This window comes from Castor canadensis, chromosome X, assembly GCF_047511655.1.
Source record: "Castor canadensis chromosome X, mCasCan1.hap1v2, whole genome shotgun sequence".
NCBI lineage: Eukaryota > Metazoa > Chordata > Mammalia > Rodentia > Castoridae > Castor > Castor canadensis.
Genome location: NC_133405.1, coordinates 96,792,703 through 96,864,791, shown reverse-complemented (window position 1 = coordinate 96,864,791; position 72,089 = coordinate 96,792,703). Strand labels below are relative to the sequence as shown.

At 38.9% G+C, this 72,089-nt stretch overlaps 1 protein-coding gene and 1 long non-coding RNA gene across 2 annotated transcripts; one reads left to right on the top strand and one right to left on the bottom strand.

Moving 5' to 3' along the window:
- Positions 1-33,185: 33,185 nt before the first annotated feature.
- On the bottom strand, positions 33,186-38,534 carry LOC109675800 (diphosphoinositol polyphosphate phosphohydrolase 3-beta-like). Its single transcript, XM_074062638.1, has 2 exons — positions 37,892-38,534; positions 33,186-37,334 (listed from the first exon to the last, which is right to left on the bottom strand). Exons 1-2 carry the CDS (start codon positions 38,398-38,400, stop codon positions 37,301-37,303), a joined length of 543 nt encoding a protein of 180 aa, XP_073918739.1. The 5' UTR covers positions 38,401-38,534; the 3' UTR covers positions 33,186-37,300.
- A 181-nt stretch (positions 38,535-38,715) lies between these two features.
- Positions 38,716-57,958, top strand: LOC141419705 (uncharacterized). Its single transcript, XR_012444324.1, has 3 exons — positions 38,716-38,803; positions 43,962-44,097; positions 54,372-57,958. It is a non-coding gene; the product is annotated as an uncharacterized lncRNA (long non-coding RNA).
- The last annotated feature ends 14,131 nt before the right edge of the window (positions 57,959-72,089 follow it).

Here is a 72,089-nt window from a genome sequence, read left to right as displayed (position 1 = left end):
GATCTCTTCCTCCCAAGTAGCTAGGACTACAGCTGTGAGCCACCAATGCCTGGTCATGATTTGACATTTTTATTGTTATGAAATGCCCTTCTTTGTGTTTCATAACAGTTTTTTTTTTTACTTTAAGCCTACGTTGTCTGTTAGTAAGCCACTTCTGCTTTCTTTCTTTATTTTTTTTGCATGAAAAATCATTTTCTTTCCTTTCACTGTCGGTCTATATGTATTCTTAGATACAGTGCATTCTTTTGATTGGGAAATGTAATCCTTTTACATTGAAAGAAATTAATGATACAGAGGGACTTATGTTAACATTTTTGTGATTGATTTGTGTGTCTTTTAGCCTTTTATTCCTTGTTTCCTTCCTTAATACCTTCTTTTGTGTTTAGATAGTTATTGTAGTAACATGCTTTGATTACCTTCTAATTTCCATTTGTGTATATTTTATACATATTTTCTTCATGTCACAATGATGATTACATAAAACATCTTAAAATTATATAACAATCTATTTTAAACTAACAACTTAATTTCAATATCATACAATAATTCTAGTCTTATAGCAACTTCCCCCTACTTTGTTATTGATATAACTATGAAATAAATATATTTCATAAAGTATGAAAGAAATACTGAAAGTTGTCAGAATCAAAATGGAGTCACTTGTGTCAACCTTAACCAAAAATAAATAAATTGAGGCCTGGCATAGTAGTTCATGCCTATAGTCCAATCTACACCTGAGGCATAGGCAGAAGAATCAAAGTCCAAGGCCAGCCATAGGCAAAAATGTAAAGCCCTATCAGAAAAATAACTAAAGCAAAAAAGGGCTGGTAGAGTGGTACAAGTGGTAGAGCATTGGCCCAGCAAGCATGAGGCCAATAAATAAATAAATCCAGGAGTTTATAAGGAAGGGTTTTCATGCATGATTGTCTGATATTAACTATCACAAAAGACTCTGCCTGAGCTATAATCTGACACAGAGACCATCACAACATACAGAACCAGCATCTACAAGTACATTTGCCCAGAAACTAACTGTTCAACCTGAGACTGATGATATCCTTGTCATGAATTATTGTGGCCAAGGATTATTGTTTCAAAATATCTGATATAATTCACTTCATTTTTGTCTTTAAAATTTTCCCCTTGCCTCAGCCTCCTTGAACACATCCATGGTGTAGTAGGGCATGCATTGTCCCGTTGAAGTGCTCTGCCATTCACAAATAAATGTCATCATTTTTTTGGAAAATCTCTCTCTCTAACACAAATTGCATCTTCATATTGTACACCCCTCAATGTAGATCTATATTTGTTTATTTGCTTTTACCTTTTAAAACTGGCGTAATCATTAAAAGTAGAGCTATGTAGTCGGGCTCTGTGGCTCATGTCTATAATCCTAACTACTCAGGAGGCAGAGATCAGGAGGATCACAGTTCAAAACCAGCACCGGGTAATACTTGGCCAGACCCTATCTCAAAAAACCCATCACAAAACAGGGCTGGTGGGGTGGCTTCAAGGTATAGCCCCCGAGTTCATACCCCAGTACTGCAAAAACAGTAGAGCTATGAAATAAATTATAATAATACAGTTTTTATATTTGTCCACATCCCATCCCTCCCTTTCTCAGAGAACTTTATACTTTCATATGGCCTTTTTGTTTATAATATTTGTGTTTCAACTTGAAGGAGTCCCTCTGGTGTTTTCTGTAAGGCAAGTATAGTAACAAACTCCCTTGGCTTTTTTAAAAGAAAACTTTTGTTTAAATTTTCCTTCATTTTGAGGGAGAGGTTTTCCAAATACAGTATTTCTGCTTGAAAGTTTTTCCTTAAGCTCTTTGATTCTAGCCTACAAGATTCTGCTGAGAAATGTGCTAATAACCTTATAGAGACTCCTTATATGTGATGAGTCACTGTTCTCTTACTGTTTTCAATACCTTGTCTTTGTCATTTACTTTTGGCAGTGTGATTACAATGGTGTCGGTCTCCGAGTTTATATTTCTCAGAATTCATTGAGCTTCTTGTATTTATTTGTCTATTTCTCTCCTCACGTTTGGAAAGTTTTCAATTGATATTTCTTTGAAACAGCTCTTTATCTGTCTCTCTGTTATCTTTCTGCAGTTCCCATAATGTTGCAGATGGTTTCCCATAAATCCCTTCGGCTTTGTTCACTTTTCTTCCTTACCTTTATGTTTTGCTTCTCAGATTTGATCATTTCAAATGACTTTTCTTCAAGTTCAATGGTTCTTCTGCTTGGTCAAGTCTGCTTGTTGAACCCCTGTAGTGAATTTTTCAATTCAGTCATTGTTTTTTCCAGCTCCAGAATTTACATTTAATAGCTTATATTCTCATTATGCATCATTTTACTAATATTGTTTGATTTTGTTCTCTTTTAGCTCATTTATCATCTCTGAGACAATTGTTTCAAGTTCTCTGTCAAGTGCTTTAGAGAGCTGCGTTTACTTTGGTTTAGTTTCTTGACATTTATTTTGTTCCTTTAAGTAGGTCATATTTGCCTGTTTTGTGGCATGCTTTGTAAACTTTTGGAGAGAGTTAGGCAATAAAAAATTTTCACTTCTCCCAGTATTTTCAGAATTGCTTTGTTCAGGGGAAGACATTCACTAATCAGTCTGTAGAAACTCTAGGCCCCCTCAACCCTTTTCTGGGGATGCATCTTCCCTGGACCTGTATTCCAGTTCCTGGTCAAATACAGTCACTTTTGTATGCCTTGTTTTCCCTAAGACACTTGCCACTGCTTATTTTCAGAATTCTGCAGCTTCTACTGTATTGCTCTATCCCCACAGTGGGACTGTAGACTCTGCACCTTTAAGGCCACCTGCACCTACCACTTCTTTCAGTGACCTCTGGACTGGTGTCCAGATTACGCCATAATTCCCATCAATGCTCTGAGTTAGGTAAGACAGGAAACCAGTCACTCAGGTAGTTCCAAGACAAGTTAAAACACTTCAAACATGCTCTGTTCTTTCCTTCCATCCCGAGAGGAGCTGGGAGTTGTGTGTCTTTCCACTGTGCTGCATTGGGAAGGAGTACAGCAAAGCCAAGCAGGATGCCATGAGTTTTCCTACTGTTTTGGCATCAGTTTATTTTTCCATTTTCTTTTTTATTGACATATTAATTGGACATGTTTATGGGCTATGGAGTGATGTTTTGGTACATTTATACATCGTATGTTGATCAACTTAGGACATTTACGTTGTCTGTCATCTCACTTATTATTTATTTGTGATGAGAACAATAAAAATCCTCTGTTCCGGAGGATGAGGATGGCTCAGTGGTAAAACATTTGCCTAGCATGCACAAGGCCCTGGGCTCCGCAGTACTGAAAAAAAGAAATGGAAATGGAGGACAGAAAAGAGAGGAGGGAACACTATTTAATTGTTAATTCACTTCCCACTTGATTTTGGCATATAATTCTATTTTCTACCAAAATAGTTTGGATACTATTTTGCATAGGATCTATCTTGACAAGAGATTGATTTGTAGATTAGCTTTCTTGTAATGATTTTTTCTGGTTTTAATATTAGGATAATGCCATATTAATACAATGTTTTAGGAGATATTCTTGCTGTTACTATTTTCTGAAAGAGACTGTGGAGAATGGGTATTATTTCTTCATAAAATGATTGGACAAATTGACAAGTGACACCAACTAGGCCTGGTTCTTTTATTTTTGGAAGTTATTAATTATTACCTTATTTTAAAAATAGATGTCAGCCTATTCAAATGCTCTATTGCTACTTGTGCAAGTTTCAGTTGTTTGTGTCTGTCAAAGAATTTGACTGTTTCAGCTTTGTCATTGAATTTGTGAGACCAAAGTGGTACAAAATATTCTTTAATTACCCTTCAATGTCCATTGGTTCAGTAGCTACATCTCCTTTTGTATTTCTGACATTAGATCATTTGTCTCTTTTCCTTTTTGTTGGTTAGCCTAGAGGTTATTCAATTGTTGATCTTTTCAAAGAATCAACTTTTGCATTCATATAATTTCTCTACTTTCAGTTTCATTTACTTCTGCTCTAATTTTTATCATTTATTTTCCTGTTGTTGTAGGCTTAAATTACCTATCTTTCTCTAGTTAGCTAAGAAAGAAGACTAGGTTATTGAGTTTTTGATCCTTCCTCTACTCTAACATATGCATTTAATCCTATCAGTGTCCTTTAGGCACTGCTTTTTTTCTATATCCCTCAAATTTTGGTAATTGTTTTTTCATTTTCATTTAGTTCAAACTGTTTTCTAAATTTCCCTTGAGACTTCTTTGACTCATGTGTTATTTAAATATGACTCATGTGCATTGTTTATATATTTTAAGATTTTCCAGGTATCTTTCTGTCATTAATTTCTAGTTCACTTTGCTTGTTGTGAAAGAGTGTATTGGCATGACTTCTGTCTTCCAAATTCCTAAGATGTTCTTCTGTCATCCAGTATGTGGTATATCTTGGTGAAATTTACAAGGGAGGTTGAAAAGAATGTCAATTCTATTGATGATGGATGGATGACATTTTCTTTAACTGCCTATTAGATGTAGTCTATTGACAGTATTGTATATAGTTCAGCTATACCCTTACTGACTTTCTACTTGCTGATGTTGTCAATTACTGATGGAGGTACCTTCAAGTCTCTGTTACAGTACGTTTGTTTATTTCACCTTGCATTTTTTTGATTTATGTCTCACATACTTTTAAGATCTTTCATTAATTACATACATGGGAAGGATAGTTATGTCTTCTTGGAGAAGATCCTTCTCCATTATCTCTTTATTTATTTGATACTGGAGATTAAACCCAGTGCCTCAGGCATGCTAGGCAAGTGCTTAGCCACTCAATCCACCCTCAGCCCCTTCTTCATTATTTTTTTAATGCTCATTATCATTTATAATAGTCCTTGTTCTGAAATTGAGCTTGTCTGACAGTAATATAGCTATTACAGCTTTCTTTTTATTTGTATTATTATTGTATATCTTTTGCTATAATTTTATTAATTTTTCTTTTGAGACAGAGTCTTGCTATGTTGCCTAATCTGGTTTCAAATTCCCGTGCTCAAATGATCCTCCCAACTCAGCCTCCCAAGTAGCTGAAACTATAGGGCATTAATTTGTTTTTAATATTTGTATATATGTTAGGCAAAATGTGATGTTTTGATCTATGTATACATTGTAGAAATACATGGTTAAGGTAATTAACCTATCCAACACCTCACTAAGTCATTTTTTCTGTGATGAGGATATTAAAGTCTATTCTTTTGGTAATTTTTTTTATTCATATGTTCATACAATGTTTGGGTCATTTCTCCCCCCTTCCCCCACCCCTCCCTCTCCCCCCCACCCCCTCGATACCTGGCAGAAACTATTTTGCCCTTATCTCTAATTTTGTTGAAGAGAGAGTATAAGCAATAATAGGAAGGACCAAGGGTTTTTGCTGGTTGAGATAAGGATAGCTATACAGGGAGTTGACTCGCATTGATTTCTTGTGCATGTGTGTTACCTTCTAGGTTAATTCTTCTTGATCTATCCTTTTCTCTAGTTCCTGGTCCCCTTCTCCTATTGGCCTCAGTTGCTTTAAAGTATCTGCTTTAGTTTCTCTGCGTTAAGGGCAACAAATGCTGTCTAGTTTTTTAGGTGTCTTACCTATCCTCACCCCTCCCTTGTGTGCTCTCGCTTTATCATGTGATCATAGTCCAATCCCCTTGTTGTGTTTGCCCTTGATCTAATGTCCGCATATGAGGGAGAACATACGATTTTTGGTCTTTTGGGCCAGGCTAACCTCACTCAGAATGATGTTCTCCAATTCCATCCATTTACCAGCGAATGATAACATTTCATTCTTCTTCATGGCTGCTAAAATTCCATTGTGTATCCATTTTCTTGATCCATTCGTCAGTAGTGGGGCATCTTGGCTGTTACCATAACTTGGCTATTATGAATAGTGCCGCAATAAACATGGGTGTGCAGGTGCCTCTGGAGTAACCTTTGTCACAGTCTTTTGGGTATATCCCCAGTGGTATTGCTGGATCATATAGTAGATCAATGTTTAGCTTTTTAAGTAGCCTCCAAATTTTTTTTCCAGAGTGGTTGTACTAGTTTATATTCCCACCAACAGTGTAAGAGGGTTCCTTTCCTCCCCCTCCCCCTGCATCCTCACCAACACCTGTTGTTAGTGGTGTTGCTAATGATGGCTATTCTAACAGGGGTGAGGTGGAATCTTAGTGTGGTTTTAATTTGCATTTCCTTTATTGCTAGAGATGGTGAGCATTTTTTCATGTGTTTTTTTGGCCATTTGGATTTCTTCTTTTGAGAAAGTTCTGTTTAGTTTACTTGCCCATTTCTTTATTGGTTCACTAATTTTGGGAGAATTTAGTGTTTTGAGTTCTCTATATATTCTAGTTATCAGTCCTTTGTCTGATGTGTAGCTGGCAAATATTTTCTCCCACTCTGTGGGTGTTCTCTTCAGTTTAGAGACCATTTCTTTTGTTAAGCAGAAGCTTTTTAGTTTTATGAAGTCCCATGTATCTATGCTACCTCTTAGTTGCTGTGCTGCTGGGGTTCCATTGAGGAATCTTTTGGTAATTTTGAACCATATGATAATTCTTATTGACTGTGGTCACCAAATAATGCAGTACTTCACTGAAACTTATTCCTCCAGTATACCTTAAATACCCTTTGCTTAACATCTCACCTTTCCCTATTCTCCCCAGCCCGGAATCTAGACCTGAAAAAATGATATGCATGTCAAAAAGGGGCAGAGACCAGCAAGAATGATTACTTGTGAAAGGCTAGGGTGACTTGGGGGAGGGGTGAATATGACCAAAGTACATATGAAAATAGAATAATGAAACCCATTTAAATTGTAAAGAAAAGGAGGGGAGGGAGATAAGAAAGAGTAACAGAGGTAGTGAATATGATCACAGTACATTATATGTATGTGTGGACCATTAGGCACCTAAGCCATGCCTGTGGCCACAAATGCAGCAATGCTGTTGCATACCCTAAGCCCACAGCTCTCTGATATCTGACCAGCACTGTGTAGAACCAAGGCCCGCACTGTTCTGGGCTGCCTATTGCTGAAGTGGACTCGTGGCCCAACACTGCTGCAAGCAGTCATGGGTGTTGTTGACTGGAGTAGACATCCAGCAAACTGGGACTGCATGTCTCATTCTGACACTGTGTTGTTCCAGAGGGTTCATCCTCGGGTTAGGGGCTATTATCTGCCCAGTGTTAGATTTCATCAGCCTGGCAAAGTCCTATGCTTACTACCCTGTCCTACCCCTATCACAAAAAAAGAGCCTCCATATACTTTAGCTATTATTCCTCTTTCAACCTATCAGCCCCTTACCCCTAGGTAACTAAATAATGACTAATCTAGATTTCCTCTATGCTGGATATTTCATATGAATCATATCACGTGTCTTTAGTAACTGGCTTCTTTCATTTGCTATAATGTTTTTTTGGGGGGGTTATGTTCTTTTTTCTTGGCAGCACTGGGTTTTGAGCTCAGGGTCTCACACTTGCTAGGCAGGTGGTCTTATCGCTTGAGCCACTCCACCAGCCCTTGCCCTTTTATGTGATGGGTATTTTTGAGATAGAGTCTCAAAAACTATTTGCCCAAGGCTGGCTTTGAACCATGATCCTCATGATCTCTACTTCCTGAGTAGCTAGAATTACAGGTGTGGGACACCAGCACACAGCTATTGCCATCATGTTTTAAAGTCAATCTTTTGGTACTACATATCAGTACCTCGTTTTAATTTTTAAAATAATATCCCTTTTTATGGATATACTACATTTGGCTTATTCATTCATTGGTTGGGGGCATTTTGGCTGTTTTCGCCTTTTCCTATTGTGTGTTCATGTACAGGATTTTCTTTGGAAGATGACAGCACCCAGTATTCCCAAGTGTTCTTACAAACTAAGCACTGACCAAGCCTAACAGTGCTTAGTTTGTAAGATTAAATAATAACCAATTCCAGCCCCAAATTCATCTAAGCACTGCAACAACTTACTCTCATTGTACTGACACCGCCCAATTCACTCAAGTGCTCTTTCCCCTGTGACAGCTAGCTTTCAGAGAAGGAAGAGTACAGAGTTCTTCTGTTGCAGAAATATTGGCTGATGAGAAACCAAGCGATACTCAGAGAAGTAGGAGAACTTGGACTTTATTGAGGCCAGCGGTCCCAGATGAGCTCATACTCAAAATTCTGGGCCCCCAGCAGTGAAATTGCAGGAGTCTTATAGGGAAGTGGATGGAATCAGGTTATAGTGCATGTGCTGGTCCCTAATAGATGGGCTCACATTGGGGGTTAGGGATTGGGGTTGGTTTAGGCGGGAGCAGTGGGGGACCTGTGTCAGGAAGTCTGTTTACAGTAGACAAAGAAAGGCAGGAATGGGTGGTTATCTCCTCATGGGGCTTTTTATCTTGGCCTTGGACCCATTTAATGGCTTAACTAGCAACTTCTTCTGTCCTTATAACCTGCTTTTTGGGTGATTTCCTGTTCACCTCAAGGATCCTTAGGTTTTCCTCACAATTTCTGGTAAAAAAGTAGTGGTTAAAAGTACATTTTCTGGACCCTCTTTCTGGAAGTGAATGCTATTAAATGACACATCACGCTAGCATTCCAGTCTCCCCAAGCCTTTTCACTCCTTTCTCTACATTAAACCACAGCAGGTCTGGCATTCTAGCATTTCCAGTTTCCCAGTTTGCTTTCTGTGGGCCACCTTATTTATTTATTTATTTATTTATTTATTTATTTATTTTTGCAATGCTGGCACTCTACTACTTGACCCACTCTGCCAGTCCCAGTGGGCCACCTTTTAATCCATGTTTCATCCAACCAGACAAACTATGAGAGAGCTTTCTAACTCCCCCCAAATCTAGCACATTGAATTTAAATGTAATATTTGTACTTAGTGATCACATATCCTTAAATTCATTCTAATTCAGCCTTATGTTCCTTCCACATTATGTAACACACATATTCCATTATATATATATAAACATTATATATATTCATATATATGTATTTATATATATACATATATACACATATATCCATTCCCACACATATTCCTCAAATTTCTGTCTGACTAAATTTGTAAACTCAAGTACTTCTTTTGAAGTGTAGTGTAACTCCTCATGGGTCATATGTTGTACCTTACATTTAGGGACCTGCTGGAAATTGTGTCTAGTTTAGATCTGGAAACACAGATTAGTGTTTGGGGGTTCTTGAGAGGAATCAGCATTGCCTTGCATGACAATCACTTCAAGAGAGGACATTACAATCCCTCAGGCAGTGGCCCAAAAGACCAAATGTCCCTCATATGTGGACATTAGATCAAGGGCAAACACAACAAGGGGATTGGACTTTGATCACATGATAAAAGCGAGAGCACACAAGGGAGATATGAGGATAGGCAAGACACCTAAAAACATTTTTAGGTGTTTAGGTCTAAAAACACAACATTTTTAGGTCTAAAAACATTTCAGCATTTGTTGCCCTCAATGCTGAAAAACTAAAGCAGACACTTTAAAGCAACAGAGGCCAATAGGAGAAGGGGAGCAGGAGCTAGAGAAAAGGTTAGTTCTAGAAGAATTAACTTAGAAGGTAACACACACGCACAGGAAATCAATGTGAGTCAATGCCCTGTATAGCTATCCTTATCTCAACCAGCAAAAACCCTTGTTCCTTCCTATTATTGCTTATACTCTCTCTACAACAAAATTAGAAATAAGGGCAAAATAGTTTCTGCTGGGTATTGGGGGGGGAGAGGGAGGGGGCGGAGTGGGTGGTAAGGGAGGAGGTGGGGGCAGGGGGGAGAAATGACCCAAGCCTTGTATGCACATATGAATAATAAAAAAAAAAAAGAAAATTTATGTTGGGAATTTGCATCTTGTAGCTCATTCTGTTTCTTTTTGTACCACTTTTTTGTACCAACACTAGGAATAAACAGCCAACCTCATCATACTCATCAGTCTTTCAAAAATGTTCAAAATTATCACACACACACACACACACACACGCACACACACACAGAGCCACCTAGCAGCTCCTTGTTCCTGTACGTGATTGATTATGAGTATCCAAAGCAGATATTTTTCATATCTCTATTACCAGATCGCACCATAGACTATTAGTGCTCTCTTTGCTATTAGGGATAGAGTCCTTAGCATATTTACACTTAATAAAATTATGGAAACCCAGAGCCAATTCAGAAAACTTATGCTTAGCATTCTTTTTTGTTACCAAAAAACCAGCCCATGCCTCAATGCCAGTTCCTCAATAAAGAAACCAGTGTTTTGAGGAAAAGGAAATAAAGTTTATTATTCATCAGATGAAAAGCAGGACAGGGAGTGAACCTCTCAAAGGACTGTCATCCCTTTTCTGAGAGAAAATATCTGCTTTTTATTTTTTTTTCATTTTTCTTTTATTATTCATATGTGCATACAAGGCTTGGTTCATTTCTCCCCCCTGCCCCCACCCCCTCCCTTACCACCCACTCCGCCCCCTCCCGCTCCCCCCCCAATACCCAGCAGAAACTATTTTGCCCTTATTTCTAATTTTGTTGAAGAGAGAGTATAAGCAATAATAGGAAGGAACAAGGGTTTTTGCTGGTTGAGATAAGGACAGCTATACAGGGCATTGACTCACATTGATTTCCTGTGCGTGGGTGTTACCTTCTAGGTTAATTCTTTTTGATCTAACCTTTTCTCTAGTACCTGTTCCCTTTTTCCTATTGGCCTCAGTTGCTTTTAAAGAGGAGTTTAGGGGCTCAGTTCCAGTATGTGACAAAACACATGTCCCACAATAGGTGCTGGCTTTGGTTCTCCCAGTTTACTGGAGCTACATCTCTGAAGTTCTACGTCTTGGCTGAGAGGTTTACTCCTTCTGGTGGTCAGAGAGAGGAAAGGGGGAAGAAGACTGCCTGATTTAATTGGAGAGTAAAGAGTGTTAACCTTGGTCTCTCCAGCATGAACAGAAAGAGAGAGAGACAGAGGGGGAAAATGTCTGAATAACAAGCACAGCAAGCTGGCCACAATCAAAACTTTTTCCCTTTTGTAGTCCCAGTTACATTTTTCCTACTGTCAATTTGATCCTTCATTTCTATGGAAAAGGGGCTTTGAGATCATCTAACTGCTTCTTGCCTTTAATTAATTTGCGGGCCCAAATAAGTACTCAGTGATCTTTAGAAAAGGCAGCTTTTAAGCACAGGTTATAGTTTGTCTAAAACATTCTCAGTACCAAAGTCTATATTAGGGTTCTCCAGAGAAACAGCCAATAGAAGCTATATATATAATTTAGTATTAGGAGGTAACTTATTATTACGAAGGATAAGAAACCCTACAATCTACCATCTGGAAACTGGTGATGTAGTTCTTAGAACTGAAGGGCCAATGTGTAAGTCCCAGTGAAGGATGGGAAAAGACTGATGTCCTGGTCAGCAGTCAGGCAAAGAGAGTGAATTCTCCATTCCTCCATTTTTGCTCTATTCAGTCCCTCAACTGACTGGATGATGCCCACTCACATTTAAGGAGAGTAATCTGCTTTACTCAGTCCATCAGTTCAAATACTCATCTCCTCCAGAAATAATATTGAATCTGGGCACCTCATATCCCAATGTGACACATTAAGTTAACCACAATCCTGATGGTCTTTGGTCATTCTTGTAGATTTGAATTACCATCTCGTTTCCCTTGCTGTCGGCCTGAGAACTTCCTTTAGTATTTCTTATAAGATGGGAGTGCTAACAAGTACTCTCGGTTTATATTTATCTGTGAATGCCTTATTTTGCTGTCATTTTGAAAGGTAGCTTTGATGTATATAGGATGCTAGGCTGAGAGGGATTTTGTATTTTGGTGGGAGTGCACTTTGAATGTGTCAGCCTTTTGTCCTTATTGTTACTGCTGAGAAGTTGATAGTAAATCTTACTGGTTTTCCTTGTAAGTGACAAGTCAGTTTTTATTGTGTTGTTCTCAAGAATTTCACCTTGTCTTTGATTTTCTCTGTCTTTACTGCCCTGGCCTGCATGGGTATGCTGTGTGAGTATGCTGCGTGAGCCTGACTAAGAGCGACAGGGAAGAAGAAATAAAAAACACACAAACACACAGACATACAGACATAACAGAAAAGCTGGGGACGGGAGGGCTGCACGTTCCTGGTAGGAAACGTGAGCGTCTACCTGAGCCAGACTGTTTATTTTATAGGTTAGTACAAGGAAAAGACTCAGGTAAAAATCAAGCTTCAACAATTCTTGATGCAAGGTGAAAGGAATGAGTTTTGGTGGGCTAATTTTCCTAAGGCTATAGAAGCTTAATTACAACACATCAGTTCTGGAACCATCAAGGCACACAGGACACCTTATCTAAGGAACTGATGAATCTGGCATCAGGGAGTCTCCTAACAGTTCTGGTACTTTATCTAGTTTTGCATCAAGGGGCTGGTATGTGGACACAGCAGGTTGTATTCTTCAAGGAGATGTGAGAACAAAGGTCAAGACTCCAGGTGCTAGGAAAAATATGGTAGAAGAGGCTGTGCAAACTTCTACATGGAGAGGCTGTGCAAACTCCTATATTCCCAGTCCAGGGTCATGCCTGGTCTCCAACACTTTACTATGATTTGTGTGTTTGTGGTTCACTTTGAGTTTATCCTACTTGAAGTTGGTTCAGCTTCCTACATGTTCAATAAATTTGGGATGACTATAATCATTATTTCTTTGGATATTGTTTCTGTTCCTTTCTCTCTCAGATTTCCTTTGGGACTTCCATTATGTTCCTAGACTCAGGTGTAGAAGCTCACCTCCAGAAAACCAGTGTCTAAGAGATGTGTGTTAGGTAGAAAGAAAGACTTTATTCAGTGTTTAACAATCAGGCAATTTCCTAAGGTCTCTCCACTTGCCTTTCTTGACATAGAATCATTGCCTTTGAGTCAGGTCAGAGCTCCAAGTGATGGACTATAACCAAACAATACGTTGTTGTTGTTGTTATTATTATTATTTGAATGGAGCTGAAGATCATAATGTTAAGCAAAATAAGTTAGACTCAGGAAGACAAACATTGCATGTTTTCTCTCATGCAGAATCTAGACCTAAAAAAACCCAAAATGGCATGAATGCAAAAGGGGGACTGTTGGGGAAGGACCAGTAAAAGGGGAAGGGTAAAAAGAGCAGGTGATGGGGGGGGGTGAATGATGGATGTAAATTATATGCACATATGAAAATGGAATAATGAATCCTATTAAAATGATTTTTAAAAGAGGGTGAGGGAATAAGAAAGAATAACAGAGGAAGTGACTATGATGAAGGTATATTATGTGCCCGTATAGAACTATTAAAATGAAACCTCTGTAAAATCAATATACTCTAATAAAAAGGAATAAGAATAAATCTTGTATTTTACTTCATATATTTTTTATCCAGTTATCATCTTCTCTTTATGTATATCCAAGTTTCTGAGCTATATAATTTTCCTTCTATATGAAGTAATTATTTTTATCCATTTACAGATATACAGTCAACCAATTCTCTCAGTTTTGTTTGCATTAAAATGTCTTTATTTCTCTTCCACTTTTGAAAGATAATTTCTCTGGATTTAGAATTCTAGGTAACAGATTTTTTTCAACATTTTAATCCCACCATACTTACTCCTTGCCTGCATGCCTTCTGATGAAAAGCCCAAGGCAATGTAATCGAGGACATTTGGTCCTTTATAAGTAAGTTATTTTATTTCTCCTCGCTTCCTTTATGATTTTTTTCCTTTGTCTTCATGTTTTGCAGTTTGATATGCTATGGGTAGGTATAGATTTTTTTTTGTATTTCTAGTCATCCTATATCTTTGGTTTGATATCTCATTAATTTTGGAAAATTATCATCTATTATTACTTCAGGTTGTTTGTTTCTGTTCCTTTCTTCTCCTTCTATTATTCCATTATTCATGTGTTCCAACTTTTGTAGTTGTCTCATATTTCCTGCATATTCTATTCCATTTTCTTTTCTTTTTGCTTTTCAGTAAAAAAGGGTAATTTGTATTGGCATGATTTCAATTCCATTGTTTCTTTCCTTAGTATATTGATGGAACTAACAAAGACATTCTTGATTTCTGCTAGTATTTTTTTTCTAGCAATTTCTTTTGGTTCTTTCTTAGAGTTCCATCTCTCTACTTGCATTACCCATCTGCTCTTGTGTGTTGTCTGACTTTTGCATTAGAGCCCTTGGAACAATAATCCTAGTTTTAAAATCAAATTTATTTTTGAATTACTGCATAAATATAAAAAGGTACACATTTATGAGATACTAGGTGCTTTCTCATTATATGTGTACGCTGCAAATCAGCTCGTCTATCTCCTCAAATATTTGTTACTTCTGTATATGGTAAAAACATTCCAAATTCTCTTCTAGTTTTAAAAATATATACAGTGCATTATCACTACCTGTAGTCACCCTACTATGCAATAGTACCCCAGAGCTTCTTCCTTTCCTGCAAATGTAACTTAATTCCCACTGATCACCCTTTCCCTCACTCCTACTCTACACGGCCTCTGGTAACCACTGTTTTACTCTCAGTAGCCAAGAAATGGAAAAACCTGTGTGTCCACCAACTGATTACATGATGGAATGTTATTCAGCCTTAAAAATAAGTTGGGCATGGTAGTGCATGCCCGTAAACCTAGCTACTTGGAAGGAGGAGGCAGGAGCATCATGATTCAAGATCAGCTCTGGCAAAGTTAGCTAAACCCCACCTCAAAGACAAAATAAAAAACAAAAAGGGCTGGGCTCATGGCTCAAGGATAGGCCACTTGCTTTGCATGTACAAGGCTCTGGATTCAATTCCCAGTACTGCAAAAAAAAAAGAATAAATCTTGTCATTTTTGGCAATGTGGATGGGACTGGAGATCATTATTTTAAGTGAAATAAACTAGGCATCAAAGGCAAGTACTGCATCTCATTCATATATGCTGTGTAAAAACATGATCTGAAGCATGAAGCCCTGAGTTCAAATCCCAGTCTCACCATAAAGAAAAACTTGATGTCTTGGAAGTTGAGAATCATAGTTATTTTATTTTATTTGTAGTTGATTCTTTATTAGGCTAAATTAATTGTACAAAGGGGTTTCGTTGTGATATTTACATACATGAATATATTATACTTTCATCAAATTCACCTCTCTTTACTCTTTCTTAACTCCCTTTCCTCTTCTTAACAGTTTTAGTGGGTTCCATTATGCTATTTTAAATACCCTATCCAAATTCTAAAATTTGTGTTTTATCTCAGACTGATTTTGATGCCTGCTTTTTCTCTTCAGACTGCTTTTTAACATGTTGTGTGTGTGTGTGTGTGTGTGTGTGTGTGTGTGTGTGTGTGAGAGAGAGAGAGAGTGCTTTATTTGTCAGATGAACACGGTACATTAGTTAATAGGAACTGTGATAGTCTTTTAGTGTGAAGTGTGGATATGGTGTGTACTGATCGAATCAGAGTAATTAATGTTTACATCTCTTTATCATTAGTTTATGTTTGGAGTCTTTGAGTGCCAAATTTCTAGTGATTCATAAATAACAAGTTATTATGCCTACAGTCACTCTACCCTGTTGTCAAACACTAGAACCTATTGTCCAACCTCTCTTTGTTCCCCTCCTCCCACCCTTCCTAGCCTCTAGTAATTACTATTACACATTCATATTGACTATTTTTTGGTGGCACTGGGGTTTGACCTCAGGACCTTGCACTTGCAGCTTTACCAACATGAGCTGGTTCATATTGACATTGGTTAGCATTCATATATGAGTGAGAGCATGCAGAATTTGTCTCTGACTTACGTCAGTTAACATAATGTCTTCCAATCCCAACTGTCATTTGTTTTGTTTCTCATTACTCTCATTTTCCTTCCTTCTTGAGTTACATCAGCACATTTAAAACCCATTTTGATTTATAAATAGAGATTGTGATTGTATTTCTTTGTGCATGTTCATGGGAATGGTTACCCTAGGTGCTATATTATAAATATGTAACTTGTATACAACTGTGTCAACATTTTACTAGTTTGTGTAAAGAAACCTAACATGCATTGAAGACCACTTGCACACTCGCTGTCCTGTACATACATTGAGACCCGTATCTATTACAGCTGGGTGTAGTCACACATGCCTGTTAGCCAAGCACTTGGGAGGCTACAGGAGGATGACAAGTTCCAGTCCAGCATGGGCTGCATAGCAAGACCTTGTCTCAAAAACAAAAGAAAAAAAGATCCATATCCATTCATATTTAAATTTTTTGTCAATCATCTTTGCTTCAATATAATTCAGAAAGCTTATAAAGAGACTATCATATTTACTCATTTTTTTGGCAGTACTAGGGTTTAGAACTCAGGGCTTCACAATTGCTAGGCAGGCACTCTACCATTTGAGCTATATTTCCAGCCCTCTTTTTACTCTGGTTATTTTTGAGATAGGTTCTCACTTTTTTCCATGCAGGCCTGAACTGCAATCTCCTATTTGATGTTTCCAGCTGTAGCTGGGATGAAAGGCATGCACCATCACACTCAAGCTTTTTTCCATTGAGATGGAAACGTTTTTCTCCAGAGTGGCCTCAAACTGCTACAGGCCTGATCTCAGCCTCCCAAGTAGCTAGGATTATAGGTGTGAACCACCACATCCATCTCATTTTACTCATATTTTAACTTTTTTTTTGCAGTACTGGTGTTTGAACTCAGAGCCTCATGCTCCCTAGGCAGGTGTTTTACCACTTGCAACACTCTGCCAGCCCTGTTTTTGTGTTGGGAAATTTTGAGAATAGGGGCTCATGAACTATTTGCCCAGGTTGGCTTTGAACCTCTATCCTCCTGATCTCTGCTTTCTGAGTAGCTAGGTGGCATGAGCTACTGGCACCCAGCTCCTTTTTCATTCTTGGTGTTTCAAAAATCTTTGTCATTTATTTTCTCTCTAAGAACTTCCTTTAGCATAGACCTAACAATAACTTCTCTTAGTTTCTCATCAACAGATGATGACTTGATTTTACCTTTATTTCAAAAGGGTGTTTTTGCAGTGTATAGAATTCTGGATTGACCCTTCTGGCTTGTCATTTCTTTTCCTTCCTTCCTCCCTCCCTTCCTTCCTCTCTCCCTCCCTCCATCCCTCCCTTGCTTCCTTTTGCCCTGCAGGAGATTGAGCCCAGGGCTTTGTGCATGGTAAGTACATGTTCTACCACTGAGCTCCATCCCCAGCCCACCGTTCCTTCTTGTCTTTATGGTTTCTGATGGGAGATCTATCTTTTCAACTATGTTTCCTTCATAGGTAAATAAATTTATTTTCTGATTACCTCCTCATTTCTATTTACTCTTAAGACTTTGACTTTAGATTTTTGAAACTTGACTATGATGCATCATGGTTTGGATTTCTTTGGGTTTATCCTGTTAGGAGTTTTCTCAGATTCTGGATTCAGTATGTTTATGTCTTTTGCCAAATTTGGCAATTTTCCATTCATTATTTATTCAAGTACTTTTTTGGCTTCATACTTTTTCTCTGTACTCTCATATACTACAGGGCAAGATGTGGGGAGGGCAGAGTATAAACTAGCAGTGCTTCACACCCTCTTATTTGGTTTCCTTGCTGCTAAGTAGATGCTCAGTTTCCTGCTGAGCCCTGCTGACACTAGTACTTGCGGGGGAGGGGGATGTGGGGGAACAGAATATCAATTAGCAGCAACTCACATTGCCTGATTCTTCTGCATTGTCACTGTGTGAATCTAGAAGTCTTTTTTTTCTCGTAGTACTGAGGTTTGAACTCAGGACCTCACACTTGCTAGGCAGGCTATCTACCACTTTAGGCACTCTGCCAGCCCTGGAAATTGTGCTCTTGTGGAGTGCTGCTGACAGTGTGGAGGGAGTGGAGAAGAGACTAGCACCATCTCCTTCCCACTGCTGCTGTCAGGTGGAAGAAAAAATTCTTCTTCTTGCTGGTCCTGCTAACATGACAAGTAAGGCGGTCTTAGAGAGTGGAGTGCTGACTAGCACTACTTGGTTCAGCTCCTCACTGGGCTCCACTGACTCTATGCCAGTGTGGAAAGCAGAATGCCAACTAGCACCATCTTTTGTTGCCTCACTCTGATCTGATTTTTTCAGTGCAGAATGCATGTTGTTTACCCATTTTACAAAGGTGGAATCCAAGTTTCACAGAGTTTCATAAAGATGTTCCCAATCTCATAACTTTTTAGTGACAGGGGCAGAATCCTATCTGACTTGTATCAGAATCTTAGTAGCAACAATCTCTCTGGATTCTAGGCCTCCCATTAAGCTTGTTTTGACCAGTGTTGATGATACCTTCAGTTTACATAGAGGAGCTTTGTTGTCTGGAACATATGTCTACAACTACTCTGGCAACCAAGTTATCTATTCAACCATCACTTATCAGTAATTTCCTGTGACCAAGTTGCTGGGAATATCACAGTGAACAAAAGCACAGTCTCTTATCTCTTGAAGTTAGCAGCATTTCAATATGGGAAGAAGATAAATGAACAAAAACATAAAACTGTAATGTATCTGTTTACAAGTGCAACAAAGAAAATCAAAGGTAAGGGGAAGGAGAGCTGATGAGATGTTGAGTTTGGGGGATGGAAGTGAAAGCATGTGATTTTAAAGAATATAGAAGGACTTAGTATGTCTGGATCAAAGTTTATGCATGGCTCAGGGCTGTTGAGAAGTAATCAGATAAAAACCATTCAAGCAATCAGGCTATAAAGTACATTGGGAAAGTACCCTCGCTCTGTAATAGTTCATCCTTTAATTCTTAGCTGCAGTAGGAGCCAATTTTTAGCAAATTTCCCTCTTCTGTCTATATTCTAACTACAAGGCATCCTGGCATTAGAAACCATAGTTATTTTTCTATATTTTATATGTCAAAAAACTTTAGACAAATTAAACTTAACAGTTTGAGCAAAGAATGACTCAGTAATGGGACAGCACTCAGAACCAGAATTAGTTCAGAGAGCTCTGTTCTGTAATGTGGGCAGGCAGCATTTATGGACAGAAAATGAAAGTGAGCTATAGGAGCTTGACTGGTTGTAGCTTGTCCTTTGCCTTATTTGAACATAGTTTGATCATTTGGCTGCCTGGGACTGACTGAAGTTAGGCTGCTGTGATTGGCTGAGACTCATTCTTTGTTATAAAAATGTACTCCTTAGTTAGGCTTTTAGTCAGTTTACCTACTAAGTTAGGTTGCAGTTCATTACATAGGAACTGAAGGTGTGGAGGCGGTCTCAGTAGTGAAATTTAACACATAGGTGGTTTTAAAATATTCATTATGTTTTTGAGACTCAGTAGTATGTATCCCGAGATCTAAGGAGAGATGTGGGGTAATGAACTGGCTGAAAAATATTAGGAGATGGAATCAAAAGGGTAGAGAGCCGTATCAGTTTAAAAAGGGAAAGAAAGCAAATGAAATAGTGAACTGTATAAATTAGAGAGTTTCTATAATGTAATACTGTAGCTCTAATAAAATAGGTCTAAGTTTGATTGGTACAGGTCATTTAACTTCCAAGATCTCAATTTCCTCCTTTGTAAAATGAGAATAGCAATATTTTCTTTAAAGTTTTCTGTGAGGAATAAATGAGAGAACCTCTATTAAGTGCTTAACATATTGCAAATCACTAGATGTATTCTCTTTGTCTCTGTGTGCCTATCTTGTTGAGCCAAAACCATACTTTATTTGACAGAAAAAATTGCTCTTTTCTCTTTAAATATCACAAAATCAGTTGTATGTTATGAAAGATGTGCTATCCATCTTCTGGATGTGTGAAGTGATATGTCTTGGTGTGGACAAGTGTCTATGCTATGTGCTGAAAGATGCTTCTGCATTATGAAGTCATTAAGACCTTACCTCCATATTTTAAAAAGACAAGTAAAGAAAAAGTATTAACTGAGTAATGTTCTAATCCTAAGCTTTCTTCTCTCTTACAAATCTTCTGTTTCTTTTCCTGTTAATGCTAGATTTTAGGGACCATTTTGTCTTAGAACCTAGAAAGGAATCCTGGATCTGTCCTTCTTCTAACACATATCCCTTTGGCATCTCTACTATATTCTTGAGGACCTAGTTGCAGAGTATCTCTGGAGAAGGTGTGTGGAAGGAGAGGGAGCTTGGAATTCTGCAGGTTCTCTTCAGAGCTGTGCATTTTTATATGCAGATATCCCTTTTGGGGGCATCAGCTGTGAGACTGATTCTGCCTAAAACCTCAGAGGCAAGAAGCTGAATGTCTTCACTCTCAAGGAAAGTAAGCCAAGGCGAGCTCATTTTTTCTTTCTTGTCTTCCATCTCAGAAAAATTCTAAGTGATCAAGATAGGGGAAGTGCAAAGTCCTTCTGTGATCAGATCATAGGTACTTTCTCTTTCTTTAGCTTTAGGAACAGTTCTTTGGGGTTCCTCTGGTGGCTTTAGATCAGAGCATTTTGTCCCTGAAACAGGTCCTTGAACAATATCAGCCTCTGGAACTGGTAAGTGAACCCTTGAGGTACACATAGGATTAGAGGGTATTTTCTGAAGGAGTTCTGAATCTAGGAGTGGATGTGGATTAATTTATTTTTATTCGATAATATTTTTCAGTTCCCAAAGGTATTCATTTTTACTTACCTTGATTTAATTTTTAAAATAGGAAGTACATGTCATATATAGATTAGACAAGAGGCCATGGAGACAGCGCGAGTTACTAAGGCAGTAGAAATGCTATGTAACAACATACCATGCATTGAGAACTGGCCTACTTACAAAGAAAAATGAGTTCAGTTTCTAGTCCTCAAATACCTCAGAGTTGTCTTATAGCATTTACATAGCACCTGATACACTAAAGCCATAAACACAACACATACAGAGAAAAAAATCTACTATACTAATTACAGATTGGGAGAGATTTTTCCTGTCAGTGTCAATGCAAGATTAATTTTAATTTGACAAATAAGTCTACCATATCCATTCTATTGGATTTGAAAAAGCCAATGAAATTGAGTCCTTCCACTGAATGATCTCACTATCAAGTGAGGAAGCAAACAGAAATGCACAATGAAGGGACTATAGGAGATGAATTTGAAGTCTATACAAAGTAAAATGTTGAGCACAGAGAGAATAAAGAAAAGGAGATGATGAAACAGACTGAGAATAAGTAGTCAAAGAAGGAAGAGGAAAATGGAGAGATATATCTCATTATAGATGTGAATGTTCTAAACAGTCTTAGTAATTCTTTGGGTCACTGGGTTCACGTCTTTGACTTTTACCCACAGGAGAATGGCTTTTTTACAGTGTGCCCTTGTATATATTCACATAGGCAAAGGCTTGGACCACAGCTAATCTGAGTACTAGAAGAACACTTTGTAATCCACCTGCAACACATTAAGATAGTGGGCAGCCAATAAGAAGTTGCTGTAAGGCTATCTCCCACTTGGCTTCCTATCTCCCCTGGAATGCAGTCATGAGAAAGTTTCTGATATCCTTCCTGATCCTAGGCATTTCAGAACAGAGCTGCAAAGTATCAAATCACTTAGCTGATATATAGATTTGATTCTTCAACAACAAAATATACTACAATTTGTGTTGTAGTCTCCTGTCCCCTTCGTTTTAGTATCGTCCATTTTGGTGTGTGAGATGATGATCACAGGGAACTGGCAACTTTGGCTAATCTTTCTTTTACTGTCTATGTAAGTAATACACTGCCTAAATCTAAAAGCAGCTCATTGCATCGTTACCAATCAAATCAGTCAGACTTTGGCCTTGGCCTTGCTTTGTTATTATTTGTGAGGTGGACATATTTGGTGCCAATGTGGGGCCAGAAAATTCCCAATGCCTGTTTATAAAGTATAGGACTTCCCAGGCCACATTACGGGAATAGATTCCATAGCATTTGATTGTCTCTAAAAAAAGTGCCTCCTAGTAGAGTTTTGTCAAAACATTCCAAAGAGGCAGAACAAATAAAAACCATTAAAGTGAATTGTGAGTGAGGTTCAAAATGATTGCTTTATATACAGCTATAAAAATGTATAATTGCTTTGAAATGTGTTACCTGTTTGAATTTTAAATGTCTCTTAAGTGTTAGAAAATTTCTCTGATCTCCAAAGATTTTTTTGTATAATGATATCTTGTTGGTTGACCAATGAAATTTGTCATTCTTAGTGACCTTTGCTGCCTGCCTGCAGAAACAACTGCACATTCAAAACCTGCTTGATAAATAAAATTTCTTGAAACAACGTAGGCAGCTTCACAGCACTAAATCCCACTAATAGTCAAAGAAAAACTTCTGTTCTTTACGAACTACAAAACCGTATGTTCTTGATAGAAAAACTGCAAATCATACAAAAGCTGACCTTTTGTCTTAGGGTGAAAGAAGCCACACTATAAGACTACAGAGGTCTTTGACCCCACCTGTTCCTGACAGATTGACTGTATTCCAATTTTTAACCTGCTGCTCCTGGAGGCCTATGAGATTATAATGCCTTTGTGGGGAAAAGCCGGTTGAGACCCCATAGGCATCATGGTGGGCATTAACAGATCTGGTTAGCAAAGTATTTGGAAAACTAAGCATTAACAACGATCCCTAAGACCCATTTGCCTTAATAGAGATAATAAATGGGGGTCTCATACAGCAAAAAAGAAATATTCTATGATTATCCCCCTTATGTGCCATTAGGAGGTCAAAACTGTATCCCTCAGCCAGGCATGGTGGCATGTGCCTGTAGTCCCAGCTATTCAGGAGGCTGAGGCAGGAGGATCACTTCATACCAGAAGTTTAAGTCCAGCCTCGGTAACATAGTGAGACCTCGTATCAAAAAGAAAGAAAGAAAAAACACCATTTCCCTCTAATCAGTGAACATAACCACAAGTAAAATATTCCCTAGTAATCGAGTGTAGTCGGATACTCAGATGTGCTGAGCTCCTCTCTTTATAGTGAGCTGGAAATGAGAGAATACCCCATTTAGATGACAGAGGCTTGGTTTCACATACTAGCAGGTGAGGGAGCCATGTCAATTTTGATGAATGAAAAGGAATAGAAATGACTCAACCACCTAAAGGCTCCAACCTGTGACAGGCACATTGACTGCTGGCATTGGCATGGCAGAAGAGCACACTAAGGTAAGTCAGGTTTGCTGCAGTGGGATTTTACATTCATAAGAAAACAGTGGTCTACATGAGATGAGTTTCTGCTATCTAATAAACACCTATGGATGAGAGCAGGTAAAGCTATAACTTCCCTTTAAGACTAGTGAAACAGCAGCCTGGATTTGTAATGGGGAACATGTGCTCTCAGATGATGAGATAGTCATCCAGGGACAGGTCCACTGGTTTGTTCAATCAGCACCATCAGGTTGTTGGAAACAATAAAATCTTCTCTTGTGCCTAGAGATAGCCTCCTAAAAAGCACTTAGCTCCTGGGAAACAAACTGCCTGAATGAGAGCCTGGACACAAGACTAGCCCTAGAAGACTAGGATTTCTTTAGACTAAGGAGGAGAAAAAGAGACCAATTAAAGGTCCAGATCATAGAACATGTGGACCTGGTTATGATGCTGAGGAGTGCCAAAGAGGAGACTTATAACTTTGCCATGAGAGAAATTCTGTCTCACTCTCAGGCCACAAGAATACCACAAAATTGAAAGAATCTGGCTATAGTAGGGAGCTCTAGCCAGCTTTGGCATTTACTGTGTATAAACAGGGAGGACCAACAGGATCTAGCTTCCCTGCTGAAGTTTTTATTTTTCAAGCTAGTGTTACTCAACACTTTCAGAACCACATCTTTACCCAGGCTCACCTGCCTCAAGACCAAACAAGACTAGGGTAGAGGTGGAGGGACCTTCTTCTCTAAAAGGGTCTCTATAAATACTGGCCAAGGTGTGTTGAACTCGTGACAGCTTTTTCAACTCTTGAACTCTGGCATACAAGCCACTGTGGTGGTGAGAAGCAAGCTAAATGATGCTGTCCCCCAAAGTTTTCACAACTTAATCCCCAGAAACTGACAGTGTTACACAGTAAAAGGGAATAAGCAGATGTGACTAAGAATGTTTGCGATGCGAAGATTATGCTGGATTATCCAGGTGGGTACAATGATATCAAAAGAATCATAGCAGTCATAAAAGGGAGACAAGAAGTCAGAGAGGAGAGAGCATGCTATGCTGCTGGCTTTGAAGCCAGGGAATGCAAGTGACTTCTAGAAGATGGAAAAGACAATACATTTTCCCCTGAAGAATCCAGAAAGAATGTAGCCTTTCCAACACCTTAATTCTAAACTTTGGGCCTCCAGAACCGTAAGTTTTTTGTATTGTCTTGAAACATCGAGTTTATAGTATTTTGTCGCAGCAGTAATAGAAAATTAATATAGCTCCAAACTTACTTTAACTCGATTTAGAACTAAATCTCAGATTGGACAATAGACTTATAAAGCATTACATGTGGGTCCTTTGGGGCTAGTACATACTTAAATGGTTGTAACACATTTTCACTATTGCAAAGGGTTTTTCCTATGGGGAAATGACAAAGAACAGTGGTAGTGGTGTGATTGCACAACCAGAAGTCTGCCAGACTTCCCCAGTTCAATCATGTAGTAACTGCAAAGCAAAAAGGTACCAGGTTAGGAAATGTAGGTCACTATCCTAAATACAGCTAATGAGTGAAGAAACTATATAATCTTATATTATCCCTGGGTCTGGTAAAAAAAAAAAGTCAGTGATACTTGACACCTCATCCTGTGGACTTCTGTAAGTCCAGTGCTTCCTCCCTTATGCCTGAAATTCCAGATGTGGTAATAATGAGAGTCCATTGAGCAGGCTGAAGAATTCTGATGTGCAGAGTCAGATATTTCTGATGTCTTCTTTAGCTTTCTACTGCATCTGCATGACAAAAGCCAATTTTCCTTCGTGTGGCTTAGATTAAAATGAATGTTTCCTGAGCTGCAATAAGGTAATATAAACTCTTCCATGACATCTCACCAGAGGATAGACCTAGAAAATACTGAAATCTCACTGGAGGTGCTCTGTACCATGACATGAATGGTATTGCTGTGAATGGCAGAGAGAAAAGCCACATACTGCCCTAGACAGAGAGTCCAATATTGAGTCACCATGGCTGGAAGATCAACCCTGACAAGAATCAGTGACCAGCAACCCAAGTAGTGTTCTTATTAATTTAGTTTGTTTTCTCATCACTGTGATTGAAATAACTGAGAAAAAACCTAATGGAGGAAAGGGTTGTTTTTTTTTTTGTGGTACTGGGACTTGAACTCAGGGACTCCACCTTGAGCTATTCCATCAGCCCTTATTGTGGTGGGGTTTTTTTTTGGGGATAGGGTCTTGCAGAACTATTTGCCCAGGCTGGCTTCAAACCACAAGCCTCCTGATCTCTGCCTCCTGAGTAATTAGGATTCTAAGCATGAGCCTTCAGCATCCAGTGAAAGATTTATTTTTGCTCACAGTTTTATAAGAGTCAGTTCATGGTTGCTTGACTCCAAGCACTTGGACAGAACATCAGAGTCCGAGAGGATGTGGAGGAAGACGCTGTTCACCTCAGGATGAACAAGAAGCAGAAAGAGGGAAAAAAGAGGGGCCTGGGATAAGATACAGCATATGCTCCCTCACCCCTGCCGTGACCTACTTCCTCCAGGTAGGTCCTATCTCCTAAAGTTTCAAGAACCTCACAGAAATAGCACCACCAGCTGGTGACCCAAGTGTCTAACCTATGGCCCTGTAGGGGACATTTCATATTCAAACCATAACAAGAACCCATGAGTTGATGACTGAAGAATATTCCTTGAATTGGATAAAGAAAAACTGATGACTTTAAAACCTCCAGTGAACAAAAAGAATGCCCAACATTTAATACACTTAATTCAGTATTGATATCTCACATGAGGATCCTTGTCAGCATATTAGAAAATATCATTCAAACTATAATCAACTTTTAATGGATTTTCAATGAAAAACAGGCTCTAGAAACTACCCAAAAAACTGAGGAGACTTCTATTCAGGTCACTCAGCTTCAAGGAGCAATTTGAGCTACAAGTGTCAATAATTGACAATTATGCAGACTGACAAAAAAAAAAGATGTAGCCACAGCATTTGCCTGACATCACCACCTGGTATATCTCATTTGAGAGATTATTACTGATTCTTATTGGGAGCTGGTGAAATTTGAGAAAGTAAAAAGCAATAGCAGGTATTGGAGCACCAAGACATCCCTAACATGAGATGAGCCAAATGAGAACACCAACAAAGTGGATGTTCCCCAATGTCATAGATCATTTGAGCTGCTGTAATAAGATGCCACAGACTGGGTACTTTATAAAGAACAGAAATTAATTTTCTCGAAGTTCTGGAGATTGGAAAGTCTAAGATCTAGGCGCCAGCAGGCTGGGTAGTCTGTTAAGGGCTACATCGTCTGGAGGAGAGGAACACTGTCTTCACAGGCATAAAGGGATGGACTTCCTCTATCAAGTCCTTTTATAAGAGCACCTAACTTCCATATATGGGGCTCCACCCTCATGATTACAACACCTCTCAAAGGCTACACCTCCTAATATTGTTTTGGGATTAATTTCAATATGAATTTTGGAGCACCCAACCAACAATTATTTTTAAATTGAAATGGTATGTAAAGAAAAAGTGAGCTAGGAGTTACAAGAAAAAGTGTTACAGCCTCCAGATAAGGCTGTCTTACATGTGGGATCTGTGCCAGCACCTTGGGCTTCTTGGGGACTTCAGTACACTGAGGTTCCTGAAAATGCTAGAGCCTACTTCACAGGTGGATCAGCTAAGTTCAAGGCCAAGATTATATTGAGGGCACTGCTGCCGTGAAGCCCCAAGAAAACAGTGTACTATAGGTATGCACAGAAAAGGGACATCTATTCAATAGCATATTTCCATGGTGTGTACCTTGGAAATTGCACCCTGTTACCCTTTCACTGACTCATGGGCAGGAGCCAAGAGTCTATCAGTGTAGTGTCTGGCAGTAGGATGACTGGATGATCAAGACTCAGACTTTGTGGAGACAAACATTATTGCAGGAAATTGCACAAGACCACAATCTCTGTTTGCAACCCACATGGAACCCGTATGGTTGAGCATCAAGGGCAATAGCAAGATAATCAAAACTGCACTGCTATGAAAGGATTCCTGTACCCAGTATCCACCTGGATAGCGCATCATTCAAGATATGGTAATCTGGCTGGGACAAAAAGGCCAAAAAAGAAAAACCAAGACCTAGTGGTTCCAGAACCCTGGCAAATGTGTTCAGACTAACAGCTACTCAGTCAAGTGGCAAAGGAAGCTTTGGGGCATGTAGACAGAGATGCCAGACCTGGCCAGTCCTCTTGAGGGTTCTGCTGGACACTGAGTTCCATAAACTAATTTCCAGGTATGGCATAGCCATCCACATCTACTTAGCAAATAGAGGCTACACTATTCAATGACTCTTAAATGACCATGTTATATATTTGGATTTCTTGAGTACATTGGTGTTTTCTTTATAGCAAAATGTGACAAACAGTGGGCAGCCCCTTCTCCACATTCTCTGACATTTTATGCTCCACATAATCCCCAGGCTGAAGATGCCATTGAACAACAGAACTGACTCTTAAAGGAGAAAATGCAAAAGACAGCTGTGCCACCAAGGCTCAGCTGCCAATGGGGTATGCACTTAAGATGGGCAGTGTGGGCTGTAAAGATAGTAATTCTTCATAAAGTTACCTGCTATTTAAATAAAATGTTAAACTGTAAAATTGGGCTTTGGGAAGGAGACCCAGAATGGCTGGAAGGAAATCTAATTCACTGTTCTCACCCTACATTTTTCACTTCAACACCCAGTCCTGGAAAATCAGGCTACTAGAATTTACAAGAAGCAAGAAAATGTGGGAGTAGAAGACTAATCCGATCCTTCTTTTGCTGTCTGGCTATGCTTGCTGGATATTGATGATAATTATCATAAATATGAGGTGACAATCTCTAAGGTAGTCTTGGCATGGCTCACATATCTGGGAGTAGGAAATAATCTGGGATTGTAAAAGAAATATGAAGAAACTTCTGAGCCACATAGAGTTATGATTGGAGCTATGATTTTGGTAAGACATTGGGGGGGTGGAAAATGATGAAGTGACTGTGGTAAAAAACTAGTCATACCAATCATGTAGTTGTGGAAAGAGAACTCTGGATGATGGAGGTTCGGGTTCACCTGTGTGGTCATGAGGAAGGAGAAAAAATATTCTCTCTCAACTCATGTCCACAGGCCATCTGGCCAATATATCAAGACAGTTGCCGTGATCCATAGCTTAATTGCTGGTCAGGAAATAATCTTAATCAAAGAACTCTCAGAAACCTCCCAATATCTGCTGATTAGAGGAAGGAACACAAGCGTGAAGCCCTGAGATCAAACCCCAGTCCCACCAAAAAAAAAAAAATAGAGGAAGGAACAATCTTCACTTTAAAAACAAAGAACAAAATCAACATTCTGGACACTGATATGACTCTGTTTAGCCCTATCTTGGTTTTGATGGACTCTTTTCTATGTGTCTATGTGTTGAACTCATGACTATAAGTAGGTGAGATCTGTCCTTGAGATGGGTTCAACAATTATCCTACCAGAAATTGGATATAATCATGGTTGCTCAAGCCCCTAGCAGCAAAATTAAGTTGGATATATGCTGAAGTAGTGAAATAAAGTGTCTGATTCTATTTTTATTAGTTTTGACGGCTGACAGGTGTTTTTTTGTTTTGTTTTGTTTTGTTTTTGAGACAGGGTCTTACTATGTAGCCCAGGTTAGCCTTGAATTTACAATCCCCCTGCCTAAACCTCTTGAGTGTTGGGATTGCAGGTGGGCATGACTTTGCCTGACTCCGCTGACAGTTTTTTAAGCCTTACCTCTCTCCCTTCCCCATCTGCCCACATTTGGACAAGCAGATAGGAAATCTGAGTATACTTTTAATGGTCTGCCACATGAAGCAATAAATCAAAATTAGATTAAATCTTTGGCATTTACAAACTGGCTCTAAGAAGTGGGACCACATGGACAACTCCCTCCCTATGTATTGGCCTAATGTAAATTAAAACAGAGCTTTAAGGCTGGGTGCTGGTGGCTCACTCCTGTAATCCCAGCTACTCAGAAAGCAGGTTTCAGGAGGATTGAGGTTTAAAGTCAGCCCTGGCAAATAGTTTGTGAGACCCTATCTTGAAAAAGCACAACACAAAATGGCTGGTGGAGTAACTCAAGTGGTAAAGCATCTGCCTAGCAAGTGTGAGGCCCTGAGTGCAAGCCCCAGCACCACCAAAAAAATAGGGCCTTAAGAATTGAAACCATTATACAAGACCTATATAGAGATTATTCCCACTGCTTCTCCGTTTAACAGCATAATTTTGCCTGTCCTTAAACTTGGACAGAATGAATGAGCCTTCTTAATGGATTACTACAACCTTAAACCATGGTCATATGTGGTCATTAGGGCCCCTATGAATCATATTATATTATGTACATTATTCACTTCATCCAATCAGCAACTAACAATGTTTTACTATTATAGATTTGGTTAATCCCTTTGTTTGAGTGCCAGTTTCAACAGGCTCTCAGTCCCAGTTTTCCTTCCCATGCTAAATGAAATGCTACACCTTTACCTGGCTCTCCAGACAGTTACCTCAACAGCTCTGTAATCTCACACGACCTTTGAAAGCAAGAACTTAACTGCATCTAACTTTCTCCAGGAGCACATGTATGATGCTGCATTGATTACATCTTCTGAGAGGATTCCTAAAAAATACCCATTTAAAACACACAGTCATCCCTCAGTATCCGTGGGGGGTTGGTTCCAGTATGCCTGCCCCTACCCCAGGTACCAAAATCGTCAGATTCTCAAGTCCCTTATATAAAATAACATGGCATTTGCATGTAAGCTATACAGTTCTCCCATATACTTTAAACCATTTCTAGCTTACTTATACAACATAATATAATGTAAATGCTATATTGTTTATGGAATGATGACAAGGAAAAAGTCTGTACATGTTCAGTACAGATGCAATTTTTAAAAATACTTTTGCCCCAGAGATGTGAAAACCATGGAAACAGAAGCTATTGATATAAAGGACTGACTGTACAAATATTCAGAAAGGATCTCATAAAAATAGGGTGGACTGTTGCTATACATATAGCACAATGCCTCACTATATTTGTTTAAATCCCTGAAAATTATTTTGTAAACTGAAATCTGTTCATACCCGGCACTGTCAAAAATAGCTGTTGATCTTCTCAATAACATTAAAATAATTCTATCATCTTTTAGGCCTTTTTGGGTTCTGGAGGCAACATATTCATTACTTATTTTGCTTTGGCCAATTTATGTTATTACTTGCAAATAAGCTCATTTTGAGTAGAGCACCCACCCAGCAAAAGCTCTGGAATTTTTCAAATTACAATACTATGGAAACTCTTATTAATGCTCACCCCCAACTAGAGACACGTGCACTGGAGAAGGTTTAACAACCTACTTTCATGCCTGTTGTAGTCTATGGACCATCTGTGATGGCCAATAGTTGCCCATTGTCTTCTGCTGTAAGAAACTGCCTTTCTAGGCCTCATGCTATAAATCATTAGTGGCAATAGCCGGCTGTACATCTCCTGGATGTGGCATCTCCTGGAAAAAAGCTCTCATAGATCCTCAGCACATGACCCTCCATTTACATCTAATTGTGTGCTGCTTCTTGGAAGTAGCACCTCACAAACTTGCCACAGCTACCAAAGCCTCTTTGCCACAGGATGAAGCAAAAACGTCATATATCACACCTGCAAGTGGAGATGGTCTCCCCTGTCCTCAGTCTTTCACCAGATTCTATGGTGCTAGATGAAGCAACCCTTTGTTACCAAGGGACCCTTGTAAAGTCAACCAAATGAATAACAATGGGAGTTTTGTACACACGGTCATAATCACACATGATGGAGTTCAGTGGATTAGTGCTACTTTTCATCACTTAATGAGGATGCCTCTGATAAAGGCATGGATCAGCACAATTAACCCACGGATCAGCAAAATTAGGTCCTGTATTATAGCCAGGAAAGTGGATGCAATGTGTACTACACAAAGCCTAAACAAGACACTCCTTCCAGTCTTCAGTGTTTCAGATATTGTTGATTGAGAGCAAGGAATTAATTTCCCTTTGTCAGAATATACAATGCTGGGCTCTAGAACAAGGCATTTAATGGAACTTTGTACCATCCTTACAGGCTACAAGGCTACAAGACCTCTTACAGCACCATAATCCCTTAACTTTTTCAAGTTCAATTAAAGAAGCATGGTACATTTTAGGTGTCTAACATTGGGGTAAACAGCCTTTTTTACATGTTTGACTTTTTGCAGCATTTAAGCCTCTCCCCTTTTTCTTCCCCTGAAGCTCTACAGGTGGGAAAGCTAATAAAAACTTTGGCTGCTATCTCCTTTGATGCCTGGGAGTTTCACACCATGCAAGCCTCTAGCTGGGCACTGGAACCCTTACCCTGGTCCCAGACCCCAAACACAACAAAACCTCCAAACCAATTTCCTTTCCCCTTGCTCTCTCAAGACATTTTCAGACCAACTTGAGAAGTTTGCCTTCCTCTCCCTAAAAGCCTCATGTGAGTAATAAGCCTTTAAATGCCCTGTTGATGTGTATGTAACATCATCAGCTTTAGTATAGGAACCAAATTTTGTGTTGGTTCTATTCTATATTTTCAAAGTGTCTACAACAGGTGACATGTTTGCCACTGCAGCCAATCTGTCTTGGTTAAATGCCTTGTGATCCTCCCAGAACATGAGATTGAAGCTGTTAAGGAGCATCTGCAAGGCCACCTCCCAGTCACTTCCCTTTCTCCCCTGGGAGGCTGTCACGAGCCAGTTTCTCATCCACTACAAGTTTCTGATGAGCTATTGGGCTTCCTGTCCTGTGCTTTTCAGAATACACCAATCACTGCAGCTTAGATTTGGCTCCTCTGCAACAGAATATCATATACCTTGTGGAACAATCAGCCACCCTTCTTTGTTGTCTTTTAGGACATATGAGACAAGGACCTGAGGAGCTGGCCCTCTTGGTTCACTCTTCTTTGCACTGCTAAATACTGAAAGTGGCTCCTTGTATCTTTACCAGTTGAATCAGGTGGACCTTGGCCTCCAAACCACTATATGTTTTAAATTACCACCATCACCTAAATCTGCTAAAATTAGAATAGACTCAAATTAGGAAACAACTTGTAGGTTTATCTGGTATCTCATGGGGCCTTCTCACAGAGAAACCCTAGAATTGAAAACTCTGCCCAGCTGTGAGTGGGAAAAGGCTGTAAGGTAACCTCTCACTTCCCCTTTTCCAGAAAAATTGATTCTAGACAACTGCTCGCTCTTTGGAATGGAACACACTTACAGAACAGGGATAAAAGGAGCACCTTCTGCTTCACCTTTCTTCACATCTAGGAAGAAATTTGTCTTCCCTGGGAGAGGCCTCCAATGCTGTTCAAACTTTCTATCTGTTCTTTTTTAACACACAAAAAGTCAGGACTAACCCCAGGTCTGTTGATAGAAGCACAGATTCACTACCTATGATCGAGAAGATTTTAGCCTCTGCAGAATTCTAAACAGTCCAGAACTGAAGGAATATCTGCAGCCTCTGAAATGCAAACTGGTTCACTTCAGTCAGAAATGTTTACTTGCTTTCCTGTTTCACCTATCTTCAAATCTTCAAATAGAATTTTATACTTAAATAATGTGAAACAAACACATCTACAACTAGATGGTTTTGTTCCCTCCCCACAAAAAAATTAAGAATGGCATTATGTGGATTTTTATTCAGTTCCATAAACTGTTTCTTAGAGGTCCTGCAGGTGCTGTCAAAACCCCTGCTAAGCAGCATATGAGAATCCATTCTCATTTTCCAATAGGTATAAATAGGACTTAGCTTTTCTTATCTCAGTGGGACTAATTAAAAGAAAAACTCTTAACATTGGTCAGTAACAAGGGAGTCACTAGTCATTCCAGGGTATTTCTCCCTTCTCTTTCTGAGCATTTGACCTCTCAGGCCAGAAGTGGCACCTCACAGCCAACATTTTTCTTTAAACGTAAAAATTTCCCTCTTTTTTTTCTACCTTATACATTAGGCTTAATTGGAAGAACTCAAATAATTCCAATATTTTAATAACTTTTTTATTATGGAAAATGTCAAACATACAAAAGTAGAGATAAACACATATAATGAACCTTCAACATCTTAAAACCCAATCTTGTTTCAATATCTCCAGTGCACTTAATATCTAGACATATTATTTTGAAGAAAATTCCAGGCATATCATTTCAACTGTAAATATTTGAATGTGAATAAGAACTTGTTTTCAACATAACCACGATAACATAACAATAACAAATATCCGTCAATATTCAAATTATCGCCATTGTCCCATAAATGCATTCATTTTAGTTTTGTTAAATCAGGATCCAAATAAGATCCATGTAAGTGTTAATGTTTTTTTAGGCTTCTTTCAATCTACAGATTCAAGGTCCATATTTCTTTCATCCTTGCAGTTTGTTTCCTGAAGAAACTGGATCATTTGTTCTCCAGAATTTCTTGAAGTCAGGATTTTGCTGATCTCATCTCAGTGGTAGAAAGTAATATGTTTCTTTGTCTCCTGTATTTTCTACAGTGTAGGAACTGTCTAACTTACTTAATTTCAAAATTTTGGCAAATGTATTTCATAGATAGTGTACTGCCATCAGCAGGTACATATTGTCTGGGATGACACAGAAATGAGAAGGAATTTTTGCTAGTATCTCAAAACTGCCTTAAAATAATTATGTGACACTTTATGTATACAAAAGCCACTTATATGCTAGACAGATTAGAAGGGAGCTGTTTTACCACTTGATGTCATTACAAAATAATAATTAAACAAATTTTTAGTAACTTCTACCACCTATCAAGAATTCGTATGTGCTAGATATATAAAAAGTACTAAGGAATCATGTTCCTTGCATTCAAGGTCGTATCTGGTGAGAAATACAGATGCATAATCATAAAAGCACAAAAAGGTCACAGGTGCCAAAAGAGAATTCTGTACAGTTATAGTGCAACAACCTGGAAAATAAACACTGTGTTAATAGAAAAGTGTCCAAACACATAGGATGAGCTGTGTCCTTAGGCATGTCAAAGAGCTCACCTGTGCTTCACAATTCCATTCATCATTGGGCTCACATACTTGATTCTTTCAAAGTAAACCTGAACAACATCTATGCCATTCACCTAAAAAAGATAATCTTATTAATAAGGTTTTACTGGTTCATCCATTTCTCTAGACAAATATTTACTGAGGATCTATGGTTCTTCAACCACTTTATATTGGAAAAGTCTTCAGTGAATTTTCCAATGCAATTCCACTGTGAAGCCAAATAAGAGCCTGAGGGAATAGCAAACTGTCCCAGGTAAATTACGAAGCTGATAAGTCAGTCATACACTGATAGTAGACATTTCTAATCTGCGAATCAATGACAGTATCTCCAAAATTCAGCCACTGTTGTAGGCTCTGAAGATACAGGGAAGATTCAGGGTGGGTCCTAGTCCTCAAAAAGTCCTTACAGAACAACAGTCAGAAAGATGATACAATATTATAATGATGCTTAAATAATTTATTTTGCAGGGTGCTTCCACAAAAGGAACTCTGAAAAACAAAGTTCTGGTCAGTGTTAGTATTATAGGCTTTAAAATAGCACTTTCACCAACCTTTCCCAGTTAACGTCTATTGAGGGAGGAAGTGCACATTCTTACAAATAAACTCCATTTAAAGGGAAGTGAGAGAAGGAGCAACTCTACCTCAGAGCCCTTTTAAACCACACGTTTCAGAATGGCTGCAATACTGTCATTACTTTACAAGCTATCTGTTCTTGCTCTTACACACTTATTTCTAAATACAAAAATGTTGAAATCTTTACAATTCTTTCAACTGAAATCATACAAAAGAATTATCAACCCTTTCTTCTTTCAACAGTAATGTGATCAGAACATAGGTTCCTAAGAAATATATATTAATTTTATATGAATCATATCAAAATTACCTTTACTCCAACACGTCTTCAAGCTTTTTAAAGGATGAAAGTAGGCACTTATCCAGTGAGGGGAAAAAAATCAGCCCTTTAAAAGCCATGCTGAAAACAAGTTTCTACTTCATGTCTAAAAGTTTTAAGTACCTTTACTCAGTGCAGTGAATTTTGGGGGGGTGGTATGAGCTGAAAAATTCAGCTGTACATTTTTACTGCAAACCATCACATAAAAATGCATAGGTGCTGTGTATTGACTCTGTAAGGAGAAAATCCCACCTGTGCATCAAACTTTTGGAGAATGGAGGTTATAAACATGATTTACTTTATCTCTCTATCTCAACTGTTTTAGCCTGAACATTTAAAATTATTCATTTAATTTTTTTCTAGATCAAACCCCAAAAGTATATTTAACAAGAACTACCTATGTGAATTTGAAAGATTAAAGTGTGATAACTGTAAAATGTTGCAATGAGGGAATGAAAGCCTTGGAAGTTTTACAAATTACATAAACCAAAGATATCTTGATGTGAAAGAAAGCAAGTAGTAATACTCAATCCAAATGGTTTTGAGTGAAACAGCAAACATTTACAGACTAACAGCACTTAAAGTTGATTAACAACACTGTCCTTTTTTCATTTGTAAAAAACACAGTTTAGAAATCAAAGCATAATACTGTGCATTATCTCTAAGAATGTGATGTATAAGTTAAACCTCCCAAGTATTTGTGGCAATTTAGATGGAGGTAATTTTGTGTATGAAATGAATAAAATAATACCCTTATTGTAATGTAACTGTATACTCTGAAGAACCTCAAATTAGAAAATCAATTAGTCAATTTTGATTATTGGATAATTACTGATAACCACAGTCAGTAATTCTGCATCATTTACAATATATTATATACTTGGTTTATAAAAGCTGTCAACTTAGAAGCTACTTTTTCCTATTATATTTTTTCTACTTCTCTTGTTTCTTTGACAATATCAGTTTTTGTTAACTACATGTATTTCAGTTGAACATATTTGTATATGGAAAACAGCTTATTTTAAAAACAGTGGAACCTAAAATTCAAAAGATGGTATTCAGCTTTATAAGTAAATATACTTATTTTTAAAAGTTAATTTATATAAAAACAAAATGCTAAAATTAGTTCTTACACACTTATATTTATTATTGGTCTGCAGAATGCTTTTAAATGTTGAGTTATTATATATAGAAAGATTTTTTCCCTACTCAAACTCTCTTCACAAACTAGAGTTTTCTCAACGGGTATGAACAAGATGAGTTATAGAAAAGCAATGAAGAAGTTAGACAGCAAACCCCCAAATTTCTTAACACAGGCTGAGTAACAATGATCCACAAATGACAGTTCAATGGCCCAAAAGGTTTAAGAGATATTGTAGGTTGCTGTAAAAATTAGCCAACCCCAAACACTCACTTCACAAAAGAGGCTTTCCTTCACCTAACTTCAGACATGGATCCAATGAACAGAGGAAGTTCCAGAATAGGCTTAAGTATTTTAGATGGGATTCCTGATTTCAGGCAAGTATCAAGGCAATCACAAGAACTCTGGACTGAACACCCAAAAAGTCTGTCCAGTGAAACAAAACGTTTACCCTAGGTCTGTAGGAGGTTATTCAGGCGTCCTAAGAGTTTGAGAAGTCTGTAACAGCTGAAGAGCAGAAGAGTTAACTCGCTCATTGGGATGTAACCACCACAAAGGATTCCATTCCTCTGGTTACTGCCAGTCAGGGCAGGGTCACTGGGGTTGTCACTAAACCAAACACTGGAGACAATTCTCTTGCAAAATCGAATGCACACTGAGGGAACCACAGTTCCTCTAGGGTGTCCACAAAGGGGCACTGGGAGTTGGAAGTCGAGCATCCTAAATCATACGCTACTAACAGAGTTTTGATAAGATGTGTTTAGCTAGCAATGCCCCAGAAATAATAACGGTTGTCCGGGGCAACACCTTGTCAACTGTACAAGAAAGTGTCATGTCAAGTCAGCCGTGAAAACTTACCAGCTGTGAAAATTTCCTGGCAAGCCAAGGATAGACATATATATGCTATATACATAGACGCACATATATCATATATATATATTCATATAGACACACATGTATAATGAATAGACAAATTTCTGTCCAGGTGCATAAGCGATCACATTTCTAAAATGACTGCTGACTGCAGAGAGCACAAGATGTAAATTTTCCGAATTTTTCATTTTTACAACTTCAAACGGATCCTTTCAACCAACTCCTACCACAGAAGGGCTCGCTGACAAGGACGAAGGCTGTGAAAGAGAAAAGAACTTCAGGGGAGAAAATGCCTCAAGAGGCCCACAGGAGCAAGCCTGTGGTGGGACTGTCAAGGCCTCCACTAGGAAAGAAGCCATCGGCCTGGAATGAAAACTGCGCAGGCACACTCACGCAGCAACATATGGGAAATGCAAAAACGCCAACATCACAGGGCGCACGCACCCCACCCCACCCCACCCCACCCCCGAGAGCAGGGCAGCAGTTAAGGCACCTTGCAAGGAATCCCATGCTGCTTGGACTGACGGGAACATTTTACTATGGTGTCACCGAAAAGGGATTCTGAACGCATCTGAAAAACGTGCAAATTGCCTGAAAACAGTGCCTGGCAACCGAGACAGTTTGCAGCGTGATTCAGAGGAACGCCTGCCAAGGGAACAAAAGAAGCGTCCCTCCTGCCCATGCGACCACACTTGGCAGAGAGGTGCTCCTGGCGGGGGCAGGCAGGGCTGCTTTTCAGGAGGCCACCGACCGACCCACCGACCGACCGACCTAGGGACGGACGGGCACAAGTCCGCGCGGGAGCGGTACGTACTAGGGATCGCTCTCCGGTGGCGGCGGCGGCGGCGGCGAGGGGGCCACGGAGTTTCCATTGGTCGGGGAGCCGCCCAGCTTCAGTTTCTCCAGGTACTCGGCGTGCACGGGCTTGTGGCACTGGAGAACCTTGATGGCATCTTCGATCTTGAACCACTCTCGCTTCCTCCCGATGCTCAGCGAGTCTTCCCAATCCTCCAGCAGCTCGGTGACAGTGAGGACGTACACGTACGTCCTGTGCTTGCGGTCCTGGTTCTGCTCGAAGACGCCCAGCAGCCGGCCCAACTTCCCCTTGACTCCCGCCTCCTCGTACACCTCGCGCACCGCCGCGCCGCCCGGCTCCTCCTCGGGCTCCATGCCCCCGCCGGGCACGATCCAGCGGTCGGGGTAGCGGCTGCTGCTCACCAGCAGCACCTCGTCCTCGCGCTCGCTGCGGAAGCACAGGCACGCCGCCCGCTTCTTGAAGCCCTCGGGGTCGTAGGTCCGCGTCTGGTTCGGCTTGCACTTCATCCTCGGGCCGCCGCCCGCAGGCTGCTGCGCGGGGCTGCGCGGGCCGGGCGGCAGCCGGTGGCCCGGGAGGAGCCGCTGCAGAGAAAGGGCCGCGGCGAGGGCGGGACACCGAGGCGCCTGTGCCGCGAGCCCGGCGGAGCCCGGGGAAGACTAGGCGGGCGCGGGGCGGGGGCGAGCCGGCGCGTCTGGCAGGCAGCCAGTGTGCGGGGCGGGCGGCGCCGGGCGCGAGGAGGGTTCCCAGCCTGCAGCCTGATTGGAGGCGCCGCTTCCGCCGCCGCCGCCGCCGCCCCGGAGCCGGGAGCCCGCGACGCCCCGCGGCCCACCGCGTCGCCGCCGCCGACGGTGCGTGGCTCCCGCCCCCCTCCCTTCCCTCCGTCAGCAGCCCCGGCCGGGGTTGAGCGAGGTGAGGCGCATTCGCGTGCGCGCTCGCGGCCGCGTGCGCGTGCGCGCGCGCGTCCGCGGTGGAGGGCGAGGGGCGGGGGCGGGGGCGGGGGTCTCCCTGCTCCCGCAGCGCGCGACGCCGCGGGCGCACTGCGCAGGCGCCCCGCCCCTCTGCCGCGGGGAACCTCCTGCCCACCGAGGCAGTCGCCGCACTGTGACTTTCTTTGCTCAGGATCCTCTCTCTCCACGTGTGCCTCCCGGCCAGGCGGGGCTGCGGCGCAGATGGACAGCGCTCCTGGCTCTCCCACCCTGTCGCAGGAAGCGCACACGCAAATCCCTGTGCACAGCGGGGTCCAGGACAGCAGAGGCAGCATCTCCCGTGATGAAAGACGCTGGCTTATTCGTAACAAGGCCAGGTGTCCTCAGGATGACCAATGGCATTCTTGGCAAAACGCTCTTTGCTGAGTCACATGCAGTTTTCCATCTGCAACAGGTCCTCCACCTTGCCAAGCATCTTGGCGCATCCCTTAATTTAACACTTTTCTCAACCCCTTTTACATCTTGCTTGCTGCTCTCTTCCTCAGCTCCCTCATCAGTAAGCTTCCAGGCCCTCATCTCAGCCCAATGCCCTTTGAGTCCTATACACCCCATAACCTCATAGCTCAGCCCATTGCCCGTGGAATCCTGTACATCCTACAACTGGATAACCAGCCAACTGCTCTTCGGTCACAACTGTGGCCACCTTCCACATGCTCCAATCTTCCTTGTCTTTCTCTGGGATGAGTACTGCTGGGGGATGGGAACACATGCCCAGAGAAATCCCTTGGAGGTTTCCATTTTGATTGTGTGTGTGTGTGTGTGTGTGCAGTATTGGGTTTGAATTCAGTGCCTCATCCTTGCTAGGCGGGCGCTCTACCACTTGAGCCACTCTGCCAACCCTACATTTTGATTTTGAAAAGTCTAGCATGGGACTGTAGCAAGGCCGCTTAGTCCTCTTGGACTTCCATGGCCCTGGTGTCCTCCTGGCCGTGAAAGGACACTTCGGAGCCCCAAATTTAACAACCTAGAGCATTTGCTCACCCTATTTCTTCTCAGTGTTTCTATGGTCCCTTGGTAGTATGGCCTTAGAGAGAAGACCTCTGATGTCCCCTAAGGTCTATCCTGTCACAGTTTAAGCATCTTTGTCTCTCTCTTATTGACACTCTTCTGGCATCAGGCAGAGGGGTCATGGAAACATTTGCTTGATGGAATCCTCCCTTCATCAAGGGAAAATGGATTGAAGATTAAGTGGAAAGTAGTTAGGAAACATACGGTTCAATTGTCAAACAATAACAGTCTGGCTTCCCAAGATCAGCTTGAATCCATGTGTACCCGTGTACCCAGACGCACTAAGGATAAAGACCCTATACTCAAGGACAGCCAATGCCTGAACTTTCCAGAGCATGCTATAACAAAAAGAATGGATCGTACATGAAGAACATGATACAATGGTGACAGAAACAATGACTTCAGTGAATAGAGAGACTCCTGCTACTGAGGTACCAGTACAGTAAAGAAATATGAACGTCCAAACAACTTTTGTGGGAACCGACATCCCATAATTAAAACTAGGGAAATATAAATAGCAGGCTGTATTCACAGCATTTCCTAACACGTAAGCACAGAAATCCTGTTAAGGAACTGCAAAAATTCCATCACAAGCAGAATGAAGATATGTAGATGTTGTCATTGACATTGATAAATACTACTTAAGATACTCTTTACGGTGTTACGATGTTTTAGAGAGACAGAAGGCCATCATATTCATAAAGTGATAAAGTTGTCATGATAGGTAGGTGATCTGAATATATTCTTTGAAAACCTCAGGAAAAAGTAAAAGCAAATTGTTGCAAATAGAAGAATGTAGTAGTGATATTTAAAAACGGCAATGCGTCCATGCTTCCCTCTTTGTCCTTAGGCTTGTCTATGTCGCTTGACCATCACACCTATGAAGCCAGCAGAGAATTGAAAAGTCTTGACACCGGAGTTTGCCTATCTTTTAGCTCTTGAAACCCTATGACACCAAGGTGAAGAAACCAGGGCTGTGTGGAGGATGAGAGTCCCATAGCCTACTCATCCCATTCACCCAAAATGACAACGAACCAGTGACCCACAAGGTGGGGGAGACCATCCCAGTCCACTTGGCGTCCGGCACAGCCCCTTAGCCCACAGGGGCCTCGGCACAGGTGCATGAGTGGGCCAGAAAACCACTCAGAGGAACCTCGCTGAAATTGTAGACCGACAAAATTGGGAAAAACTGATTTTTCTTTTGTGTTTATCTCTTTGTTTAGGGCAGTACTGATGTTTGAAATCAGGACCCTTGCACTTCCCAGGCAGACACTGTACTACTTGTGCTACACCCCTTGTCCAATTTGCTTTTGTTAGTTTTTGGATTAGATCTCCAGGAAAAATCCTGGTGCCATGCGATCCTACTACCTGTGTCTCCCAAATGGCTGGGTCACAGGTTTGTGCCACCACACCCAGCCTGTTCGTTGAGTTGGGGTCTCACTAAATTTTCACCCATGCTGGCCTCAAACGCCTATCCTCCTGATCTCTACCTCCAGTGTAACTGGGATTAAAGGCGTGTGCCGCTACACACACTGTTCTTTTAAGGCACTAATTTTTAGGGTCCTTTGTCGTGCATTAAAAGCTAGCTGATACCACCATTAACCATTAACTGCAATCGAAAGTCAACCAAAAACAGAATGGTGAAACCATGCTACTAGTTATAACTTTCATCTCTGCATTAAATGATGGCATTTAACTGTCCCTCGCGTCCGAAGAGATGCCTGAGGTTAAGGTTTGTTGATTGGTCTATATGGGAAGCTTTGTGTGAAGCCCATGACTCACGTTGCTGTCATCCCAGTAACTCCTAGAGGGGCAGGCACTTAATCGTGCCCATTTCATTTAGGAGGCCACCGAGGCTGAGAATAGAGCTTGTATTTCAATTCAAGGTTTCTGCCTCTGTAGCCTACACTACCATGACAGCCCTGTGGTTGCCAAAGGAATATTTTTATCCAGAGCTATGGCTTTTGTGGCCATTTTTTGGTGGTGTTTAGGGTTCCTTTCTTAGGTAAGGTGTTTCTTTCCTAAGGACCACTGAACTCAGTGAAAGGTATTTTCCATTGTCATGTTCTTGTTTGCTTGATGCTGCTGGTCATTCTGAACACAGGGTCTTGCGATCTATTTGCCCGACCTGGTTTTGAACCATCACCCTCCTGCTCCCTGCCTCCAGGATGGCTGGGATTGCAGGCATGAGCCCCTGGCCCCAGCTTTTTCAATGTGTTTTGAGTCTCATAGACACAAGGTCCCACCACTGTGCTGACTCAGAAGGGAACAGGTACATTTCAGGCTTGCTTCCACCCTTTCTTTCCTCACCAATATGCAGCCAGTGGGACAGAACTGTTGATTAGCGCTGTGGCAGAATAAAAGTCAAGGACTCAGCAAGTCAGAGGCCAGTGAATTAAGCCCACTGACAGGGGAGAAGGAGCATATGGTCAATGTCTCTGTGTGGAGTGCTCCTCTCCCACACATCCCAGAGCTTCCTCCTCTTCCCTCCATGCCAACTCCCCCCTTCCATCAAGGCCTGGGTCACTTCTTAGCTCCCCAGGACACCACATTACATACTGCTTTCCACACTCAGCTTTGCACCCTGTCGCTGTTGGTCCTGATCCCCTTTACCCTGGCCTACATTTTCTTTTCATTACGGTCCTTATCACCAGGCAGACTATGGAACTCACAACTTTATTTTGTTTATTCTCTCGCTCCTGCTTCATGAGTCCTGCTAGAGTGCAATTTCTTGGTGTTGGAACCTTTGTGTCTTGATCACAGATACATCTCACATAGACCATAATTTTCTGGCGCACACACTGTAGTCATAGAAAATACCTGAGGATATGATGAATGTGTTTGATGCCCTTGCTACCTCGGGAGGCCTTCGGTGACAGAGCCACATTTCTTTGGGCTTTGTCACTCTACCATTCAGAATCCTCTCTGATATGACTGGAAGTGCAACATCAAATATTTCTGGAGGAGACTGTGATGGGGAAAACATTCCCTTTCCATTTGCACTTATTCCAGGAGTTACCTCCTGTGTCAGCACCAAATATACCACATGCCCTGCAAATTGCTAGTCAGCTATGAGCCACTGTAGGCTGTCGGTAGGCTTCATTCTCTGTGGCACTTTCTTGGTGCCATGTAGTTCTTGCACACAGCCCTACTCAAGTTGGTGTTTCCAGGTCTCAGTCACTTAATACCTAAGTGACTTTATCTTCTTTATCTTCTTTATCTAGGAGGGACTGGCACTGTAATTTTCGTATTGTAGTTTATTTACATAGCATACTGTTTGTAGTCTAGAACACAGTTATATTCCTAATGTAATTAAACCAAAACCAGGTTATGAGGTACTTGAACATAAACTTGATTCTAATGTTTAGTGACAGTACCAGTATGATGTGCTATACTAGGCACTTCGTTTGTCTTCTTTCATTTATTCCTATTTGAACTCCTCCAAAGGAAATATTGCCCTTTTGTGAGGGAGAACATTGAGGTCAAAGGCCTATTAACTGGCCCAGGGTCTGGAAGCTCTTAGGTATCCAGAGGAGGTTGGGTCTCCAGGGCCCATTGACTGTTCACCCCCATGAAGCTGTGGCACAGGAAGTACCTGTAGGTAGCCCCCTGTCCCTTTCTCAGGTTCCCTCCCCTCTTCTCTGTGCTCTAACTGCAGCCTGTACAGTGTTTCCAGCCCTCCCCTCACACTCTCAGAAGCTCCTCTTCCTGCACAGCTGTGTCCGGCTCCTCTCACCAAATGGTGATAAATTCTACACCGGGTCCTGCTGTGACAGGGAAGGGACTGTCTCAGGTTCATCCTCAGATGTCATGCATTACCTGTTGTGTACAACTTCTTGCTTTTCGTGGAGCAAGATCCCAGGGAGTGTCCTTTGCTGCAGAGCTCATGCCCTGTGCACCATCCTCTACTTTTCAGGAAGCCCTCCCTTCCAGAAAGCCCAAAACAGCCTAGCTGGGGGAGATAGTCTACTTACTAATGATGCTGTCATCCACAGGCCTACATTCAATGACCTCAACTCCCCCAGAGGTATAACAAGCCTTCTGTAGTCACCAGGTGTTGTTAAATGTCATAGGTCGGCTCCATGGAGACGAGGCACAAAGTACATTTGCTGTGACAAGAGGAGGAGAGAGGCAGAGGAGAGAAAGCAGTGGACCACTAGCAAAAACAGGAAACAGCAGCAGGAGAGGAATGAGGAGCACTGAGTCCTTGTGAGTATAAACAGTCATGGCTCCACCAGAAAAATACCGTTGTTTGCAGAATCAGACTTCATTCCATATTCCTAAGCTGTTGTGCTTTTCACCTAAACCCGTAACTGACTGAATTGCTAGTCTTCTAGTCACTCATTCATTCATGCCATTAAATTTCCATTATTTTTGTGCATTATTCACATCATATTTGTATATCTATTAAATTTTCATGACTAAGTATATGTGAGATCATTTCAGAAAGTAATTACTGAAAGGGTGCTGACATTGGTAATGGAAGTCAGAAATTCACTGCTACTAGAAGCTATTGAAAAGTAGGAACTGGGATAAAACTCAGGAAACCGCCATGTTTCATGCTGCGTGGTTAACAGCAGGCTTAGAGGGATCATGGAGGCATTAGACAGCTGTGTTCTCGCAGAAAATCATGCAGGCAGGTCTTAACCCCAGTGGTTTGTAAAGGCTTGTTAGACATGTTTGTCAGTGTGGTATGATAACGCATACACACACACACACACACACACACAAGATTTTGTAAATTAGATACCTGGAGTCCTGGAGAGTAGGGCCAGGTGGTGTTGCAGCAGGACTTTCAGAGTCTAAAGGCTCGAGGAATGTTTGTCACACCAAATCGCTTTTCATATTAATTATTTCAGTTTAATCCAGGGCCATTATATGCCACTCCCCTGGCTTTGCTTATCTGTTGTTGACGCACAGGGCACCCTGGAACGGAATGTTCCTTCATTAGAGAGTGGGGACCGACGAGGGGTCAGTGCCAGCATCTGAGCTACTCCCACTGAGGAAGGCCCTATTGCATCTGAGTGTGTCCTTGTTTTGCTCACACCTCTTTCTGTCTGTTCTTGCTTCTATATTCCAATTACTCATTGCTGCACAGCATTTAGAATTCTCTGCACTCTGCCTTTGGCTCTGCTGAGTCTAATTTGCACCTCAGAGCTGGAGGTTGTTATGGTTGAGCAAAAATTATTCTTCATCCTCTCTGTATCTTGTCGGATAATACAGGGAATTACTTTAAACACATCCCGTTCAATGCAGCGGTAATGTCAATACCTGTGTCTTATTTTTCTATTAATGCATGAAAGCAGCACAAACAAAACGGCTTAAAACACGGACACATGTTTCTTCAGTTTCCATAGGTCCAATGACTGCGAGGGATCAACCGAATTCTCTGGTTAGGGTCTTTCTTACAAAGCAGTCAGCTGGGTTGGGATCTTATCTGGAGTCTCTGCTGAACAATCTGTTTCTAATTGCATTAGTGTTATTGGTAGAATTCAGTTCCTTCTCCACATGGATATATGAAGTCCTTTATTCAAATCCTAGTGTTTATGGGATCTGAGATCAGTCTTACTCTTTTTTTCTGGTTTTGGTTTAAAATGCACAAAACGTGTAAGCAAGCTCGATCCTGACCTAAATCAGTGAATTGAAATCCTATTAAAATCTGGTGCCCATTAAGCTCCTCTCCCTGACCACAAGTCTGTCTCCTCCACAGCAGCATCTACCGCCAGTGTCCTTGTCCAGAATCTCTTTGAATTTACTTTCTTGCTTTGCTATCCATGTCATCAATTCTATCTAGGGTAGGTTTATTGTTGTTTTGTTTTGTGTTTTGCATGTGTTTATTTTTGAGACACTTTCTCCCTATATAGCCCGGGCTGGTCTCAGCCTGGAGTGTACTGCCATTACAGACACCCACCACCATGCTTGCCTTCATTTGTGTGTGTTCATGTGTTTGTTTTACTTTATGGAATCAGATATGTGCTCTGAACTTTTACTTTATCATTAGAGAGCAACCTCATTTAACTTATCTTACTTTTTAGATATGTTTAAAAGCAAACATTTTTCTCAAGTTAAAGGAGACAGAGATATTAATTTTATTGTACTGTATACATCTTACTGTCTATATACATCCCATATCATCTGTTACGTGCCTTAAGTCTACATAATGCAATTCATTTGAAAAATTCAGTTTATTTCCCAGTTTTTTTCTCACTTTTTGACAGTGTGATGTCATTATCACAGTGGTCTCAATATGACTATAGCAGTTTCAGACCTGTAATCTAGGCATTGCAGAATTTACAGATTAAAGGAAAGATGTCTTCCATTGTGCCTTTTGAATGAGACAGGGCCCATGACATTGTATTCCAGCGATAAGTCCACTACATACCTCAACATGTGGAACTAAAGTTGGTCACTTGACCAGCTCCAAATCAGTATTTGCCAAGGACATTTGAATTGCTGTGACTGGTTTTGATGAATAGGAGATAGAACAGAAAATGGGGAGTCAGTCATGATACCATCTGAAACACATTAATGTTCTTTTGTGAGTGTGTTATGTGTAGTGTTCCTGAAAAGGAGCTGATTTCTGGTATACAATTGTGTCAGAGTCAAAGGACACAGATGGTGGCAATTCAGGAGCCAGAAGAGGGGAGACCTGCCATCTTGTATAGATACCCTTTGTTAATTGCATGAGGCTAGCATCATCCAATATGTCCATCTAGCACTAGGTAATATTTTCAGAAGGGGACCAAGAATACTCTAAGGCACAGTGCTTAGATGGACATTATACGTGCTTGTTTCCATGAATGATCAACCAGCCCCTTCTGAGTGATTCATTTACTGTGTGTCCATGTGAATGCCTTCACTCAAATCATGGTATTTCTCTGACCTATTGCCAATCTTACTCTTTGTTGCTGTTGTTTTAGTTTTGAAATAAAACATACAATAGAATAAGACATATATAGAATTTTATTTTGAATAAGTATAAATTTAACATCTATGTTTACATTACCCAAAACAATGAAATCAAACTGAAACCTCAAAGCCCACTATGCTCTCCTCTCTGACCACTACCCTATATCCTCACTACAGGTATCTACCACCCTGATCTTTGTTTAGTATCTCTTCCTTGCTCTACCTTCTGTGTAAACAACTCGAAACCACCTTATGTATTTTTTTACTTTATTGAATCACTTTGCTTTGAGTTTTAATTTACCTTTTGGAAAACACCAATTTTAACTTGTCTGTAGAGGCTTCCAGAAATGTTTCAAGGCAAATCCTCTTTCCAAATTAAAGAGATGACAGGTATTTCTTGAGTACCCATGGTGTGCTGGGCATGAAGTAAATGTTAAGGTATTCATGAGAGGTATAGCTTGTCTGCTACCTTCACTGAGTCTCTAGTCTATTTTGGAAGATGATGATAGTGTTCATTGCTAGACCCAAATACAGTTTAGGACAACAGCACGGCCATGAGTGTTGCAGTGAGATATTCCATATGCATCCTCTTACTGCCTTTGTGACTGGGCCAGTCTGAGCCGGTGCATTCAGTTCAGAAATAGAGCTAGTATTAAATTTTACTTATCGAGGTTGTATGTGTGATATGCTCTAGGCTATCAACAAATGGCAGATGGTGTTTGAATCAGAACCATCTGATTAAGCCAGGTGCCTGGTGGCCCAGGGCTGTAGTCCTAACTCCTTGGGAGGATCAGAAGGATCACAGTTTGAGGCCATTCATGTAAATAGTTCACAAGAACCCCGCTCTACAAATAACCAGAGCAAAATGGACTAGAGGCATGGCTCAAGTTGTAGAGTGCCTGCTTTGCAAGTGTGAAGCCCTGAAGTTCAAACCTCAGCCGTCCAACAGAGAAATGTTCAAATTAATGACGTACTTTAAAACAAAAATGAACTAAAGATATTAATGAGTACTCTTAATGAGTATTTCCTTATTCGAAGACACTGCTCAAATTTATTACATGCATCATCTCCTTTTGTCTGTAGCATGGCCCCTGGTGGTAGGGAGGCTGAATTATTATGTCTTTTTACAGGGCATAACCTTTTTTTCTTTTTGAAACCTTTTAATAGACATTTTAATTCAGATATTAAGTAACTTCTCTGTTATAATAAGAAATGTAGTATCCAATAATTTATCCCAATTGTCATATGGAACCCCCATGCATTTTGGGAGTCACTGTATTGAGATAATTTCAAATTTACAAAAAGCATGTGCAAGGATAGTAACAGAAAATCCCATTCACGCTGAACTTCACCCTAATACATCGTTTACTATTTGTGTTCTCTCTCTCTCTCTCTCTCTCTGTCTCTCTGTCTCTCTGTCTCTCTGTCTCTGCCTTTGCCTATCTCATCATACACAGAAATATGCATAAATGCACATATATATCCATCTTCTCTAAACCATTTGGGAGTGAGATGAAGACCTATCTTTTTCACCTAAATACTTTAGACACACACAGAGACAGAGATATGGTGTATGTGTGAGTAAATAAACATTGAAAATGTTGACAATTGCAGTATTGAGGTGAATTAAAGTATCAATGGGAGTCCCATGTAGTGTTCTTGAATGCAACTTTTTTGTAAGTTTGAAATTGATTTCTTATTTTTTTATTTTTAAATATCTCCTCTGATAGGAGGCTTCTTTTTTTTTCCTTTTTCTTTTGTTATTCATATGTGCATACAAGGCTTGGTTCATTTCTCCCTTCTGCCCCCACCCCCTCCCTTATCACCCACTCCGCCCCCTCCCTCTCCCCCCCCAATACCCAGCAGAAACTATTTTGCCCTTATTTCTAATTTTGTTGTAGAGAGAGTATAAGCAATAATAGGAAGGAACAAGGGGTTTTGCTGGTTGAGATAAGGATAGCTATACAGGGCATTGACTCACATTGATTTCCTGTGCGTGGGTGTTACCTTCTAGGTTAATTCTTCTTGAACTAACCTTTTCTCTAGTATCTGTTCCCCTTTTCCTATTGGCCTCAGTTGCTTTTAAGGTATCTGCTTTAGTTTCTCTGCGTTGAGGGCAACAAATGCTAGCTAATTTTTTAGGTGTCTTACCTATCCTCACCCCTCCCTTGTGTGCTCTCGCTTTTATCATGTACTCGTAGTCCAATCCCCTTGTTGTGTTTACCCTTGATCTAATGTCCACATATGAGGGAGAACATACGATTTTTGGTCTTTTGGGCCAGGCTAACCTCACTCAGAATGATGTTCTCCAATTCCATCCATTTACCAGCGAATGATAACATTGAAATTGATTTCTTAAGAACAAGAAGATTCTCTTACATAAGCACACAGATTGATTATAAAAATCAGGAATTTCACATTGACACAATACTGTATATGTCATTTGTGGAACTTATTCTAACGGGGGTAATTTTCCCAAAGTCATCATTTATAGAAACTTTCTTAATTTTCTGGTCTATGATCCAGTCTAGTGTCACACATATCATTTAATATGTGATTATTAATATGTTACTATTTAATATTCTTCATCCTGGAACAAGTTCTCATATTTTTTTGTCTTTCATGACCATAACAATTTTTTTGAAAAAAAAGTATGTATTAGTGTCCTTCACTTTCAGTTTGCCTTATTTTTCTATCCTCAGTATTAGATTCACCTTATACATTTAGCCAGAAGTACTACAAAATGGCATTTCCTTCTGGATGCATTGTATTACTTGGCACATGAAATACATTTATTCCAGCTGATGATGTCAAATTTGGTCTCTTGGTTAAGGTCATAGTCACCAAGTTACTCTAATGTAATTTATTATTTTTATTTTGTTTATCTAAATATCCTGTGTTTTTTTAAAAAATTAAATATACTATTTTATCATCAATTGATGGTTCTTGGCTGAATATATTACTATATCATTGGCTGAGAATGATGCTTTCATAACCCTTTTATTTTCTACTTTTTTTGAGGATTTATTGATTTTTAAAATTTTTTATTATTCATTTATTCACATGTGCATACATTGTTTGTGTAATTTCTCCCCATGCTCCCTCCCCCACCCTCTCACCCCCTTCCTCCCTCACTTCCACTCAGAACCTGTTCTGCCCTTATCTCTAATTTTGTTGAAGAGAAGACATAAGCATAGTAAGGAAGACAAAGTGTTTTTGCTAATTGAGTTAAGGACAGCTATACAGAGAGATTCCTAGCATTGCTTTCATGTACAAATGTGTTACAACCCATGTTGATTCATTTCTAACTGATCTTTACACTGGTTCCTGATCCCCTTCTCATGTTAACCTCTGTTGCTTTAAGGTTTCTGTATTAGTTCCCCTGGAGTGGGGACATCAAATGCTTTCGTGTTTTGGGTTTTCTACCTATTCCCATACCTCCTGTATGTGCTCTCCTCTTGTCATGTGACCCAAGTCCAACCACATTGCTGCATTTGCCCTAGATCTAAAGTCTACATATGAGGGAGAACATACGATTTTTGGTCTTCTGAGCCTGGCTGACCTCGGTCAGAATGGTGTTCTCCGGCTCCATCCATTTACCTGCAAATGATAAGATTTCATTCTTTTTTATGGTTGCATAAAATTCCATTGTGTATAAATACCACATTTTCTTGATCCATTCATCAGTAGTGGGGCATCTTGGTTGTTTCCATAACTTGGCTATTTTGAATAGCGCTGCAATAAACATGGGTTTCCAGGTGCCTCAGGAGTAACCTGTGTTGCATTCCTTTGGTATTGCATTTATTTTACTGACAAATAAGAATTGTGAATATTTATCATGTAGAACATGATTTTTTTGAAATATGCATACACTGCAGAATGGCTAAATTAAGGTAATTAACACCTGTTTTATCTAACTTTTCATTTTATGTGATTACACACCTACTCCCAGCAATTTTCAAGAATACAATATTGTTATTGGCTATACTCACCATGTTATACAACACATCTCTTGAATTTACTCCTCCTAGCTAACTGAAATTTTGTGTCCTTTGATCAATATCCCTGGTGCCCTTCACCAGACCTTGGCAACTATCTTTCTACTGTTTCCTTATGTTCAGCATATTTAGACTCCACATATTAGTAAGATCATGTGGTATTTGTCTTTCTGTGCCTGAATTCCTGCACTTAACATAATCACCTCCAGGTTCATCCACGTTGTCACAAATGATAGGATTTCCTTCTTTGTAAAGCATGAATAGTGTTCCATTGTGTTTGTCACATTTTCTTTATTGATTCACCTGTTGGTGGACACTTAGCTTGATTCCATATCTTGGCTTTTGTGAACATGTTCCAATGAACATGAGAGTGAAGATAACGCTTGGACATTTGTATGTTGGTATTATATTGTAATGAAGTGCTTTCCATATCCCCTCTCTATTTACTGATTAATATATTTATTTCATATCAGTATAGACTCCTGGATATATATTTTATTCACTGACTTATAATCCGTTATCATTATTATTTATTTTGATGCTCAAATTGACTCACCTTTGATCACTGGAAGCTCATCAGATCAGAAATGATCCCATCTTTCCTAGTATCCTTTTTTTAGTTTATGTTGCAAGAAGATATTTCTAGCTCTTTTAACTTTCCCTGCTCTATCCCTTGATATAGACATTCCTTCAAGATGCTATGGGTACTTTTAGTGGGAAATGATGTTTATTGTATTTTTATTATAAGCATATTATAGTTGTACTGGGGATACATTGTGACATTTACATACGTGCTTACAGTATATCTTAATTAGATTCATTCCTCCCTCTTTCTCCTTTATACTTCCTCATCCCTTCTTAGAAAAATTTCAATAGGTTTCGTCATTTTATTTTCATACATGAATATAACTACTTCCACCATATTTGCCCTCCTTCACCCTTTCTTTATGCCTTTCTCCCTCCCGCTGGTACACCCCACCCCAGTTGACAGGACCTGTTTTACCTTCCTGTCCTTCATTTTTTAAAAAGAACATTTTTGTTAGTTTATGATAGTTGTATAGGGGGTTTCATTGTGACATTTCCATATATATATGCATCATAGCCTGAATTGGTTCATCCCTGCCATTATTCTTCTTTCTACTCCAGTTCCTTTCTTCTGATGACTTCAACACGTTTCAATGTTCCATATTCATACTTGTATAGAAAGTGCATTGTCCATATTCACCCTCTTTACTTTCTTCATTTACCTTCTCACTCCACTAGTGCCCTCCTCTTAGCATGACCTGTTTTACATTCCTGTCCTTCATTGTTTAAATGTCTCTCCGTTGTTCAGAGGAGTATTCGCCTTTGTATTTTGCTTGTAGATATATTGTGCTTAAGTCAGTGTAGTACCTTTCCACTCTTCTTCCTTACTTTTTTCCCCCATCCTGTGTTGTTGACCAGCTTTTGGTGTATTTTGCTGTGTCTTGTTCCTACACAGATGTGATGTGTTTCATTATTATTTATTCTCTATCATTCTTTCCTTCTTTTCCTTATCCCTTGGTCTCCTCTACCAGTTCCCCTTTTGGAAGCATGTTCTCTCTCTCTCTCTCCCTCTCTATCTATCTATCCATCTATACACACACACACACACACACACACACACACACATATGATAATGCTTGTATTTGTATTAGGTTATCTTCCACATATGAGAGAAAACATGCAACTTTGGCTTTTTGAACCTGGATAACTTCACTTACGATGATGTTTTCCACTTCCATCCATTTACCTGCAAACAACAAAATTTCATCTTCTTCATGGCTGAATAAAATTCCATTGTATATAAATACTACATTTTCTTAATCCATTCGTCAGTAGTGGGGCATCTTGGCTATTTCCGTAGCTTGGCTATCATGAATAGTGCTGCAATAAACATGGGTGTGCAGGTGCCTTTGTAATAATGTGAGTTGCATTCCTTGCGTTATATCCCTAGGAGTGGCATTGCTGGATCATATGGTAGGATAATGACATTTATAATCAAGTCTTCACACTAAAACACTGATGTCTACTGACAATATGACTTTGAAATCACCTATGTTTTCCTTAACTTTAGTTACCCAATATGTAGAGTTATGTAAAAATAGGACAAAAGTGGGATTTTTGTCATAGATTTGTTGTGAAACTTAAACTGGGTAATTAACGTATTTAGTGAAATGCCTGGCACAGAAGTAATTTTTAAAGATGAGATAGTTTAAGCATGAGAATCAGTCATAATAATAATAATAGAGTATTACCTAATGGATAAAATAATAACCAATATATGCATTTGAAAGCAAATAATAGCTATTTTGTCATCATATTTATTACCATCAAATGGTAGTGATAGTAAATGAGATTTGTCCCTTGGGAAAACATAGTTAAATAACAATATTAACCTTACTATATGGTTCTCAGGCTCGGGGGTTAGAGCAGCAAGAGCAATATAAATCAACTTCTCATTGATACTTCATTCTAGTGTGGAGAGACAGAAAGTATTGTAAAGGATATCTAAAATGTGAGATGGTGAACAAAGTAAAGCTTGATTAAGAAATTGAAAATTCTTATGGGTGGATATGGAGATGAGAGAAGGCTTGCTTGGTAAATGAATCTAAAATAGTTTGATATTGCTGGGGACTGCATAGGATATGTTGTGGTAAATTAGAAAATAGCATCCCCAAGATAATGAGCCATAAATCTAAGAATATTGAAGCAATTCCAAATATCTTTCTTGATCTCAATGGAATGAAACTAGAAATCAATAATAGAATGAAAATGAGAAATTTTACAAATATATATGGAAATTAAGTTGCACTTTTAGATAGCTGTTATTAAATAAGAAATTAAAATACAGAATAGAAACTATCTCAGGAGAAAAATAAAAACCAAAATACAATATAACAACTCATGAGGTATAGCAAAACCAGACAAAGACACCAGAAAATAAATAATCTTTACAAATTATACATAGCAGTAATATACATAAACACAATAAAGGTCATTTGTGCAAAACTCACAGATAACATGATAGTGGTAAAAAGCTGAAAGTTTTACTTCTAAAATCAGGAGCAAGACAAGGAGACCCATTCTTACCACTTCTATTCAGCATAATACTGGCAATCCTACCTAGAGCAATTAGGTAAGAAAAATAAATAAAACACTTCCAAATTTGAAAGGAAGAAGTTAAGCTGTCTCTGTTTGCAGGAAATTTGGTCTTTTTTGTGTGTGGGGGGGTGGGACTCGAGTTTGAAGTCAGGGCTTTGCATACTCACACTCTACCACTTAAACAACACCTCCAGTCAATTTTGCTTTTTTTATTTTGGAGATGAGGTCATGAGAACCATTTTCCTGGGCTGGGCTCAAACCTTGATCCTCCTGATCTCAATCTCAAGTAGCTAGGATGACAGGTGTGAGCCACCGGCACCTGGAAGGAAATACAGTCTTATATGTTGAAATTTCTAAAGACTATACAAAAAAAACCCTGTTGAATTGAATTAAGTCACAAATACAAAATCAACATAAATATCAGTTCCATTTCTTTTTTTTTCTCTTTTTAAGATGAGATCTTGCCATGTAACCTCAACTTGTCTGCAACTTGCTATGTAGCCCAACTTGCGATCTTCTGTCTCAACCTCCTGAGTGCTGGAATTGCAGACATGTGCCATCACACGTGGAAAAATCAGTTGCATTTCTATATGTCAACAATGACCTATTTAAGTTGGAAATTAAGAGAACATTTTCAATTACAGTAGAATAAAAATACTTAAATAAACTTAACCAAGAAGATGAGAGCTGTTCACTGAAAACTACAAAAGCATTGGTGAGAGAATTTATAAAAGACAAAAATAGATGGGAACACATTCCATTTTCACAGAACAGAAGAATTAATATTGTTAAAAAGTTCCCACACTATCTGCCAGGCACTTTGCCTCTCACTTACAACCTCAACTACTTAGGAGACTGAGGTGGAAGGATCGTGAGATCATGGCCAGACTGGGCAACATAAAGAAAGAAAAAGGTCTGTAATTCTTACCAAAATTCTAATGGCATTTTTATGAAAGTAGACTAAACAATCCTAAAATGCATATGGAACCACCAAAGACTTCAAATACCCAAAGCAAGAAGTACACACTTGGAAGTATCACACAACCTAATTTCATATGTATTACAAACCCAGAGCAATCAAAATAGTATGGTACTGGCATAGAAACAGACATATAAACCAATGGAGCAGCCTAGAGAAGCCCCCATAATAAATCCATATATGTATGGTCAACTGAACTTCTGGATTCCAGTATTGTACAGCATGGAATGATAATCTCCTAAGTGGTGCTGAGAAAGTTGGACAAGTCCTTAGAAAGGAATGAAATTATACCCTTATCTCACACCATACACAAAAATAAACTGAAAAGGACTTAAATATAAGACCCAAACAGTAAAAATCTTAAGAGAAAATGGCAAAGACTTCTAGACTTCTAGACAATTTCTTGGTTAAAACCCTGAAGCAACAAAAGCAAAAATCAGCAAGTAGCATTGCAGCAAACTAAAACTCTTGTATCAAACTAGAAAGCTTCTACACACCAAAGGAAATAATTAACAAAATGAAAAGACAATGTGCAGGATGGGAGAAAATATTTGCAATATATACTTCTGATAATGGCTTTTTCACCCAAAATCTAAAAGGAGCTTCTATAACTCAGCTGCAAAAACAAATAATCTAATTAAAAATTGGCAAATGGCCTGAATAGTCATTTTTCCAAAGAAGGTAAACAAATTGCCAAGGTAGGTGAAATGGTGTTCAACATCACTAATCATCAGGGAAATGCAAATCAAAAGTACAGTGAGATAAATATCTTGTCACACCTGTTATGATGGCTATTATCCAGAAAACAAAGGACAACATTTGGTGAACATGTGGAAAGACAGGAACTTCTTTAAGCCACTATACATATCAATATGGAGGTTCCTCAAATAATTAAAGATACAATTACCATTTGATCCAGCAACCCCACGTCTAGGTATAGATCCAAAGTAATTGAAATCTGGATCTCAGATAGATGTCTGCATCCCCCATGTTTATTGCAGAATTATTCACAATAGCCAAGATATAAGAACAAACTAAGTATCCACTGATGATGAATTAGTATTTAGTCTTATAAAAAAAGGAAATATGTGACAACATACATGGATGTGAAGGACATTAGGCACAATCTATTGTAAGTGGACTCTAAAATTGTGAGCCACATAGAAGCCAAGAGTGTTATGGTATTTGCCAGTGGCTGAAGGCAGAAATGGGGAGGTGTTAAGCAAAGGGAACAAAGTTTCAGTTGTACAAAAATAAATAAGATCTGTAATGTACTGTACAATATAGCTCTTGTGGTTAATATACTTAATAGTTTGTTAAGAGGTGGGATGTGAATGTAGTTCAGTCATAGAGTACTTGCCTAACATACGCAAGGTCCTTAAAAAACATTTTCTATGGGTTAGATCTTAAAATAAGCACTTTTACCACAAAGGGAAAGCAATCAAAGAAGGCAGGAGAAAACATTTGGAGGTGATGGATCAGTATATGCCATTGATAGTGGTGGTATTTTGATTGTTTTCCGGGTATGTACATAGCTCCAAACATTTGAAGTGCACACATTAAATATGTACACATTTTGTAAAAGAAAAATACATTATAAATCATCATTTAAATAGCATCTGTTTTATCAAATTCTTGTTAGAAATTGGATATTGTCTCTCTCTGTGGTCTTTAGAAAATATTAATTTATTAAGATAACAAAAACTCAGTTATGCTTACTATATTTTCAGAAGTTTTCTGTGCCCTAAATAATATGAAAATTTATGTCTTTCACAATCATGGATTTCACAATATTGTGTTAGAGGCAAACACAAGTGGAAAATAATTTTAAAAGGAAATGGTGGCTCTGAAATATTAATCTGTGTAGAATATAGTGGGAATCCAAAGGTCAGACACAGAGAAATGGACAGAGGAGTGGCCCAACAAATAAGATAAAAAAGAGAGCTCTCTCTTCTATGTTAATGTGAGTGTTTGCTTGTAAATGATAATTATTTTCCTCCTTGAGATCAAATCTTTGATTCTGTTATTGTAAGTGTAAATTAAATATATCTTTCCTGTGTGAAATAAAATAACTATCAGACATGTGTTCAAATGTGTCTTCAGTGCCCCCCCAAACCCAAAACAAAGTGAAAAGAAAACATTATTTGAGGACCTATGTTAAAAATCAATCATTTTGTATTTTGCAAATTTTCAGAGAATTGCCAAAGGAAGTCCAATTGTGAGGTCAGATTAGAGGCTCAGAGAGTGACAGATTGCTCCCTGTGAACATTATGAAATTGTTCATTAAGTCCAGAATGTACTGGTCCCAGAAGTTTCTAAAAACAGAGTCATATTCAAACATAGAAACTCTCTGAAAAATGAAGATAATCTGAGTGAAGTGATAATCTGTATTCCTTAATTTTTCATGGGTTTTTCCCAATGAAAAATATCTTGTAACATAATAGCTAGGATTTATGGAGTGATTCTCAGATGAAGGGCCATCCACATTTGTACAATATGTTCTCATTAAGCACCTGCTGGACACCATTTCTAGGCTTTGTGCCAAATTCTGGGAACATACATTGCACAGGCTATTTCACATATTTCAATGACTTTTCAGATTAATGAACATGGAGACAAAAGGATAAGTATTGGGTTGTTATTAGGGGAACCATTATAATACTAAGCACTGTGGACACAGAACAGAGAAGAGGATGGTAACTGAAATTGTCTCAATTGCTTCTCATTATTTTTGAGACAATTGCTATTATTATCCCCATTTTTCAGATGGAGAAACCTAGGAGCAGAGCAACCATTGCCAGAAAAATAGCAGACACTCCTAATTGGTGGAATACATGAAAATTAAATTGACCAATATCTCAGGGACAGATATTATATTGAAGCAAATAATTTTTAAGAATGTTTTAAATTAAGAATTTTAGAAAGATTTTATGTAAACAGAAAATGAGCAGAGAACACAGAGAATTCTCATATTTGCTCTCAGTTTCCCCTCCCCATTATCGTGTTCTTTCATTAATGTTTTATACTTGTTAGAATTGATGAGTTATTATTAACTAAAATTTTGAAAGCTCCTTACATATTACATATTATAGTTTATAAATAAAAATTCTTTATCAGATATATACTTTGCAAATATTTTCTCCTAGTCTGTGGTCTTCTTTCCATTCTATTATTTTTGTCTTTTAAAAAGCATTTTTTAATTTTGATGGTCAGATTTAATTATTTTCATGTTGTGGATTATGCTTTCAGTGTTGCATCTAAGAAATGTTTGCCTTTGATACATTTGAATATTTTCTTCTAGAACTTTTATCATGCTAGGGTTTACTGTTAGATCTCTGATCCATTTTGAGGTGATTTTTACAGTGTGATATGTAGCTATATGTTTAATTTTTGCATATGGATATGCCATTATTCTGTTAAAAGATGTTATCCTTTCTCAACTGCATTGCCTTTTGCATCTTCATAAAAAAAAAAAGTCATCCTAGCCAGGTGTGGTGGTGCACACCTATAATCCAAGCAATCAGGAGTATGAGACAGGAAGATCACCAAGTTGAAGACCTACATTAGCTATGTAGCAAGACTGTCTCAAAAACATGAAAGTTGATGATGTAACTTAGTAGTAGAGTACTTGCCTAACATGGTGAAAGCTCAGTGTTCACTTCCCAGCACTGCGAAAAGAATGATTCATGCATTTATATGTGGATTTATTTCTGGAATTTCTATTCTGTTCCATAGATCTTTGTGTCTATCTTTACACCAATACCACAGTACTTTGATTATTTATAGCTTTGTAAAACACTTGAAATCAAGTAGCAGTAGTAGCTGAGTAAGGCAAAAAATAAAAAGAAACTTAAAAAACAAAGTTAGTTTCTATTGCCTTTTCCTCCTTGTTTTGGTTGTAAGCTGGATATTTAAGATAATATAGTACAGCAATTCTGTATTCTCTTAATTTTATGAGTTTTCTGTAATTTTTTTGGTTTCTGTTTGAGTATTTGTCATGCCATTGTAAGTAGCCACTGAAGTCTCTGTTAAACTTTTCTTTTCGTTTTTTTTTTTTTATTATTATTCTGGAATCCTGTTGCTCGCCCTGTGTCTGTATCACTTAGCAATCAGGAAGTGAATTGGGCAGAAATCATCCTTAAATACCTTGAACCTGTAAGGCTTTCACCCTCAACTAATTGCATGTGATTGGGGTGCACAATAAACACCACAGTCAGTTTGCAAGCCTACCTCCTCTTATCTTCTTCTCTGGGCTCTTGTGGAACTCTCCTATACATGTGCACATCAGCCAGGATGCATGGAGCACCATGGTGCTCTCATTTTCAGAAGCTTTCCATTAAAATCTTGCTTGCTCCACTGCTTGCCCACTGGAACCTTAAACTTGAGCTACTAAATGACAAGCTTTTACTCTTTGTTTCCCAATGAGTTTACAATTTTTAACTAACAATACCCCAGCTTTTCACCATCTGACCCCAATGTATTTCAAGCATGATGGGTGAAAAGCTACTCAAATTTTTTGACCATTCCATAAAAGTGTCCTTCTCATCTTCAGAGCTGAGGAAGAGTGGAGGGTGGGCCTGCAGCTCCATGCAAGAAGGCTAAGGTCTCATATTCTTCAACAAATCTCCATCAGTGCTTCAAGGTTAAACACTTCTTAATAAGTGATTTACCTTTAGTAGATTTTAAGTGACCTGAAATGGTTGCTTTTTGACAATTTCATCAAGTTTTATAGTTGTTTTGGAAGAGAGGATTAGCCAGGTTCTTCATGTTGCTAAATTAGAATTTTCTCTTCATCAGGTTAAATTCTCCTCATTTTTCTTATAAAACTAAGAAAGTCTCACTCTTATTAACTTGTTATTGCTTCAAAACAAATCTATCATACACAGTGACTTGTTGACAGTATCCCCGAACACATGGTATTTAGGAATAATATAAAAGGGAGGTAGGTGCTATATCATGAAAATTATTGAATGGAGAGTGACTAGGATATGATTCGAATGAATTGAAAGACCTACTTTGCAACTGGATTTGAAGACAAATTATAAAGATATAAATCACTTTATACTTTCAGTGGATGCTCCAGAGGCATTCAATAATAATTCAACACATATTCTCATTGGAAAATATGTATTTTAAAGGAAATCATAGTAGAGTATAATGAGGTGCTATTTTCCCCTATAAAGACACATAGAACAATTTTATACCACCAGAAGAAATTCCATTAAAATAAGGAGGACAACAAATATATTCTTTATCCCTACTATTACTTAGAATTGCTTTGAGATTCTCTCCAATAGAAGTAGATACCAACAAGAAGTAAGGTTTGGGCTGGGAGTAGTCACTAGGGAGGCTGGATGATGAGTTGCAACCCACCCTGGGCTGTGTAGCAAGACCCTGTGTCAAAAATGAGAGAAAGAAAGAAATAGACTTTTTGGGAAGGAGAAGCCAAATTATCATTGCTTACAGAAGTTAGGGTTATAAATTTGGAAAAATTAGAAACAACATAAAGCAACACCTTCATATAAATGAATTTTTATCTAAAGCATCAATAGCTTCTTTTGTAGTGGCAAGACCTACGTATAAAACATAATGGGAAAGACGATGATGTTGTCAATAACATTTTTACAAACTTGAGAATTTTGATTTAAGATTTGGATAATAAGTGGAGAAGCACTTTTGCAGCATTGGGGATGAGAGTAGTGGTGGTTGGGTGATAAGGAAGTCATTACAATGCCTTGGATAATAAATTCCCCAGGTCCTAGCCATATCAGAAGAATCCCTAATAGTATCAGTCAGGATCCCCAAATCTTACCTGCATGTCATTTTGTGCAATAATTCAACATTTTGGAAATAATTATGCTCTTCCAATTTCAGCATCTGTGTAGGCCATATACTAGAAGGAATAAGAGAGAGGAGAAACACATGACAAGGTGGGAAGGGAATTATGGGATACACTTGTCCCCCTAACAATAATGGTGGGCAAAACTTGAATTCTAGAACACAAGGACTGTAACTTACGGGTTTAATACATTCCTAATAAAAAATGTCAATGAAAAATTGTTTGTAGAATTTGACATAACTATGTTAATATTTACCCATTAAAATAACTAGGAAAGAATGCCTATTTAAAAAAATAGTTTTCAAAGGCATGACATTCCAGTGTCTACATTTACAATGATTATCAAATATCTCCCTAATGTTGCAGAAGTTTTATTTTCTAACTGCTTTGACCTTTAACCCCCTGTATTTTAGCTTCACCAAAAAAGGAGACAGACAAAAACAACGCCAAAATTTTGTCTTATGGTAGAGATTGCTGCTTAATAATGTCTAGAGTCAGAAAAAAAAGGGAAGTGTTTAAGTCATCCAACATTGGTGAGGACAATCTAAGTACCAGGTCCTTTGTTAAATCCTACTTCTCCTTTAATTCTCATATAATCTTGGTATTAATGCCAATCATATAAAAGTAAATGAAATTGGAGGGGCATTGAGATTTGGGTTCAAGTATTTCAGACTCCCCAGCCTATGATTTCACACTACTTCCATGTCTTATCTAAAGAATCATTTCACTGAACATTTGCTTTTTAATGTCATTTTTCAGTGTCGTACCATTTACAACTTAGCTAAAGCTCTCCCTGCTATACTGTGTTCCCTGAAAAGTGTTTTGCTGTGTTACTTTTCCTTCTGCATGATGTAATGTGTAATCTTGAGTTTTACCTAATACATGACTTCATTCCAATAACAGTCCCACCATTTAATGCCCATGTAACCTTGGACAAGCTATTAAAAACATTTAGAGCCTTATTTCCATTAGTGTGTATGAAACTCCTTGGACAAGAGGATGATCTATTACCATAACTCTATTCAACCATTTTGATAAAATCTACACTTTCATAATCAATTTGGGATATTTGTATTGCCTTAATTGTGCATGAAATGTCAAGTGTGTGTGTGTGTGTGTGTGTACTCCCAGCCTATTGTGAAATGGAAAGAAACAAATCTGGACCACATGTAGCCCCGTTCAGATTGGAGACTTACATAAGAGTAACCAAGTCAAAAGTCACACAGGCAAATTTAACTTTCCTTTATTGCAAATGTATAGTTTCTATGGAACTGTTGGATATAAGCTATGTAAAAAATTGCCAAATGGGCTCACATCATTATTCAGAGGGAGAGACGAAGGATGAATTTGATCAACTAGAATGCTCTGACACCAAATATATGTTAGGTGCTATGCTAGATGTGGAGGACACCGAAATGAGGGCAGAATTTCTTCCTTCAAAGTGTTTAGAATCTAGTAGAAGGAGAAACATAAAAAGACAAATCATAGCCTTTCTTGGTGATCTCTTCCATGACATTCAAATTTATAATATATATGTATTTATTTATTTTAATTTATTATTTAGTAATATATCTTCATATGATTATATATATATATATATAATTTTTCTCAATGAGGCTTTTGGTTAAGTATCAGTGCCACTGAGTAATTGAGTGACCAAGATCATGAGTGGTAGAGTTGGGACTTTTAGTTAGGAAAGTTGACCCTAAAGCTGATTCTTTTTTCATTCATTATAGAAATGCTTTATGTATGTTATATGTAGTGGCATGTATAATTCCTAAGGCTCAGTCATCTTGTTCCCCAATGATTCATACCTGGAAAATCCAGGCACACAGCATGGCTAGGCATGCTGGTAAAAAACCAGATCATTTTCAGTCAAATAAGATGTGTCAAAACTAACAGGCCAGGGTGTCAATATTCTTGATTGGTGTTTTCTTGTTGTGTGTATGTGTGTGGGGGGGTGGGCAGAAAGCTTGGAAAGAGAGACCCACGGTATTGGTTCTTTTTGTGGAAAACAAGTATTTACCCTGTGTGAAGGGCTGTGGACTTACAGTTGCCATTATTTTTCTGCCATCTCAGCAGGGTCCAGTCCTTAGAGAATAGTTCCTGTGAAACAGCTGTTACCTGGGAAAGGGGAGGTGAAAGTCCCGGCTCAAAGCCTTGAGCTATGTACAGCTAGGCATGGCTTTTACCTCAGAGTTCCCCTGTGGGAAGGTACCAGAAAATAGTTTCTCTAGAGACTTCAGCAGACTTTGTGATGTAGATGTAAAAGAGCCACGAGAAATGTTTTGTTTATGATAAATGAAAACATATTTTCAGGTTGGACTTAACAGACCCAGAATTGAAAACTGACTTTCCCACTAGCTAGCTGTGTGGTACCAATTCTAGAACAATTCCTGACAGAATATATGTTTACTGATTAAACGAATGTGTTTATTTCCTCTAATAGATGGTGAAATCCTTGAAGAAAGAGACCATATTTCACTGGAATTTGTAAATCCTTCATCCAGTTCACTGACTTCTGTCAAGCACCATTGAGTGTTTAAATTAATTATTCTTGTGTATGAAACACTAATAGGGTAACCATTCTTTCAATATGGATATAGTACAGAAATACTATATTTTGGTGTCATGTATTTTGGTTTTGTGACAGGTACCAAATAAGCTTTTCTAATCAGCTGTGAGGTTGTGATGGCAAAGATGTCTGACTCATCTTTGGCAATGCACGGTAGCCAGCATATTACCGTTCATGTAAACATTTACTACAGTGGTCCCTTCATCTTCATCATTCCAGTGTCTCTCTTTGGAGTTCTGCTTTAACATGGTGCAATATATATATATATATATATATATATATATATATATTATATATATATGATATATATAATATATATTTTGTATTTAACATATTTTTTCTTTTCTTGAAATTAAATGTGGCTCTCCCATTAACAACTGAGAACATAAAATGTTCTGAAACACTTTAGATGAAATTAAGATTCAGTAACAAGTAATAGTAAACAAGTGACATGTATTACACTAATATATATGTGTATATATATATATATTCTCTCTTTCAAGCCTTATGATAGCTTTTCTAAAACAATATTTTTTCTTAATCTTAAAGATGAGATTAAGATCCAAAGAAGGTGGGTTGGGTAACAGTCTAGTGTCACAAAGTTAGTGTAAGGGAGGACCAGGACTCTACACCAAGGTTTTTTTTTTTTTGTATATTAAAGTCCACATGTTGTAGGAAATCTACCACTTTATTATTTCCAAGTGACTCTTCCTAGTGTCTTTCCTTTCTTCTCACTGATTCAGTTCTTCCTGATTCTCAGTCTACCTCTTCTTCATACTTTCAGCACTCCTCATCACATCGACCTCTCCCAGATCCCGTGGGCCACATTGCCTGCACATCTAACACCAGCTAGAACAGAGGAAAAGTAGATACTTTCAAATCTTTCTGAGAGTGTGAAACAATTCTTACCTATAACTTACAGGTCTGAAGAAGAGAAGGAAACTGTCCTCCCTGTGCAAGCATGAGAAGGTCTAGGGAGGAGTGAGGTTAGAGGCTTCTGTGGAGGGAAGAACAAAGGCAGGGAAGGAGCTGAGAATGAACTGCTGATCTGCAGGAAATGAAAGAAACAAGAGAAACCACAGAACCAAGCTCATGTGGGAACCTTAGGATTTCACTAGTGTGAGATGTGCTAAATTGTTTGGATTCATACAGTGCAAAAATTGCTTTCCAATTTCAAGCTGTGGCTAGGAACTATGCCTTTGGATATTTCTATTTTCTTCTTCTTCTAATTATTTATTTATTTCTTTCTGGTTTTGGTAGTACTGGGGCTTGAATTCAGGGCTTCACACTTGCTAGGCAGGTGCTCTTCCACCTGAGCCACTACTCCAGCTTTTTTTTTTTTTTGATGGTGCTAGGATTTGAACTTAGGGCTTTGTGTTTGTGAGGCAGAGGCACTCTACCACTTGAGCCATACCTCCGGCCCAGAACTTTGCGTTTGGGTTCACAACAATCTTTGCTCTCTGTTTTCAGAAGTGGAGTAGCTAAGCAGAGGATACTTGAGGCAAGTGATTTGAAGGCAAGGTTTGAACCAAGGAATAGTGGATCTAGGACTGGTAACTGAAGCCAAGAGATAGAAATTGAAGCAAGGGAAAGAGGGAAGGGAGCTGTATTGCATACTAAGCACACTCCCTTGCTCCCTGTGTAAAGCAATTTATAAACATTATTCAGTGAAATCTTCAGAACAAATCTGCAAGGCAGATGTTACCTGTACATGACATAGGAGGAAATCAGTTCACAGAATCATGAAGGAATTACCAGCCCACCAAAATGGTGTGAAGATTGTTTTAAACTGAAAACATCTGAACAGACAGCAGCTGCGCAAAGAAACATTATATAAACTTAAGTAGACCCTCCTGAAGAAAATACAGCTGCTTTCACTCTGACGGGATTTCCTGTTTGAAAAATACTGACCCTTAGCAATGCGAAGTGCAAATTCAGCTGCCATAAACTGCCCCAAGGGGAAATTTCCAGTCAGGAAGGAGATAAACTGTCCATTTCCATTAGGATCAAAAAGCCCAATAAAGCTTTCCATAGTTTCCCATTGAAGCCCTGACCCCAAAAGACACGTTTTGTAAAGCTGGTATAGAAACATTTCTCCAAGGCTATTCAGTAGAGTGACTCCTTATTCATTGCGCTCATGAACATGTGAATAAAATGTTCATGTGAATAAATAAACATTGTCTTTCATTCTGTTAATCTGTCAATTGTCGATTAGTTTGAGGACCACACCCATTTGAATATTTGGCCTAATTTAACGAAGGAAATAATTTTCCTCCCACAACAGAATGTATTGCTCAGGTTAACATTGATTGGAAATGACAAGGCATATCATTTTACCTCTGGTCATTTGTGCCAGAAAGAAAAAAAATTATGGGAACACCTGATTCTAGATTAGCAATGCGTATTTGATGAAGGTGCCTCTATCCCTATGCAGATAGCTTTGTCATTCCCTGGAAGATACCTTAGAACAACCATGGAACTGACTCAGTACATATTCATGATCTTTGGACCTCAGGCAATTATGGATCAGGCTAAATCCCCAAGCCTAGTGAATCTGAAGCAAACTATGAGAGGAGATAGACCATGGAAAGAACCTGTGTCTCTACAATTATTCTTCAATCAAATTCAGAGTACTGACAAATTGTCACTTTTCAGAATTATCTTCTGTCCTAAAATGTTTGGGGTAGCCACAGATCCTGGTGTAAGGCTGACTTAGGTCAGGTAACCTTTGGATTCAGTGAGATCACACTGAGGCTGAGAACAGTCACATAACATCCCTAAAGCACAGTTATGTAAAATGTGGATATTCTCTTCTATTGCTAGGGACCTGGTGGGAGAATATTTGACTAATGCCTGCATAGCCAGTTAAGGATATAATATTAGCAGTTCTGGTTTCTGGAACTTCAAGCACTCTATCACTGAACTACACTCCCAATCCTGGAATTAAAAAAAAAATTCCATTATACCTTGCAGATTACTGTGTGATTTGGTACAGATGAAACATGTTAAACATACACACATGGCTGCACAAATAGTGAGAGTAGTTTTGGTCTTAGTCATACTAAGTCATATTTCTTGAAATATAGAGTGCAAAGTCCAAAAGGTCTTATCAGGGAGACATATTCTTTATGTACCACTATAGGATTGGAGACCAGTAAGATGCCATTACTGCTTACCAACAGCAACTACTCAAGACCACACTGTCTTAAAGTGATAACAACTTTCACAATTTGCGTAGGTCCTCCATTCAGGCCAAACTTTGTATATAATTCTAACAAACATAAATATAGGAAATATCACACAATGCTTTATTCCTAAAATTTTGTTTTTGCTGTGCTTTCTTGTTCCTAATAGTTAAAGAGATCAATTCATATTTTGAGACATAGAAATTAATAAGAAATTTAGTTTTATGGTTTTGATGGGGGAAACCCATGTCCTTGCACATGCTAAGTAAGCACTCTACCACTGAACTACAACCCGATCATCCAGAAAATTATATCACTGCCAAATATGAGCGATATAAGCATTATTGTAGTTCCTCCTGTTTTTTCTTTCTCTTGTGTGGTGAGGGATGCACACACAAAGAAAAATATCCAAACACTGGAATAATGCAAAGCAAATGCAAATGTAACCATCCAGGTTGTGAATGTAACAGTTTACAATTCATAAGCAGTAGTTTTTGTTTTTAATTTTTATTGTTACAATGAATGCTGCAATAAATCCTTCATTAAAATATTTTAACAAAATAGAAATTACATCGTGCATACTATCTGATCACAATGCAATAAAACTAGAACTCAACAACAAAAGTAAAGATAAAAACCATGCAAACAGCTAGAAACTGAATAACTCATTACTTAATGAACAATGGGTCATTGATGAAATAAAAGAGGAAATTAAAAAGTTCCTGGAAGTCAATGAAAATGAAAACACAACCTACCGGAACCTATGGGACATAGCTAAGGCAGTCCTGAGAGGAAAGTTTATAGCCATGAGTGAATATATTAAAAAGACTGAAAGATCCCAAATCAATGACCTAATGATACATCTCAAACTCCTAGAAAAACAAGACCAAGCAAATCCCAAAACAAATAGAAGGAGAGAAATAATAAAAATAAGAGCTGAACATTGTATGCACATATGAATAATAAAACAATAAAAATAAAAAAAAATAAATAAAATAAGAGCTGGAATCAACGAAATAGAAACCAAAAAAACAAAACAAAACACACACACAAAGAATTAATGAAACAAAAAGTTGGTTCTTGAAAAAATAAACAATATCAACAGACCCCTGGCAAACATGACCAAAATTAGGAGAGAAAAAACCCACATCAGTAGAATCAGAAATGCAAAAGGGGAGATAACAACAAACACCATGGAAGTCCAGGAAATCATCAGAGACTACTTCAAGAACTTATATTCAAATAAGTTTGAAAATCTTAAGTAAATGGACAGATTTCTACATACATATGATCATCCAAAACTGAACCAAGAGGAAATTAATCACCTGAATAGATCTATAACACAAAATGAAATTAAAGCAGCAATCAAGAGTCTCCCCAAAAAGAAAAGTCCAGGACCTGATGGATTCTCTGCTGAATTCTATCAGACCTTTAAAGAAGAACAGATACCAACACTCCTTAAACTGTTCCATGAAAGAGAAAGGGAAGGAAAACTGCCTAACACATTTTATGAAGCCAGTATTACACTTATCCCAAAACCAGGCAAAGACACCTCCAAAAAGGAGAACTATAGGCCAATCTCCTTAATGAACATTGATGTAAAAATCCTCAATAAAATAATGGCAAACCAGATTCAACAAAACATCAAAAAGATTATTCACCACGACCAAATAGGCTTCATCCCAGGAATGCTGGGGTGGTTCAACAAAGGAAAATCAATAACCGTAATAAACCACATTAACAGAAGCAAAGACAAAAACCACTTGATCATTTCAATAGATGCAGAAAAAGCCTTTGATAAGATCCAACACCATTTCATGATAAAAGCTCTAAGAAAACTAGGAATAGAAGGGAAGTACCTCAACATTATAAAAGCTATATATGACAAACATACAGCCAGCAGTATACTTAATGGAGAAAAATTAAAACCATTCCCTCTAAAATCAGGAACCAGACAAGGATGCCCACTATCTCCACTCCTATTCAACATAGTACTGGGATTCCTAGCCAGAGCAATTAAGCAAGAAGAAGGAATAAAAGGAATACAAATAGGTAAAGAAACTGTCAAAATATCCCTATTTGCAGACAACATGACCTTATACCTTAAAGACCCAAAAAACTCTACTCAGAAGCTCCTAGACACCATCAATAGCTACAGGAAGGTAGCAGGATATAAAATCAACATAGAAAAATCATTAGCATTTCTATACACTAGTAATGAACAAACTGAAAAAGAATATATGAAAACAATTACATTTAAAATAGCCTCAAAAAAATCAAATACCTAGGTGTAAACCTAACAAAAGATGTGAACGACCTCTACAAGGAAAACTATACACTTCTAAAGAAAGAGTTTGAGGAAGACTATAGAAAGTGGAGAGATCTCCCATGCTCATGGATTGGTAGAAGCAACATAGTAAAAATGTCTATACTCCCAAAAGTAATCTACATGTTTAATGCAATTCCCATCAAAATTCCAATGGCATTCATTAAAAAGAATCAAAAATCTACTGTTAAATTTATATGGAAACACAAGAGGCCACGAATAGCCAAGGCAATACTCAGTCAAAAGAACAATGCGGGAGGTATCACAATACCTGACTTCAAACTATATTACAAAGCAATAACAATAAAAACAGCATGGTACTGGCACAAAAACAGACATGAAGACCAGTGGAACAGAATAGAGGACCCAGTTATTAAGCCACACAAGTGTAACCAACTTGTCTTTGACAAAGGCGCTAAAAATATACGATGGAGAAAAAGCGGCCTCTTCAACAAAAACTGCTGGGAAAACTGGTTAGCAGTCTGCAAAAAACTGAAACTAGATCCATGTATATCACCCTATACCAATAGTAACTCAAAATGGATCAAGGATCTTAATATCAGACCACAAACTCTAAAGTTGATACAGGGAAGAGTAGGAAATACTCTGGAGTTAGTAGGTATAGGTAAGAACTTTCTCAATGGAACCCCAGCAGCACAGCAACTAACAGATAGCATAGATAAATGGGACCTCATAAAACTAAAAAGCTTCTGCTCAACAAAAGAAATGGTCTCTAAACTGAAGAGAACACCCACAGAGTGGGAGAAAATATTTGCCAGCTACACATCAGACAAAGGACTGATAACCAGAATATATAGGGAACTTAAAAAACTAAATTCTCCCAAAACTAATGAACCAATAAAGAAATGGGCAAGTGAACTAAACAGAATTTTCTCAAAAGTAGAATTTCAAATGGCCAAAAAGCACATGAAAGAATGCTCACCATCTCTAGCAATAAAGGAAATGCAAATTAAAACCACACTAAGATTCCACCTCACCCCTGTTAGAATAGCCATCATTAGCAACACCACCACCAACAGGTGTTGGCGAGGATGCGGGGAAAAAGGAACCCTCTTACACTGTTGGTGGGAATGTAAACTAGTACAACCACTCTGGAAAAAAATTTGGAGGCTACTTAAAAAGCTAAACATTGATGTACCATTTGATCCAGCAATACCACTCTTGGGGATATACCCAAAAGACTGTGACACAGGTTACTCCAGAGGCACCTGCACACCCATGTTTATTGCGGCACTATTCACAATAGCCAAGTTATGGAAACAGCCAAGATGCCCCACTACTGACAAATGGATCAAGAAAATGTGGTATCTATACACAATGGAATTTTATGCAGCCATGAAGAAGAGCGAAATGTTATCATTTGCTGGTAAGTGGATGGAATTGCAGAACATCATTCTGAGTGAGGTTAGCCTGGCCCAAATGACCAAAAATCGTTCTCCCTCATATGTGGACATTCGATCAAGGGAAAACACAACAAGGTGATTGAACTTTGATCACAAGATAAAAGCGAGAGCACACAGGGGAGATATGAAGATAGGTAAGACACCTAAAAAATTAGCTACCATTTGTAACTAAAGCAGATACCTTAAAAGCAACTGAGGCTAATAGGAGAAGGGGACCAGGAACTAGAGAAAAGGTTAGATCAAAAAGAATTAACCTAGAAGGAAGAAACAAGGGGTTTTGCTCGTTGAGATAAGGATAGCTATACAGGGAGTTGACTCACATTGATTTCCTGTGAAGGAAATAATAATAAATAAATAAATAGATAGTAAAAAATGATCTGAGCCTCAGACAGACTTAAAGATTTGGCCTGATGTACTGGTTCTGAGTAGTCAATACGAAAAATAAAATTTACAAAGCATTTAATACAATTAAGTTTATGTGTCAGTGTATGTGTGTCAGGGTGTGTGTATGTGTGCATGTATGTGCTTGTGTATTTATCTGTGTTATTTTACTTGAACATAGCTAGACACATCTGAGATGCTTAGCACTCTAAAATTTATTTGCTTAATGAATACTTACACATTTATTTATTTTAAAAAGAATCTATTTACCAGTCCTAAAATGTTACATAAGATTTAAATAAAATAAATGAATTATTAAAAGTTATTCTCATATATTTGCATTTTAAGCAACTTGTAATAGAAGACCACAGAATTACGATTCTAAAATTTATTAAAACTGCAATGCTCTGACAAATTCTTCCTGTTTAATGTTATGGTAAATAATGCTGCAGTCTAGAACTTCAGAACATTTTGGCAAGTGTTATGCCACTAATATGCATTTTAAAGGAAGAGTGGTTCTGACAAATAGTTGGAAAATGATATTTTGGTCATTTCTCCTTGGACTGGGGGTGGAGCTCAGTGGCAGAGCACTTGCCTGGCATGTGCGGGGGCCCTGGTTTCCATCACACACAAAAAAGTGTGTCTCCTCTATAAAGTCTCTTCTTGATGGTTTTAGCATACCATACCCACAATATCTTTCTCAGATTTCCTTTCATGGTAGACTTTCTTGAAGAAGGTTGAAAAATAGCTATGATTCAAAGAGTGCTACTTATATCAGAGGAACTGAGTTCATCTGAACAACTGAAGGGAGTACAAACTGCTAAATCCACGAAACAATAACTCATTTTCTATATTAAGAAAGTGAGTTGGAAATATCAGAGGTGGAACTTAATTGGTTAATATTTGGAAAGCAGAAAGTGTGCAGCATTGTGTGGTGGTGTGTACCTGTAGTCCCAACTACTTGGGAAGCTGAGGCAAGGGGATCCTTTGAGCCCAGGAGTTCTGGGCCAGCCTGGACAGCATACCAAGACCCTGCATCTTTAAAAAAAAAAAGCCAGCCCCTTTGCGCTGGGGTAATAGTTCAGTGGTAAGTGTGTGTTTAGCATGTGTACGGCCCTGCTCTTCTCTATATGATGCCAGCAAACAAAGCAGTAAGGGTGCAAGGGAGGGGCTTGGGACCACATGCTAGCCCTTACTTTGTAGAATGCTTTTGTTTGATTTGATTTCTATGATATAAAAACTTCACCAGAACACATAATTATCTCTCAAAACCAGTGTGAGCCAGTTCCAGCATACCACAGTGCTCCATGTCCCCTTCAAATTCCTGTTGAAATCCTAACTCCCAGGGTTACAGTATTAGGAGATGGGGACTTTGGGAGGTGATTAGTTCAGGAGGTCAAGGCCCTTATAAAAGAGCTCCGAATAGACCTTTTTCACTCCTTCCAGCATGCAAGGTGTAGAG

Coding starts and splice junctions, on each gene's coding strand:
- LOC109675800 (XM_074062638.1), bottom strand. CDS start 38,400: ATGAAGTGCAAGCCGAACCAGACGCGGACCTACGACCCCGAGGGCTTC. Junction 37,335..37,891: donor CCACCGGAGAGCGATCCCTA/GTACGTACCGCT, acceptor TCTCTTTCACAG/CCTTCGTCCTTGTCAGCGAG.